The 62721-nt window shown below is 34.0% G+C and overlaps 4 protein-coding genes across 4 annotated transcripts; 1 reads left to right on the plus strand and 3 right to left on the minus strand.

The window, feature by feature from the left end:
- Positions 1 to 5409: 5409 nt before the first annotated feature.
- On the plus strand, positions 5410 to 14968 carry LOC133181178 (uncharacterized). Its single transcript, XM_061315716.1, has 10 exons — positions 5410 to 5592; positions 5852 to 5995; positions 7047 to 7814; positions 7922 to 7972; positions 8575 to 9009; positions 11817 to 12134; positions 12522 to 12665; positions 13298 to 14083; positions 14243 to 14293; positions 14462 to 14968. The coding sequence occupies exons 1-10, from the start codon at positions 5442 to 5444 to the stop codon at positions 14890 to 14892; spliced, it is 3279 nt and encodes a 1092-aa protein (XP_061171700.1). The 5' UTR covers positions 5410 to 5441; the 3' UTR covers positions 14893 to 14968.
- Positions 14969 to 23013: 8045 nt separating this feature from the next.
- LOC133181321 (monocarboxylate transporter 13-like) lies at positions 23014 to 26580 on the minus strand. The gene is made up of 4 exons (XM_061315841.1): positions 26325 to 26580; positions 25898 to 26041; positions 24822 to 25571; positions 23014 to 23475 (listed from the first exon to the last, which is right to left on the minus strand). Exons 1-4 carry the CDS (start codon positions 26506 to 26508, stop codon positions 23159 to 23161), a joined length of 1395 nt encoding a protein of 464 aa, XP_061171825.1. The 5' UTR covers positions 26509 to 26580; the 3' UTR covers positions 23014 to 23158.
- Positions 26581 to 28214: 1634 nt separating this feature from the next.
- Positions 28215 to 45864, minus strand: LOC133181179 (uncharacterized). Its single transcript, XM_061315717.1, has 9 exons — positions 45759 to 45864; positions 43503 to 43751; positions 42622 to 42765; positions 39443 to 40237; positions 38546 to 38902; positions 33676 to 33933; positions 32837 to 32980; positions 30154 to 30948; positions 28215 to 28804 (listed from the first exon to the last, which is right to left on the minus strand). The coding sequence occupies exons 2-9, from the start codon at positions 43693 to 43695 to the stop codon at positions 28440 to 28442; spliced, it is 3051 nt and encodes a 1016-aa protein (XP_061171701.1). The 5' UTR covers positions 43696 to 43751; positions 45759 to 45864; the 3' UTR covers positions 28215 to 28439.
- Positions 45865 to 60805: 14941 nt separating this feature from the next.
- LOC133181322 (mid1-interacting protein 1A-like) lies at positions 60806 to 61871 on the minus strand. The gene has a single exon (XM_061315844.1). The coding sequence runs from the start codon at positions 61661 to 61663 to the stop codon at positions 61160 to 61162; it is 504 nt and encodes a 167-aa protein (XP_061171828.1). The 5' UTR covers positions 61664 to 61871; the 3' UTR covers positions 60806 to 61159.
- Between the last annotated feature and the right edge of the window lie 850 nt (positions 61872 to 62721).

Consider the following 62721-nt stretch of genomic DNA (forward strand, 5'->3'; position numbering starts at 1 on the left):
TTGAAAGGATCAGAGAGTCAACGACTGATAGCGCGTGTCGTCTTCGATAGATCCTCGAAACTTCTCGTTGTGCGCAGTTTACATAACACTAAATAACACCAGCGAGCAGATAAGTGGACAACCAAAATTACATTATGGAGGTGAGATGTCTATTACCCGCTCAGTATGTATAATTTATTCTTAATATTCGACAGTTTGAAGCTTTTAAACACCGTAGAATTCAATAATTCTATAATTTAATTTTAAATTTTAAAAAAGTGTCGATGTACATATCGAAAAAAAAATTCTATAGGGTAATGAAATAAAATCGAAAATGTTAATATGCATATTTTTCATAAAGTTTAAAATTTAAAAAGCTCGTTAAAATGATGATCAAACTCTAGATTATATATATATATATATATATATATATATATATATATATATATATATATATATATATATATATATATATATATATATATATATATATATATATATATATATATATATATATATATATACAGTGTGTGTGTGTGTGTGTGTGTGAGGGTGTGTGTGTGTGTGTGATCAAACGTTCATATCTTGGTTTAAATTCAATATGTTAAGAAATTTCAGTAGATGAAACTGGAATGACATTGCGAGTCTAGGTATTGACCTAATGGGCTGCGTTCAACATTGTAGCGGCTAACCTAGCAGCTACGCCTAAATGTATGTGGGTTAAGTTCAAAACTACAGAACGAAGAAATCACAGATTTTAACTAAGAATATGACATCACATGTCTTTCTGAAATAAAAGACAATCCAGATTCTATATGCATTGGTTTAGAAAACTATATACAACCTTTAGTAAACACAGATGTTTATTATCAATTTGTAAATCAGGTGGATTTTTTATGCGCTCAAAATATTATATGCTTCAAATGTATCTATTATTGAACACGAATGTGACCAAATCTAATGGTTAAAACTTAATGGAAATAGAATATATAACATGTTGTAACTGACTCAATATCAATCAGGTTAAACGAAAATGTAATGCTGACATTTAGACCAACTTTAAAATAATGTTTGTTTGCCCTCTCCCGACTCATGATGAAAAAATTGGGTCGATGGGTATGTGAGAAAAAAATTTCCCCCCAGAAATTTTCACTTTCAATACTGAATTTTCAAAATCTATTTTCAAAAATGAATAAAAATAATTGCTTCCTGGATGTTTAAAAAAAGTTTTGAGTCGGGCCTAATCAGCCAGTCGATCGGGATAGGGCAACCAAACATTTTTTTAAAGATGGCCTCAGGATCTTTTAAATTTTTCATTTGCAAAATTATTTTGTTAAAAAAATTCTGATAGTACACACAAGTACTCTGAAATAGATATTAACAAGATGCTCTAGTTTCTGATTGACAATATCTATGCAGTTTTTGGAGATAAGGTCTCCAACAATCTGTCGGAATTCCCATGGGTACTTATTGCACCCCGTAATAAACAGGCCTATATTTATATTCATATGAAGCAGACAATCAATGCGGCTTTCAACTCGACATTTAGATATATCGACGACGTATTATCAATTGATAATAGTTACTTCCATTCATATGTCGACTCGCTATATCCCAGTGATTTTAAAGTAAAAGATTCCACAGTCTTACACATATGTTTCATTATTGGATATTTTACTAGAAAAAGACGATAATGGTAACCTAGCAACAAAACTTTATGATGAACGTGATGACACCAACTTTTCTTTCGTCAACTTACCTTATTTATGTAGCAATGTATCCTTCTTTCTTATCTGCATATGGATTTATATATACCAATTGATTCGATATACAAGAGCATGCTCCAAGTACGGATAATTTCTAAAACGGGGCAAGCAATTGATAAACAAGCTGATGAAACAAGGATATCAACAATCTCGTTTAAAGTCATCATTTCGCAAGTTCTATGACCTCATCAGTAATTACAATCTATCATAAAGTCGAATGCTGACCGACGTTTATCAGACTAATTGGTAGACCATTATTCAAACACTGAATTGTCTACAGATTTTTCCGTTTACCCGATCAAGACAATGAGCACACGGTGGATGGGACCGGTCGTTAGGGGATGCTTACTCCTATAGGCACCTGATCCCACCTTTTAGAGGTCCATGTTTGCTTTGCTCAGAATTTTTATTGTTTCAGTGGACTTTTAGCTTGATTATTGTTCGTTATCTCCATATATCATTACAAAGAATATGGTAATTCATATAGTGAGTGCGATTATAAATTAACCGAGGAAGATCTTCCGGGATTCTTTAATACAGAATTAAATCGTGTTATAAACCAACCTATTACATACAAAGAGGTATCTCAAGGTATACTCATGCTTAAAAATAATAAAACTTGTGGCAAAGACCGAATATTTAACGAATATATAAATCTTTATGTATTGTTATCAATTAAAATTTTTGAGTCGGGCAAAGCGTATATTTTGGGCATATTCCCATTGCAATAGTTCGTTGGTAAAATAATACTTATAATAAAAATATAAGAGTGATAATACTGATCTAAAGAATTATAGACCAATTACCTTTATTAGTAATATGTGTAAACTGATTACTTCTTTTTCAAATGAAAGAATAAGCAGAAAAAATTTCTTATATATCGAAAAATCAAGCTGGCTTCCACAAACATTTCTATATATTTTTATCATACTAGTACTCGATCATAGAAATTCACAAATCATTGAAGAAGAAATTATATGCATCTATTGACCTTGGAAAAGCTTTTGATTCTGTCTGTATACTAGTATAGGCTTATGGAAAAAGATTTTGCTGAAGAATCTAAATTAGTTTTAGAATTATTAAAAATATGTACAAAAATATGAAATCTTAGGTATTTTGAAATATGGCAGAGTTCTGGATTAATTTTTTTAATCACTTGCCGTGGCCTTCAACTCGACATTCAGATAAATTATATCCATTCTTATATCGACTCGATATATCCCAGTAAACCCGAAATAAAAGACACAATAGTCTGCACATCTGTTTCATATTTGGATGTTTTACTGACTATAGAACCAACTAATAACTAAAATGTATGACAAACGAGATTACTTTAGTATTTCTATCGTCAACTTACCTTATTTATGCATTAATATTCCGCTATTACCTGAATATGGTGTTTATGTGTCCCAACATATTCGATACACAAAAGCATGCTCTGAGTTGGGTTTTTACTACTGACAAATAAGTTGGTGTTAAAGGGTTTCAACAACCTCGTTTTAAGTCAGCATTTCATAAATTCTATGGTCCTTTGGATGACCTTGTTAGCAAATATAAGCTGTAATTGGGTTGCATTTGGAATGCATACATTTCAAACCAATCTTTAGGCCTTTGTTTTTATAGTAAATTTGACTTAAGATTATTCTGTCTACCAGATCAATACATAGGGTTCACGGTAGTTGTGACCGGTGAGTGGGAGTCTTTCTTCTCCTAGGCACCTATCCCACCTCTGGAATTTCCAGGGGTCCGTGTTCACAGATTTGTATTGTTTGTAGGTTTTTCGATATCGATCACTGTTAGTTTTTACACAGAAAGGTTTTTTTTATTGGTTTATTAGGTCACCTGAGTCATCAGATGACCTATTGCTATTGTTTTTGTGAAATGCATTAATTCTTTGAAAAAAGTCTTTCTGCTCCTGGATATTTATCAGATAAACTAAGTACATGGTTATGATAAGCAATTCAAAAATTGTGAAATTGTGGCACCGGAGTCAGGTGTTCAGGTGAAAGGAGGGGGTGTCTGTTGAATACATAATGAAATTGAATTATTTCTTTGAAAATGTTCTTCGCCTCTGGGTATTAAGCAGACAAATTAATTGGATGGATATGATGATCAAAGGTGTCTCTTCCAAAATTGCGAAATTTGTGGCCCCAGGGTCAGGGGTTCGGGCGGAGGAGGGGGTAAATATATAGTGAAAATGCATTTATTTTTTTTCAATTTCTTCTTTTCTGTCCCTGGGTATTTAGCAGACAAACCACTGATAGTTATGTTGAGCAAGGATGCCTTTTCAAAAAGTTTGAATTCAATACTCCCGGGCCAGAGGTTTTTGAGTTAAATGTAGTGCGGGGTTCTAATTGTATAGTGAAATTGAACTACATCTTTGAAAAATCCTCTTCTCTGCCCCTGGGTATTTAAAAAACACATTAAGTGCATGGTTATATTAAGCAAGAGTGCCTTCTTCAAAATTTTAAATTTCTTGGTCCTTGGGTCAGGGGCTTTGGTGTTAGCCTGGGGTTATGTTGAATTTAGAAGTGCATTATTTTTTTCATATTTTCTTCTCTGATCCTGTGTTTCTAGGAGGCAAACAGAGTATATAAAGTTTTAATTAGCAAGGGTATTTTTACCAGAGTTTTGAAATTCTGCACTTGGACAATTTATTAATTTGTATGCTACTGAAAGAAGTTATTCCCCTTAGCTATCCACCTATGATAATTTATCACAGTAAATAATGTAATGAAAGGTCAATTAAATAACAGAATGAAATAAAACTTTTTTATAATAATATTTAATACAAAAGTACTTTCATAGTTTTTAATGGTCAGGTAGACGTGTAAATAATAGATAAATAAAAATGGGACAAAATATATTATCTTTGCATATTTAATATTCATCAAAGACCAAGAGAGGCCAATGTGAGATTGAACAAGATGGGTTCACTAATAGTGCTCAAGAACTATTGTTTTGTTTAGTCCGCATTGGGATAGTGACAAATGAGAGCAGCTACAGTTAAGTAAAAAGATCAACTCTAAGAATTGTTACAGAGTACCAAATTATTATTTTGCTGATCCCTGATCATCTTCTTTGCTTTTGGGCAACATAGCTTCATTTACCAGCCTATTTTTATTTTATATTTCTATCTATGGATCCTTTACATTGTTACGTTATACTCGGGTGACCGTTAAGGCCCTTGGGCCTCCTGTCATAATATGATGTTAGCTTTTTAGTGGTAATTTATTTTAAAGGACTTAAAATTGTGGGAAGTTTAGACATCAATATAAGAAATAAAAACCAAAGTGCAATATGCAAAACAAATATTTTACAAAATAAAACTATTTGATAGAGACTTTCTATCATTTCAGAATAAAACATTAATACCTACGCTAATATTACCTGAAAATTGAAGATGTATCCGGAATTAAAACTTTAAAAGGTATTTCTAACTTTTTATTTCATTTAAAATACAATATTAATATACATATATATACATAGGACATATATATTCAATCATTTATTGATATATTTGAGAGAGATATTAAAATTGCATAACATTGCTAAAAAATTAAAAGAAATGTGGTGCTAAATGATAGTCGACATTTTATAAATTTAAAATTGCAAACAATATCAATAAATTGCGTTTACTAATGTGAAAATAAATTTCAGATGCGGAATATAGATAATGGCTGGGCATGGGTGGTTATGATGGCGGCCTTCGGTAGCCAGTTTGTGACAGCGGTATTGAGTTACGGTGTTGGTGTGTTGCACAACGCATTTCTGAGTGAATTTAAAGGAAACTTGACAATTACAGCTCTGGTGGGATCAATATTTGCAAGTCTTCTAAGTCTTTTAGGTACATGTAGCATGACACAAATACTCGCACACACACACACACACACACCCTCACACACACACACACCCACACCCACACACACACACACACACACACACACACACACAGAGAGAGAGAGAGAGAGAGAGAGAGAGAGAGTGAGAAGAGCTGCAGTGGTAAACCTGGTTAATTCAATTGATACAAGTACATGTATGATTTGCTTTGAAAAATGTTAAATTACACTTTGAATAACTTTTAATTTATAGGACTGTATTAACAGGGCCTATTGTGAGTTTTGTTATCAACAAGTGGAGCTGTAGAGTGGCTGGCATCATTTCAGGAATTTGCCTTTTTTCGGGACTGACATTAAGCGTATTTGCTCCAAATCTAATCACATTAATATTCACCTTTGGAATTGTTGCAGGTGACTTGTAATTCATGTCATATCTCTGATTATTCTTAGCTATTTGTAACTTTACAGCAACATTTTTTTTGTCCCCGTAGTCAAAGATTCGGGGGCATATAACTTTTGCTCTGTCTGTTTGTCTGTTAGTCTGTTTGCTTGTCCGCAAAAACTTTGACCTTGCCCATAACTTTTGATTGGTTGGAGCTATGGCTTTGATACTTTACATGAGTATTTCTTGTGATAAATCCTTTCCTTGGGTAGAAATATTTTTGACCTTTTGACCTTGGAGTTTGGCCCTATTTAAAAAACTTTAACCTTGGCCATGAGTTTGAATGCTTGGAACTAGGGCTTTCATATTATACATACATATATTTTTTGACAAGACCTTCCCTTGGGTCCCAAAAATTTTGACACTTTGACCTTGACCTTGAAGTTTGACCCACTTTTGAAAAAAGTTTCACTTTAGGCCATAATTCTTGAACAGTTGATGCTAGGGCTTTCATACTTCATAGATGTATTCATTGTGACAAGACCTTTCAATGATTACCAACAATTATGCCCCTTTAACCTTAGAGTTTGACCTACTTTTGAAAAAAATATCTTTGACCATAACTTGTGAACGGTGGGTGCTAGAGCTTTGATGTTTCACAGGTTATTCCTTGTGACAAGACCTTCCCTTGGGTACCAACAGTTCTGATCTTTAATCCTTTGTCTTGGAGTTTGACCTACTTTTGAAAATTTTTACCTTAGTCATAACTTTTGAACGGTTGGTGCTAGGGTTTCCATATTTCACAGATGCATTCCTTGTGACAGGACCTTCCAACATTTTTTATCTCTTGTCCTTTACCTTGGAGTTTGACTTGCATTTGAGAAACTTAAACATTCGCCATGAGCTGCAATACGGAGCATCAGTGTTTCACAAACACATCTTGTTTCATCTCAAAATACATACAAATGCATTATCTAGCTGTGTAAGCGGATATATTAATCTTCGGTATGTAGTAATATTCGATAGTGATATATGAAATACCCAATGCAAGTCAAAACACAGTTTTATTTTTATTTGTAGGCAGCGGGCTTGGATTTAGTGCAATAACTGCTGTTATTGTAGTGGGATATTCCTTTGAGAAATATCGTGGATTGGCTGTTGGTCTAAATGTGGCAGGAGCAGGTCTTGGAATGTTGGCTGGTGGTCCTTTAATTCAGTTCCTGATTGATCAATATGGACTTAGAGGAGCATTGCTAATCCTGGGAGCCTTCGGAAGTCACAATGTCGTGTTTGGTGCTTTGATGAGGCCAACCGAAATTGAAATGTCGTACAAGAATAAAGGAAAGACTTTACCAGAAAAGAGAAGTAGCATGTGTAACTTTCGTTGTGATATTCTCAAGAAAAAATCTTTTCTCTGTATTCTTATTTCTGCATTCCTGTGGAATATACCTTACGCCATTTTGTACCTTTACCTCCCCCGATTTTCAGTTGTGAACGGTGCCACGGAAATGGAGGCTGCCTCGTTGATTACAATGTTAGGACTTGGGAGCACTTTAAATAGACTCCTAGCTGGACTGATATTAGGTCCAGGTGGAATAGACCCTCTACTTCTCAACTTTGGTTTTCTTGGAATATTTGGTCTTACCACTGTCACTTTCCCATTTTATTGTACAAATTACATTGGGCAAAATATTTATGCTTTTATTTCTGGTATATATAGCGGAGGATTAATTGTCTTGATAAACCCTCTCTGTTTAGAGATAGTTGGTATCTCTCAACTGTCAACAGCTGTAGGGGTATATTTTACGTGGGCGGGGATAGGTTGTATATTAGCAGGACCATTTGCAGGTAAGGATAAAAGAGTTGGATTCTTTTAAATCAGCGTGAAATATTTTAGAATGTACATCGAACAATTCCAACAAGTTGATTATAATTTTTTTTTAATTTTCTCACAGGTCTCTTGATTGAGAATGGCATTACATATAAAGGCGTATTTTTTCTGTCAGGTAATAAAACGTGTATCATTAAAATTCTGAAAAATTTCTCATATATTTTTTTGAATACAAGCAGCTCCTTTATACAATATGATACTTAGTTAATATATTTTAAACATTAATTATTTTTTGCATATTTGGGAAAAAATTGTATCATTGATGAATTTAGAGTGGAAAGGATATGACTCCTGAACCTTTTAATTCCATTGATTAATTTCAAGGTTCCCGACGGAGCGTTAATTTATTGTCTAGAGAGATAAATATATCTTCCACATAGTTTATTTTTGAAGCTGACTTTAAAATATTTTTGAATTCTCAGGAATGAACCCCATCAGATTTTTTTTAAAGAGAGGAGAAGGACTCGCAAAAGGGGAGAAAGAGGGGATTATTCATGGCTCAAATTTGTGTCAGATTTAATGTGGGATTCCATGGAGGGGTGTTATGTGTTTTCCATACCACAACCCTATTAAATCTGCTTCTGATATCATATTGCAAATATTATATTTATCATTAAAAATATCCTTTCTGAAGGGCAAAACACAAGAAATGCAAACTGTTTTAATACCTACAAATGACGCAATAATTTTTGATATTATTGTCTTTCTTGTAAACAGGTGCAATGTGCCTTTTAGGCGCTTTTTCTACTCTGTGTGCATCTCTATGGTACAACACTATAAAGCCAGAGGAGAAAGCTGCCTCCTTTGTGGACTTCAAAGAAAGCCGTTTTCTTTCCGGATCAGCCTATTTCTCTGGCTCCTTCACCGTTATTGTTGATGCTGAAAATAGACAGAAATTAAAGAAAAGCTCCGAAAGTGTTGCAAAAACATCTAATTGTAATCCGAGCATGGAAAGTCTCTTCATGGATACACATTCACTGCATGCAGTTAGAAATCCCCAAATCGCAGATAGAGCATCTACACTAATACTGGAGAATTTCACACCAAAGTCAAAAAGAAAATGGCTGACACGTCCGGGTCAGAGTATGGACCAATCACAGGAAGGCTTACAGATTCAGGAAATTAGACTGCTACATATTGATGAATCGGGCAGCTGAGGTGATTTATAATTCAATGTCACAATACAGAAAGATATATCTTACATTTTAAACTTATTTCAATATTGTGTAAAAATAACTACCTTAGTAATGCATTAAACAGTCATTTCTGTAACTAGTAACTGGTAAACCACACATTTTAATAAATTCATAAAATGGAATCAGACGTGGGGACAGTGAATCGGTGACCTTGAGTGACTACATGAAGGAACATTTCAAAAATATTATTTTGATCGTAATGGACCCATAGGGTCTTGTAGCACAAGGCTGTTTGGTGTGTAATGAAATTAGCCATAAAAGGAGACGGTTTACAAGAGATATCTTTAATGATTTACTGATGAGAAAGGCATTACATGTAAACTTTTCATCTTTTTTTTTTTGAATTATGAAAATTTAGTATAACCCGATAATTGTTTTCCCTACAAATGTCGAACACAATCACTGTCCGTTTGCTTTGCATGGCCAAAAGGAATTTTAAAAGGAATAAAGAAAGTCTATTACTTAACTTGACAAGTGTGCCTATCCTTTATAATCTTTCTCTTATATAATTTTTATTGAAGGAATATATATTGGAAATTTCTACCTTCGAAGAGTGGAGGAAATTTACACCCATTTACCTGCATGTTTAAACAAACAATTTTTTTTTGAACTTCTTCCCCTCATATGTCTCCTGTTTGACTGATGTGCACCTAAGGAGAATAGAAATTATCTATAATTGAAAAATGCAGGGTAGTGATAGCAGTATGATTGCCTTTATTTAGTTTTCAAGTAAACACATCTAAAGGTGGGGGGGGGGGGGGAGGCTGATACTTTGAAATCAATATCGGTTGAAAATGAGGGCAAATGAACATCTTTCTTTAGCATTGCTATTTTATTATTTTTCAGGGAAGTCTCTTATATATGTATTTTTTTTAATCAAAATGTAAGATTTTCGCTTTTTGGGGAGTTAAATCTAAATTCTGAAAGTTTCAATTTATACTCTCTGTTTATAGTCACCAACTAAACGAATTAAAACTTAAAAGAATTCGAGTAAATCAACAAAGAAAAAGGACAGGGGTATGAAGCATGTATTGCTGTTTGTACGGAACACGCACGTATGTAGGGTCAATATCGATTTGACTCCACTTCTTGTCACCTAGCAGCGCCTTCAAGTATATCCTTTAGCAAAAACATGTAAACACCTACAACTTAATGGCATGATAACAAGCTGACAGACGATATACTCCAAAAAACAATTTAAATAGAGTAGGGTGTAGACCTGTGTGCACAGACCAAAGAGACGAAAATATGCATGTACGATTTAAAATTCTAACAGTTAATCTTCGAAACGCCAGTCAATCTTAAAATTTTGCAATATTTTATGCTCACATTTACCATTAAGATTGACTTCAAAACACTGTAATGCCTTTTTGTACCAAATATAAATAGATAAAACAAACTGTAATATCCCTGCATTCGTTACCATAATCAGAGAAAAATGACCACAGTATTAATGATTAACCATCAATGGATTTTTTTCCCTTGATGCATAATTCAATTAGTTAATTTATCAATGAAGGGCCCCGAAGTGGCAATAAGAAAGTACATTGTAAATATTCAAATAAGGTCATATACCTTTAATGCAATATATATACACGTAGGAAAGAGTTACATGATTGTGAGGAAAACAGACATAAAAGGAGGGAATAAACCAGATTTTATATATATATATATATATATATATATATATATATATATATATATATATATAAGTTCTGAGCAAAATTAAAATATGTTTATAAATACATACACATACAAATATTTACCCTCACACGCAATTGTATGTATACACTTTGATACAATTCATCATGAAACAGTTCAAATGCCTGAAATTTAAATTATGACAATGCCTTTTGTAAGAATCTACCAAGAGATTTTAATATGTCTAATTCTTCACAGCTCATGACCATATTCATGTTCAAGGTTTTGTTTTGTTATCGAATCGACTGACATCTGACTCAATTTTAAACACGTATGTTGTGTCATTTCTGAACAGTTTACACGTGAGCATTAAACCCCGAAGCTTCTTACAGGCACTGACCACGTGCAGAAGAAAATAAAACAAACATTGTGCGTTCAAAGGATTATTGCATTAGTCTAATTCAATGTACATACAGGCCTAGGTATATATATTGATATAAAATATCCGTTGTCTACTGCCATTGTCATCGTTGTCGAACTTGTAACCTTTTATGGTGTCGCACTACTTTCTGGACTCTTTGTTTAAATACCGTAAGTAACGATTCGAATTTATGCTTACAGATACTTTTTTCGTACAGTTGAGTTTCAGACATGTTTTCTAGAATTAAGTTTTTGTTGTAAGTAGCCTTATATGGTATGAAATATAAATATGCTATTTCATCATTTACATATTTACGATGACAGAACGTTGATAACGCACATAGGTTAACCTGCCAATTTTTGTTTGCATTCTTGCATATCGCACAGAACAAACTTTTTAAAAAAAATGCTGATGTGATGAATGGATCATTATCTGCACTCAGAGGGTCCTAATTGAAGTGGAGCAAACGACCTTGTAAAGGGAGTTGTATCAACAATTATTTAGCTGAACAGCTACTGAGGAAAGGTCGTTGCTTTATTAGTCAGTATAAAAAATATACAAAATCATATTGTGTGAAGAAACAGCAGCAGTATGCCTCGTTCAGTTGAATGCACGTTGATTATTAACAAAATTATTTGTGAATACTTAGACTCGAAGTAATAAACAGGACTTGAAAGATAAGGTAAATATAAGATAAAAAGAAATCTCCACCGACAACAAATCAATGGAAATTAAAATGGCCGATAAAGAATATCCAGATTCTACTTTGATCAAAAGTAAACATGAAGAGAAAACCAACAGAGATTCCTTCATAAATCACGAGAAGATCTTTTCGTCTGATGTCGATCGTGGATGGGCTTTTGTGGTACTCGCGGCTTCCTTCTTTAGCATGTTTGTTGCAGCAATTCTTACATATGGTACCGGTGTAATACATGTTGGTTTACTGGAGAAATTTCAAAAGGATGCAGCTTTCACTTCTTTGATAGGATCTGTGTTCTTAAGCTTATTATCACTTATGGGTACGTAGTCTATTTCATTCTTTCGATGTTTTTGATTTTACGACCAATCAAGTCAATCAGTTTTAAATATATATTACACAGAACGCTTTTTTCATTGAGGTTGTTTAAATTCTTTTAATGAAATATATGGAGATAACGAACAGTATTCAAGCTCAGAAGTCCATTTAAACAATACAAATCAGGAGGAGAGCAAACACGGACATCTGAAAAAACATCAGAGGTGGGATCAGGTGCCATGGAGGATGAGCATAATAATACATGCCTGTAGTTGAAATTATAAAGCATTTGCTTCTTCTTCTTTCTTTTTTTTAAATTTTACTTCATTTCTTCCTTTTTGTAAAAAAATTTCATTTAAATAATATTTGACGTTAATTTGTTTGATTACAGGCCCGGCTGTAAGCTTTGTTGTTAACAGATGGAGTTGCCGAGTCGGTACAATATTGGGAGGCCTCCTAGTTTGTATTGGCATCTCTTCTAGTTTTTTCGTGGAGAGACTTTCTGTTCTTATTGTGACTTATGGCGTCATAGCAGGTGAATTTTGTTTTGTATTAAACAATAATATAGAATATATGACGTCCTAGAGAAAAGTACCGGTATTTAGCAAGGTGAATTATTATTTCGTAACACACTCTATTTGTAATCTCCCCTAGTTTTATTGCCATTGACAGTGACATTGCGGATATGTTAAGAGTTTGAGTGACCTGTACTACATAAAACCTTGAATTCCTGGTCCTCAGGTAACCTATAGAGCCAAAGGCACAGATAACTTCAAAGCGACCGAGACATTTATGTTGCCCCCAGATTGAAAGTAAATGATATAGCTAGAAAAAAAAATTTGCATGACATTATTCAGACGATTGCTTAATATAAACATATACTAGTAATTGATTTTAAATAGAATAAACTTTTAATTGTTATAGTTTTACTTTTCTTTAGAGAAACTTTTCTGTTACATTGTATATGTACCGTTTTCCAGTTCATGAGAAGAACTTATGAATCTGAAGAGATTAGAAAATTAATATTACGTTAGAAAAGTATAAAAAGAAAATATAAATTCATGATGGAGCATGTTATTGAACTCATATTGTTGGGCAGCTTAGAGGCGGAAGATCAGAAATTTTACGATTTTTACATAATGCAGATATTCATTGTTTGTTCTCTAGGGTCTGGTATGAGCTTCATCGTTTTAGCACCAGTAATAGTGATAGGATATGCATTTGAAAAATACCGCGGGATGGCTGTTGGATTCGCCGTGATGGGAGCTGGATTTGGGATGTTTGTTAGTGGGCCCTTAACACAATTTCTTTTGGATACTTTTGGTCTCCAAGGAGCATTTCTAATCCTAGGGGGTATTGGATTACAGTGTGTGTTTCTCGGCTCGCTAATGAAACCAGCTCAGCTGGAAAAGAAACATAAAATTGATATACGTCGTGCTAGGTTAACAAAACATGAAGAAACACAACCGAGTAGCAAGTGTAAATTAAATTGTGAACTTCTTCATAATAAGACATTCATTTTGATAGTTCTGAGTGCGTTTTTATGGAATGCTGCTTATTCCATTATCAGTGTTAATCTCAGTAATTATGCGTACTCAAAGGGGGCAACAAAGCAAGAGGCGGCCTTCTTATGGACAATGGTGGGCATTGGAAGCACCGTGAATCGTTTTCTAGCTGGGTTAACATTAGGACCAAATGGCATCGATCCATTGTTGTTAGATTTCGGGTTTTTAGGTATCATTGGTATTCTGACTCTGACGTTTCCGTTGTATGCTAATCTTTTTAGTGGTCAGTGTATATTTTCTTTATTTTATGGAATCTATAGTGGGGGTCTTGTTGTTTTAATCAACCCTTTATGTTTGGAGTTGGTTGGTTTACAACAGTTGCCACTGGCGGTAGGGTTTACGTATTTCTCTGGCGGTGTTGGATCTATTATTGGGCCTCCATTTACAGGTATTTGTCTTTAATTAAACATTTTCATTCAATTATTAAAAAAAATTTTGCATACATGGGTTAATCGTGATATAATTCATTTTTTCTTGAATATTTTTGAAATTAGAAAGAGGTGAATAACATACAGACATACATGTTTCAATGCCACTTTCTACCTAGGATTGTTGGTGGATGCCATGAGCGACTATTCCTTTGCATTTTACCAGACAGGTAAGTTGTCAGTGTACCCTCATAAACAAAAAGTATTCCTAATTTTGTTCATACGAATTTCTGGTTATTTGTTCTAGTGTACATTTTTCAATATTCGCACTTTTTATTTATATTTCTGGGAAATTTTTTAGTATTTTCCTAACATTTATTTATCAGTGATTTTTACAGGAGGACTGTTTTTACTAGCAGCTCTTTTAGTACTGATATCGTCACTTTGGAGGAGTGAAAATGAATTTTTGACAGCCGTGTCTTTAGTAAGTCTTAACAGTGCAAGACTTCTTTCGGGATCGGCCTTCATTTCCGGGTCGCTGTCCTTGATAGTTGACCCTATGAACATTGCACGTGCAGATTCTGATTCAATATACAGTCATCAGTCGTTTAGGAGAGCTTTAGATATCAGCAGTGACAATGTGGCCAAAATTTTACTTGAGAGAAAATACCAAGGAAGAGACAGAACTGTCAGTGAGAACGATGCTCAGTTTACAAATAAGTACCGGAACAGCCCAATCGTATTTAACAAACGTACTGTCAGTGTTGATCTAGGTGGAGATAAATCGAAGGAAAGAGTTAATTCAAGCGAGAATGGCAGTGTTCTATGATCTAGTAAAAGAATTCGATCCATATTAATATACAATGCTGTTATTTGTCTCTAAAGAAGATCTTTTTATTTTTATAATGAGCAAAATTTTCAATATTATGTACCTGTACAATTTTTTTTTAATTCACTTGAGGTCAATACGTTGAAGTACAAACAATTTTTTCATCAAATCGAAGAGCCTTAAATGTCCTCTCTTTATCTCACTAGGAGTAATCTTAAACACCAAGAGAAGACATTTTAATTCAGAATATGCATTAAATATATAGACAGACCTCAAAGCAAGTGAGCTACTAGTGTTACAGTTAGTATTATATACTTATTGCATGTAGTTGAGTGTAACATTGAAAATTTTCACCCCAAGAAAACTATTGTCAACCGAGTCTGCGCCTTGGTTGACAAAGGTTTTCTTGGGGTGAAAACTTTCAATGTTAAGCTCAGCTACATGCAATATTTATTATATTATACAGAATGTTTTATACAAATACATATAACAGTGAACCTTGCGCGCATAATCTGCGCAGTCACTATTTTTAGCTCACCTGAGCCGAAGGCTCAAGTGAGCTTTTCTGATCACATTTTGTCCGTCGTCCGTCCGTCCGTCTGTCTGTCCGTCCGTCTGTAAACTTTTCACATTTTTGACTTCTTCTCAAGAACCACTGGGCCAATTTTGACCAAACTTGGTACAAAGCATCCTTGGCCGAAGGGGAATTTAAATTGTTAAAATGAAGGGCCAAGTCCCCTCACAAGGGGAGATAATCAAGAGAAGACAAAAATAGGGTGGGGTCATTAAAAAAATCTCCTTCTCAAGAACCACAGGGCCAGTAAAGCTGAAACTTATATGGAAGCATTCTGGGGTAGTGTAGATTCTTAATTGTTCAAATCATGACCCCCAGGGGTAGGGCGGGGCCACAATGTGGAATCAATGTTTTACATAGAAATATATAGGAAAAATCTTTAAAAATCTTCTCAAGAACCACTGGGCCAGAAAAGCTGAAACTTATGTGGAAGCATCCTGGGATAGTGTAGATTCTAAATTGTAAAAATCATGACCCCCGGGGGTAGGGCGGGGCCACAATAGGAAATACAAGTTTTACATTGAAATACATAGGAAAAATCTTTAAAAATCTTCTCCTCAAGAACCACTGGACCAGAAAAGCTGAAACTTATGTGGAAGCATCCTGGGGTAGTGTAGATTCTAAATTGTTCAAATCATGACCCCCGGGGGTAGGGCGGGGCCACAATAGGAAATCCAAGTTTTACATTGAAATATATAGGAAAAATCTTTAAAAATCTTCTTCTCAAGAACCACTGGGCCAGAAAAGCTGAAACTTATGTGGAAGCATCGTCAAGTAGTGTACACTCTAAATTGTTCAAATCATGACCCAGGGGATAGGGCGGGGCCACAATAGGGGGAATCCCAAGTTTTACATTGAAATATATAGGAAAAATCTTTAAAAATCTTCTCAAGAACCACTGGGCCAGAAAAGCTGAAACTTGTGTGGAAGCATCCTGGGGTAGTGTAGATTCTAAATTGTTCAAATCATGACCCCCGGGGGTAGGGCGGGGCCACAATAGGAAATCCAAGTTTTACATTGAAATATATAGGAAAAATCTTTAAAAATCTTCTTCTCAAGAACCACTGGGCCAGAAAAGCTGAAACTTATGTGGAAGCATCCTCAAGTAGTGTACACTCTAAATTGTTCAAATCATGACCCAGGGGATAGGGCGGGGCCACAATAGGGGGAATCCCAAGTTTTACATTGAAATATATAGGAAAAATCTTTAAAAATCTTCTCCTCAAGAACCACTGGGCCAGAAAAGCTGAAACTTATGTGGAAGCATCCTGGGGTAGTGTAGATTCTAAATTGTTCAAATCATGACCCCCGGGGGTAGGGCGGGGCCACAATAGGAAATACAAGTTTTACATTGAAATACATAGGAAAAATCTTTAAAAATCTTCTCCTCAAGAACCACTGGACCAGAAAAGCTGAAACTTATGTGGAAGCATCCTGGGGTAGTGTAGATTCTAAATTGTTCAAATCATGACCCCCGGGGGTAGGGCGGGGCCACAATAGGAAATCCAAGTTTTACATTGAAATATATAGGAAAAATCTTTAAAAATCTTCTTCTCAAGAACCACTGGGCCAGAAAAGCTGAAACTTATGTGGAAGCATCCTCAAGTAGTGTACACTCTAAATTGTTCAAATCATGACCCAGGGGATAGGGCGGGGCCACAATAGGGGGAATCCCAAGTTTTACATTGAAATATATAGGAAAAATCTTTAAAAATCTTCTCCTCAAGAACCACTGGACCAGAAAAGCTGAAACTTATGTGGAAGCATCCTGGGGTAGTGTAGATTCTAAATTGTTCAAATCATGACCCCCGGGGGTAGGGCGGGGCCACAATAGGTATTACAAGGGGGGAGTCTGGTCATGAACAGCATGGCCAAAGTTACTCAGGTGAGCGATGTGGCCCATGGGCCTCTTGTTTGGAATATCATCTGTCGTCAAGCAATGTTCACTGTTGCTACGCTGGAGGGCGTGGCTTCATCATTCAGCGGGTAATGGTGTTTTTAACAAATGTTTCTCGACGAATCAGATTCAACTAATTTACATGAAAGTTTAATATAATAAATTATAACTTCCACATAAGGGTGAATTCAAAAAAGAAAAAAGAAAAAAAAAGACTACCAAATTGAAAAAAATTCAACTACCCATAACATATTTTTTACTTATATCATCATATTGTAAATACACTCTAGTTAAAATTCTCGAAGTTGGAATAGAATAGACAATTTGATAAAAAAAGTTTCAGAATTTTTATAACTAAAACTTTATTTGAAAAAAGAAAATATTACTATATCCTAAAAGACTCTCTAAAATACATAATCAAAAGAAATTATAGTGTTTTATGCTTCCAAATAGTATCTGGGATATAAATGATTAGATCTAAACCTTGATTGAGTTTCTTCTCTTGTATAGGTGGAAAAAATTTGGCTTTTTGGTTGTTATTTAACATTATTTTTTCAATTCTGATTTTAAAAGTTTAATATAAAGGAAATATGAAACAACAAATTTCCCCCCAAATCATTTTTGTCCATTTAAGTCAGCTCTTTAAATTTAAGCCGAAAGAGAATTTTGACATGCAAGTTTTCTTACAAAAAAGACTAGATTTTGAAGTGACCCTTTGTTACATTATTGCGTTGCACTCCTGACGTCTGATATCCGATTATATTTAACATTGTTTTAAAAATTGAAACACACAAGAACCCATTGTTTGTAAATCAGTCTGTCGTTTTGATATTTTTTATCAATTTACGACAAGTTTTTCATATTTTCAAGACTTCAAAACATGATTATTTGCAATGTATAATATATATTTATCGTTAGTGTATTTAAAAATATACGTTAAGTGATGAAAACTATTCTCTGAATTGACTGTAAATTGTCTGTAATTAGTTAATAGACATAATGTTTTGAACATCAAATAGTATCAAACATTTTTTTTCAATTTAATTTTTAGTAAAGATAGATGATCATGGATAATTATAAAACTGTTTTGTTGCACTCCTGGCTGCAATAAAATTTAAAATAAAACCACAGAACACAAAAATTCATAAAGTGTTGAGAACATCAAGTGGTAATGAAATTGTGCAATATTTATAGTCCAATAATTCATAATTAAAACAAATGAAAGTATTTGAACTTGACTTTATATCTGGAATTATTCCCTATTTATGTCAAAAACTAGCTAAAAAATATATTTAGAGGATAAATGTATTTTATAGTATATTTTCCTTCACAGGACAAACAATGTAAGCAACTGAGGTCAACCAGAAACATTCTGTCATTAATTTTTTATTTACATTTATTCATATTTGATGAGCAATAATTCTAACATATTTGTTGCACTCCTGACCAAGAGCATGGGAGTCTTTAAAGTAGAATTGTGAAGCGTTAATTATATCAGAACTTGTTCTGTTGTTTCAGTGAAGCTGTTGTGGAACTACTTGAACTTAATAACAATTTTTCAGTGTGTTCATTTTTCACATTCTTAAAAAAATCATAGAAAAGATAAAAACACATCTGAATTGATAAAATTGAAAAAGAGAAGGATTTTGATAATAAAACTGTCAATAATTTAGTACTGAATTATTCAAGTAGATCATTATTAATTTCTTAGCATGAGTAGAAGTCTTTTCATCGTATAACTTGAATCTTTAAAAAATGTGTTGCACTCCTGACCATAGAAATATAGATCTGAAACACGGGCATATCTTCTTTGTGTCTTTAATTTCCAAAATAAAAATCAGAAAATCATATACTGATAAAAGATTTTTCATGCTGGGAAAGAAAACATCAAAACACTCCTGACATTATTGGGTATGCGCAGTTACTTGACTCTCATTAATGCTGCTTGTGATTTATATAACATTTTTAAGTTTTAAATTGTATATCAGTTCTTGTTTTACACTTTCAAAATTCATTTTTGACTTAATTGTCTTTCAGATTTTTAAAATCGATGTTTTTTTGGAGCACTACATTTTTTCTCTTGCACTCCTGACATGGTAAAACATTTTTTTCAACATCAGCCCTGACCACAACTTGGTCAAAAAAAAGTTGCTACAGTATACATTTAAGGATATCCGATCCTCAGCCAGGAAGGATAACTCTTAAAATTATTATCTTATTTAAAAAGTCTCAAAATAAAGCTTGAAATTGATATCTTTTCGTGCAACAATTTTCATTTTATCCATCTTAATATGATTCAAGGTTCTTTGAAGTCTTAGAAACAGTCTTGTAAAATTTGACATTTGTACCCCATAAAAGAACAAAAATGAATTCATTTTTAGAGAAATCGAATTATCTTTAGTCTAGCATTAGGTACGACTGCTTATTAGCATTTTATGAAATTAGATGTGATATGTGATGTCTAGCAATGATACCACAAGCTTTTTACACTATGTATCATATGACAATATTGAAGCAAACAGAACTAAAATACTGTATAAGCATAAAATAAGATGCAATTTTCTCCAAATGCCTGGATACCTATATTTTTCTATCCTAAGTTACAGTTGTTGATCAATTTTCAATTAGAAAATACATAGTTCGTGTTTTTATTCGCATTTCTTGAAAATGTATTTGAGATTTGATAATTTTCCCTATATAATATGATTAACTATAATGATGAACTTTGAAGAAATTCCATGGGTAAATTCACGTTACTATGTGATATCAGAGACATTTTTGTGAGCATTTTCAATTACTTAGAAGCTGATTTTCAGAACCTGAGGATCGGACTACCTTAAAGCTCAGTACTTTGAATATTATCAGGAAAGTCTTCATTTCCACCATAAACCATTATCATTTATTTCACAGATCTTTAATAAATATGGAATTTTCAAAATGTCACAAAAAGGTGTTGCACTCCTGACATTTTTAGCATCAAATTTGGGCATAGCTTTTTTATGAATTGAGGTATCAATAAGATATTTGATCGATATTTAGACACTATCTAAAGACATATTCTGAGACATAGAAATTTATTCCCATTGCCTGTACTTTTAGTGCAGGTTAAAAATATGTGTTTGGTCATTTTTTTTAAATTCACCCATAAGGTATATCACATACTGATTATTAAAACATTTACTTTTAACAGTACATTACTCTGTACCGATATCAGGCTTCAAAGTATACTACTGTAAATGTATTATATTTAGCGTGTGTGATATTTGGCGGAAATTGACTTAAAAAATAGCGCAGATTTGACTTTGCGTATTTCTTAATGTTCTTATTTATGTGTATACGTGCAAGACATGAATTAGCGGATCGCTTTCCGCCAAAGGCGCTAAAAAGAATACACACAGCTAAATGTAATTCGTTTACAGTAATTTATATAAACTCACTCTAATCTTCGCAACATTTAGTTAATAAGTGAAGTAGACATTGACTAGTTTATGCAAGATGTATATCAATAAGCTGACAATACTAACAATAAGCTGATGTTCAATGAGATTTCTTGAAATTTTAAATTTTCATTGACCTGAGACAGAAAATAATGAACTGATCATCAATGCTTAGTCATCAGATAACTGACTCACAAGCTATTTGTCACTTGTACTCACTTCACTCTAAGGACACTGTCTCCTATTCATCTCCGCATGTACATGACAAAGTGTTTCACATGATTAACAAGTCGTTGAATGAGATTACTATCTAACTTTACCATCTACAGACTGCCTTTGTATGTGTCGAAACATTTTTCTGAAAGACAATCTTCAATAACACCCTTTTCATTTGCCTTAATGCATTCGCTAATTTCTAAAGCCAATTGCTGGATGACTGACCTTTTCCCTGTTCCACAAATAATCATAGGTCATATGCTATGTGAATACACTGGAAGGTTCATTCTCTGTTTAAAAAAACCATACGTTCTATTTAATTCTCATGTTCACAGAATTATCTCTGAGCAGATGTATTTGTGCTGTCGACTTCTTCATGCTGTCTCTACCTCCCGATTCACTATGTGTTAGATGCATTTTGTCTCGTTCGAAAGCCTAATATTAGGATCAATCTATGGGGAATAAATTGAAAGGTAATGTAAAGGAAAAAGATGTTATAAGGCGAAGTGATGAGACGTTATAACGCGAAAAAGGCGTGATACAATGTAAAACAAAAATAGTTATCATGCCTTTTTTAAAAGAGGCAAAATAATGCAAAAAACAAAAAAACAAAACAAAACAAACAAAAAACATAACATTTCTCAAAAAGGTACAATAATGTAAAATAAGAATGCGTATTAATACCAGTAAGGGTCTAATAACGCGAATCAAAAGGCGATATAACGCAAAAAGGCTTTACTATGACTTTCAAAAGATGTTACAGTGCTAAGCTTTATAAAAGACATAATATTCTCTTTGCGTTATTACACCGTTTGAGAGGCAGAATAACGCCTTTTGATTCACCTTATTACGTCTTTACGTGCATTAATGCGTTATTTAAGGAATAACTTTTTTTTTGTGGTTTTATGATGTGATCAAGCAATTGGTTTGCGTGATAATTTGCATAAACGCCGAAGGCGTTTATGCATAAAATTATCACGCAAGCGAATTGCTTTATCATCATCATAAAACCAGAAAAACTGACAGATATTCCTTATATTTACATATGATTCCGTATATTCACGTGCTCGATCAAGCCCCGCCACTTCCCTCTAGCTCTCTATGTCTCTTACATGTACCCCCGGCCAGCACGTGATTTTTTTTACCACGCCTTTCGATGAACCAAAAGCTTTATGAAGAAATCAAGTTTTTTTTTTATCATTCGTCGTTTTATCTTGGACAGGGAAATTTGAAATGTAAATATTAAACATTAAAGGCTTAGTAACGTCCCTTTTGTGTTATTACGCATTTTTTCACATTATAGTTTCTTTTTACCGTGTGTTATGATGCCTTTCATTTTCTTTCTTCCAATATTTGATCCTAAAAGGCTTTCATATCAATATTTTCAGACAATCGACCTTGGATACAAGACTAATTTTGGTATGTTGCTAATGGTTGTACTACAGTATTGAGATATAAGACACTTCCTCTAGTATATTTTGTCGTAACGGATGATGGCCTACAGAAAATCATTATGGAAAATCAGTTATAGGGATTATCTTTATTGGTGCATTATCAAATTGTAAATAATGTGCCAACTAAAACTATATGGTGAATATAGCCATAATAGATTAATAAGCAGGTAATGAAACATGAAAACAAAGTATTGTATATAGCACCATTAGAAAGAAGTGAATGGGAGACTGGAAAGACAGCAAGATTGTTGTCTCCAAGAAAGCAGCACTGTCCAACCTGGAACCTGTGACACCAGAGAGAAAAAAGGGGGTAATAAAAGGACACGTGACCAATCGTTAGAAAAAAAATGATTTCCATTTATACAGTTGCGCAACAACAAACACCAAAAAGTTTGTGACTTGGAGATTTTTTTTCGTCTGTATATGCCTATGCGAGAGAAGTTCATGTATATAAGTCACTAAAGGAAAGTTGATAAATAACGGTTTTAAATAATGTTCAAATATTTTTTCGTATTAATAGTAGAAAAATATTTTTAAAAAGTATTTAGGAGAATTTCAAAAAATTTATTTCAAAGCAAAACAATATGTACATTTAATGTAAATGTACTGTGAATGAGAAAATACTGAAAAAAATTTCAGTATTGCAACAACTCCTTATCACAGAACAGGTTCTGCAACTTGAAGTTGATTAAGAACCTCGTAGTGTGCTTGTGTCGAGCTCCAGTTCGCTATCTGTGATTTCTTTTGCGACATTGAAAAAATCAGAGTGATTCTCCCCTTGTAATAAAGGCGTCTTTTCATTTTCCATACACATGTTCGGGAATCCTTCCTTATTTAGTTTTTCGCTTCCTTCCTCTTCCGGACTGCATATTTTTATCTGTAGAACACTGTGTACTTGTGGACTGAAGATGTAAACCAGTAATAACAGGAAGCTACTCGTGATCTTTGTAACACAGACCATAATCATTACAGGGGTATAGGAGTCCTGGACCTCGAATAATGAACCTTCACAAAATAAAAGAGCTCTGTTATTATCGAAAATTTCTAAAAATACTATGTACAATTTCTCACCAGTTAACTTCATATTTGCGTTTGTCAAGTGAAATCACCGCAACGTCTACATGCAATTTTCAGAGATGTTGCTGTTCGTATTGACACATGGAAAAGGGGGTTAATAATATTCATTTTTCGATGACAAAATCTTTACTGGATATAGATTGATTTGTAGGTAAACAAAAAAAAAATCAATTTTAACTTAATTTAAGATACTACTCTCAACTAGAACTATATAACTCTACAAATTTGAATAATGGAGAAAAGCTGCAAGTGGACTTGTCAGATTTATTTTCATTTAAAACGTTTACATTCATAGAATTTATCTGATTTTTTCTATGATATTATTTTTTTTTACCAAGTTTTGATGCAAATCAAACCAAAAGTAAAGGAGGAGTAGCATTTTGAAAGAATTTACAGATTGTTATAGGTTAGAAGGCAAGACCGTTCTTCAAAATCCGATACATAGGATTTTGTGTCCTAATATCATAACAGTCTACCACGATTTATTAAAATCAAATCAAAATTGTACAAAAATTTAAAAGAACTTCACAATTTTTAAAAAAAAAAAATGTCCTCATCATTCACCGAATGCAAGCATTATGTATCTTGGTGTAGTATATGATTTTGTGTTCCTAGTTTTACTGAATTCATATTAAATCACTATGAAAGTAGTGGCAGTTTAAACGAATTTCGAGGATTATTTTGTTACTACGACAACATCATTCATCAAAATTAAAAATTTAGAAAGTATGTCTCCTAATGTGATTTATTTACATTGTATGTACTACGTGTTATTGAAATTAGGTGGGGGGGGGGGGGGTGTTAGTGATTACTCAATCAGTATAATCTGTTAAATTCTTTCAGGATCTACATCTTTAACAGATTTGGCCTGGTTTAAAACACACTTTATACAAGTTAAAAAAAACAAATATCTATATAAAAATCTGTTACTGTATTTCAATTTAGAAAAATGGTATACGTCCAAGTGCATATTTTCTCGTAAATGTTTTGGATTAAATCCAATAAAGTTATACAGTCTCATTAGAGTTCCTGGTTTTGTGTTGCTTTGCCTTGAATATCAATAATGATACAAGAAATCTTCGGAATTTTTCCACTTGTTATTATATGTTATACACAATGAAGCTGAATTGTTACTAAATTTGTAACAAACGTTGAATCAAAATAACTTTTATATACATGTATTATTTTGTACAAATTATAGAGACGATAAAAGGAACCTTAACATATAATTTTGATGTAAGGAATACTATTCTAACAGAAAAAATGTTTCTTACCTGCCAATGGAGCACCGAGAAGATTTCCTACTCCAAAAAAGGCTAAATTCATTCCTAAAGTCAATTCCAGATTTTCATGCCCATAATATGTTTCCAAAATACCAACAACAATAGCACCTCCTGTTGCTGCTGTGCTCGCACCAAAAACAGCTGCGTAGATTATCAGCACGAAGTACTCATCTGAAAACAGCAGAAAAGAGGTAGAGACACCTCCCACAAGGAAGAAAATCATGCCTAGCTTTATCGGCAATGACGTTGACACTTTGGCATCCAAAGCAGCACCTTGCAGTAACTTGACAATCATTACTGAGATTCCGATAATGGAATAAAGATACGCTCCTTTGTCGGTGGAGATTCCCAAAGTTTCAGCATATTCGCCAAGGTGACCATAAATAACTGAATCTCCAAACCCAGCTAGGAAGAATCCAAAATGAGTCACATAAAACCCTGGATTCTTCAGAAAATGCCATGTTGCGACAAATTTTTCACACTTTTCGTTATTCTTGGAAGATACTGGTCGAAAGATAAGTCCAATACTACAGAACTGTAGAGCGACTCCTGCAAGAACAAGGAACAAGCCTTTTGAACCATATGCAGAGTCTAGCTGTTGTATAATTGGAGAGAATACGAACGTCCCGACTCCTGTGCCACATGACGCAAAGGCTATGGCTATTTTCTGCCGGGGATGGCCAAGAAAATAGACAGGAACAGCGACGGTAGCTACCATGTATGCCATTCCACACCCAAAACCTGAAAGGATGGAGAAAATGGATACATGGGTTGGGTGACATTTATATACAATGTATTATAATTTTGTGGCGAGTTTTTATCAGCATGTAAGCTTTTTCACAGATTAAGCATAGCAAAATGGCATTGACTTCTCCTCCTCCGTCGTTTCAATGCTCAAGGTTCGCCTCACGAAAACATTGAGGTAAGTATACCTAACGCAACACTACACAGAAAATTCTAAAAAAAAAAAAAAAAAAAAAAAAAATTGCATACAAATCTTTTAAAATCCTTTTTATAATTAGTTCTTTTTACAAGTTTAACTATTTTCAAAGTAATTAGTAAATTACCTGTAACAAAACCATATGACAAAATTAGATATGTAAGCTGTGTAGATAATGAGCTGAGAAACAGTCCAACTCCTGCAATTAGTCCTCCGCTTATTGCAATGATCCGCCACCCAAAGGTTTTCAACAACCGTCCGCTTGGAAGACCTAGAATAAACACAAAAAAGCTCTTTATAAAATGCAATGTACCCTTTCAATGGTCCTTAGACTAAGAACATTCAATTACTATTTTGAATGTGATATACTTCTATTTGAGTTCAGCACATGTCAGAATGAAAGTTTTATCAAAATAAATAAATAAATAAGATTTTCATTTGTTACACTAATTAAATATTAAATACATTTTCTTCGTCAGCATTCTCGGTACTACTATTAGAAAATTCTAACGACATATTTCTCTGTATTTTGAATCTAAAACATTGATAAATACCTGATGCAAACATTACTGTTGTAACTATGGAAGATATCCATGATGTTTCCGCTTTACCCGTCTGGAACTTTCGCAAGACTATGACGTAGACAATCCCTGATGTGTACGTGATGCCATATACAATGGCGCGAACGGTCATAGCTGCCAAAACGACAATCCATCTGTAGCTAACACAACTCGGCATTATCTCCGAGATTACTGGTCACTAATTTCTGAGGATTAACCTTTCATCTAGAATATTGTGTAGCTTGGAGACAATGAAAAATGAAGAATAATTTGCACTCGTCACATTTGCTTTTCATAACTTTTCTCTCAGAATATGTCTAATGACAAAAAGAAAGAATAGTTAGATGCGGAAATGTTAAAGGTTTCAAGGGGAAGCTGCAATACGAGGACACTAGCTATTTTGTTTAGTAGTACTTTCCCTCCATTGTTTATTGTATATTTAACGTTTTGAATAATAAACAGCTACATGTAGTTAGTGACCAAAACCAGTTGAATTTGTAAATCGTGTACATTTCAAACTTAAGAAGCGACCTCTTATAATTATTCTATTGGATATTCTGATTACCACTTCTTTAGGCACTAACTTTGAAAACAAAATTATCTTTCGGAGGGGGATATATGTACATGATAATAAAGGTATCCTGAGAGCTTTATACTGATATTTTTTTTTAATATTAATTATCTTAAATGACTATTATCTTTGATAATAGCTAGGTTATAAAGAATCTCCTTTTGCTAACAAAGCAAGATTCAAAGCATTTACTTAAGGCTTTCCTTCGGTGCAGGTTATCTAATTCAAAGTTTGGGGGACGAACCAAACAGAATACATTGTCCTTTGCTTTAACAGGAATGATTTCTGTAGTTTAGGTTGGCATTTAATGTACATACTCAATTAAATTTTCTTAATTTGCTGCTTACTGCACTCACTGATCTCAAAAACAAGTTCACAAATAACATTTCATTTCCGTTTGAGAGGAGTTCAATGTGAATAAAAAGTATTGAGTATACTTGATACATTTTCCTATAGTTGTCATCGAGTAACCGTTACTCGGGTAATCTTGGAAAGGGGTCGTATACCAAAATCAATACTCGAATACTCTTGGTTTGAGAGCGAAATAAACTGAACTTGAACTTGAGAAGAAAAATTTAAAACCATGTCTTTTCCCTGTTATCGTTACAATGAGCACATTCTAGTTTCAAAGATCATCGAACCGTTCTCAGTTACCTAACTCGAAGTTAAACCCTGTCATAATTATGTTGGCAACAATTAAAGTTATTAGCACCTAGGCCAATGACAGCACATTGTTTTCTTTAAAGTGTAATATATAGAGGGACACACCATGATTGGAAACTATTAATTCAACGAAACATAGCATGGTCTCTTTTATTACTTAGTGGCAAAAAATACCCCCGCCCTCTTAATTCTGGAAATATTTTAAACGAACTGTAAATTCTAAGTCTATAAAATGTCAACTATGTGAAGCTGAAAATACTTACAAAGAAGGGACAACTTAAATGTTCAATCATTTAATAAGCATAGTAACATCGAAGTAACACCAGCAGAAATTTGAAATCGGAAGACAGAACAGTTGATATATAGTTATATAGATATACAGTTGACATATAGTTGACAAATGCTAGTATATATGGATTACAATGCAATACATGTCTCGTACATTTATTGGTATATATAGAAAGTAAGAAGAGATAACTAATAATCACTGTAAAATTCTCATTCATTCCGAGTGGTTTGTTGACTTCATGATGAGCATGAAAAAATTCAAATCCAGTTCGAAGAATTTTTAGATGAAATTTATTATTTAGGTATTCCAAAACATCAGTTGCTTTGAAATTCAAAGAAGCTACACTTTAAGATGGACAAATAAAGAATTAATATCGTTTAATTTTCTCACATTTACAGCAAAGTTAAAACCATAATATTCTCGAAGTTAAAATGTTAATATTATTGTTTACTTATGATCAACATTTTATGTTAACGGTGAAAAAACCAGTAGAGAAACATGAGGACCCTTAATTATGGTCCGTTTTTTGAGACACAAACGCTCTTTGGTGTACCAGAATTTTACTGTTTGACAGTTTGGTTTGTATTTACACGTCACTTCCGTTTTTACCCTCCGCCTGTGTAGTAATTAGGCTTGTCCTCTCAGACACAACCTTGTCCCGGGTCTGTTCATCTTCTCTGTCATTTTCTAGAAAAATCGATTGATTTCCTTCTTGGATATAATCATGACTTTTATTGGAACTTGTGGACTCTTTTGATTCAAAGTCATTCAAAAATTTATCGAAATTCTGTACTTTTGGGATTTCAATGTCTACTACGATGATGCTTTTCTCTTGGCGTGGCCTCATTAGATACTGTCTTGGGTAGACCATGATTACTGCACTAACTATCATGGAAGCCGATGATAACAGAAATGGATAGTGGTAATTCTCCATGCTGTCATACATCCAACCTTAAAAAGTATACAGATTTTAAAGGCACAATGAAAATAACAATTCTCAAAATTGCATATTTTTTAAAGCTGAGACATTTGAGAGTAGTGGGGTGTGTGTAGTACCCTTTAGATCGATTTTCAATCGAAAATGAAAGTTGATCACATAATTTGAAATATTGAAGGAATATATTTGAGAATTTCGTATTAATTGAATTTCGATCCATTTTATGATTTGAGCATAAAAAACAATTGAATTCTACGCGTCTTATATCAGGGAAGAAAGATTTAGTCGAAAAATAGGCTTATTGTATACATATTTTATCTAAGGTATGTAATTACGGCAATGGGAAAGGCAAATAGTAGTCACAGCAATAGGAAAGATAAATGTAATCATAGCAATTGGAAATACAATGTATATAGCTAATCGTTGCAATACTAAAGTTAAATGTTATCATAGCCATAAGAATGATTTATGAAATTTTAGTAATAATCAAAATAAATGTATTCTCGATATATCCCAGTGAGCTTAAAATAAAAGATACCACAGATTCTAACACATCTGTTTCATATTTAGATACTTTACTAGAAAAAGACGTTAATGGTAACCTAACAACAAAGCTTGATGATAAACGTGATGACTTCAACTTTTCAATCGTCAGCTTCCCTTACTTATGTAGCAATATACCCTTATCACCTGCATAAGGGGTTTATGTCTCTCAGTTAATTCGATACACAAGAGCATGCTCTACGTATGAACAATTTCTAAAACGAGGCAAGCTATTGACAAACAAGTTGATGAAACGAGGATATCAACAGTCTTGTTTGAAGTAGTCTTTTCGCAAGTTTTACGGTCGATACAATGACCTTGTCAGCACATACAACCTATCATTGAGTCAAATGCTGACTGACGTTTTTCAACTACATTGCAATTGTTAGGCCATTATTTATACACTGAACTGTCTACGGATTTCTCCGTTATTACCCGATCATGACAAGGAGCACACGGCGGGTGTGACCGGTCGGCAGGGGATGCTCACTCCTCCATGGCACCTGATCCCACCTCTAAATTTTGAGGTCCGTGTTTGCTCTGCTCCTATTTTGTATTGTTTCATTGGACTTTCGAGATTGAATACTGTTCGTTATCTTCATATTTCATTCATAGTTATAGAAAAGGTTAATGTAAAAGAAAAGAAATACTATTAAAATCTTACGTGCTTTAGAACACATTAACTTTATGAAAGAAAAGACCTCAACAAATTTTTTTGGCAGTTATTCTATTGTTTATGTATGTTTTGTCGGAACATTCAATAACGAAAAGTAATTTTTGAAAGAAAAAATAATTCCCAAGAAAATAACTTTTAGTCTACCTGCTATAGGAGCTCCGAGAATTTGACCTATGGACATTTCAGCTAACACTACTGCATACGGAAGAGAAAGTTTATTTGGCCCAAACATTTCCATCAGTATTGCCGGAATTAAGGATCCACCGTTGGCAGCATTGCTTGCCCCAAACAAAATACAGTACGCTATAAGACCACCATAGCCAATATCTACCAGTAAGATTGGGGTAGCTAGGCCACCGATTAAATAAAAGATAATATACTGATTGATGGCCTTGAAGATAGGATGGACCTTGTGGTAGTCTGCAATGAGTCCCTGTGATATTTTAGCAATGGTAATGGAGATTCCAATGATAGAGTACAGAAAGGCAGCATCGTTTTTGTTAATATGTAAATGAAACTGTGCGTATGCTGCAAGATGTCCATATATAATGGAAGAACCAAATGAAAAGAGAACATTATTTATAGAAACGAAGTGGAAAACTAAACTTTTGAGAAATGTCCAGTCATTTGGTTCAGGCACGTGTGAAGATGCACGATGACTCTTCTTTTTAGTTGGATTTTCGTTTTCATCTATATTTGGGAGCGGACGATAGAGAAGTCCAAAAACGCATATGTGAAGCGCAATTCCTCCCAGAATCATAAACATTCCCTTCCATCCAAATTCAAAATTCAGATATCGAACAATTGGTGGGAAAACAAAAGAACCAAGCCCACCACCCGCCGACGCCAAACCGACGGCAAGGTTTTGTATCTTCTTATGCTGGAAGTACTTCGGCACAGCAATACTTCCACTCATGTAGGCGATTCCACAACCTGCACCTTTAAAAGTCAAAATCGTAATTAATGTAAAAATAAACTCAATATTGCTACACTAGCTGTGCAAAAATTCTTTAGCCGAAAAAGCTGCTGGGACTTTGCTTTCACTTATTTTATCTTTTAGTTTTGTTTCAGTGAGCTGTAGATTGGTAGACAGAAAATTCAACAAAATAAGTGTAAGGCAGAAAGAGTTTGATTTTTCACTTTTCGGGGAATGAGCAAAAATGCAGACTTAACCTTTTATTTTACAACAAGTATTGCTTTAGGATTTTGTATGAATTCCTAGGAAGTTGAGATAAGTCGGGATAATAAATTGGAAAGCCAGAAACGAATTGTCTTTGTATATCTTAAATATTGGAGAATGGCTGAGGGAAGATTATTAAATATTAATATTTTAAGTGAACAACGACACATTGTTACTGTTCCTCTGATCAAAAATGAGATTGGCTTTTGCTAAACAATGAATTTTTCATTTGAGTAAAAGAATTAAGAGAATTTAACCAACAATTCTTATATATTTCTAGAAATTTGGAGAAATACAAATTGCCAAAGTTAAAGAAATTATACCGTTATGCTGTCTTGTGACACGATAGCGGTGTTTTTCTTTGAAGTTTGCTGTTCTGTATAGCAATACAGAACGAGACTACAGTGGGCGGAGCTACTTTCCGTTCTGTATTAGCCCTATATACTGTCTTGTATTAGCCAACTGTTCTGTATCTAAAATACAGCACGGTCTAAAAATAAATCTGATTCAATTTATCAAAGGCACGTACAAATAGTAAATGCTGATTTCTTTTACTATTATAAATTTTGGAGAAATATTTCCTTAGGAATGTAAAATGTCAAAATTTTTCAATCACTTTTAAAAAAAAATATTCCACACAGAATCTACACGTTATTTCGATCCAAACGAAAAGGAAAATTCGCAATTATGGAAAACATCCTATGTTGGATAAATTCCTGAAAACCTGTTTGCTTTCCCTGCTTTTTGTGTCCCCTTCAAAATAGTAAAGCCAATGGGTTCACGGATGCAGCATACATTAGGTGAAATTCGCACTCCCCTTCCACCCATTTTCCACTCTTCTCGTGCAAACTCAATCAAATCCTTTTTTTCAAGTTTTTTTTCTTCAATTTCATCTTAAATCCTTATCGCTGACGACTGCAACACATCTCTTTCACTTCGTTTTTAATGTCGCATTTCAATAAGAAAATAAAAATCCGTAACATCAAAGTCCATCGAAAAACTGTCTGTATCGCCTGTATGTGTATCTAGTTAAACTGAGATTTCAAGACCTCTGAAATAAATTAGGATCAATCTCCATCTACAACAATGTTAAATCGTCCACCTATCAATTAAGACTGACTTCAAGTCTGCTACGTCTACCCCGTTGTCAAAACTAATCTGACTAAATCTTACGTTGTCCGTGGAAATATATATACTGCGGGTGTATACTCCCCGTCGAGGCCTCATCTACAGAGAGAACAAACGAACTCTGGCGGAAGTTTGGATGCTGCACAGCTATAAAGTGGGCGGTGCTGCTTTTTTTTTTCTTTTTTTCTTTTTTTTTTTGATTGATCGTGTCACAAATAATTTAGAGAACTCGACAGGTTCTGTATCGTAGATACAAATTTGGGGGTGGAAACTACGCACTCGTCCACCCCCAAATTTGTATCTACGATACAGAACCCGTCTCGTTCTCTAAATAATACATAACGCATTGTGTTCGACTTTTACCATTTGCCCTCATAGGTAAACTGAAAGCTACCTTGAATTTTCAAAATATTTTATTTGTTTCATTAGTTTTAAGAAATCATCGACTAATATAAACGATAATTTGAAAAGATATTTTAAACTGGATTATATGCAATAAAATCTATCTTAATCTGATACCTGTCAAAACACCATAAAACAAGCATAGTACGAAGAGGTTGGTCGACAGAGTACTCAAAAGGAGGCCGCCACAGGTCAGTAACCCCCCACAAAATGTGACCACTCGCCATCCGAATTTGTTCACCAACACTCCAGCTAGAGGCGCTGTAAAGAAAGGTATTGCGTGATTTAAGAGTATAATCAGTTGATACATAGAGGGGACATATTCTAAGAAAAGACAACATGAGAAAATTTAGTAACTGTTACATGTAATTCAGGGTTTAGGGTTTCATTATGCTAGAAGGAATAAATTTGAACAAGCAGTTTGTCATTCTACCAATTTATGTAAGTGCGTAATATTAAATATACAAGTTTCTCTATGGTGAAATAAAATCTGCAGATAAAAACTAACTGTTATTGGGTCTGTGATTCTTATGATTTTGTATTTTCAAATTATGAAGTCCCGTTTCAATTTTTAATATTAAATTGCATGCTCATTCTTTCATAATACATTTTTAGTTCTTCTGAATATAATTACTCTTAGCTCAGACATTTTCTACCTTAGGTAGTAAGGCAACAGTCGAAACGAAAGATACTCCTACCAAACAAATCTGTTTTCCTTTTTTCAAGACAGTATACTACTTAAAATCAGACTTACTAGAATTCGTCCGACTGACTTGAATTCGTCCGTTACTTCAAACCTTTTTTACCAATATGGACTGGAAAAGAGAAATTTAGTTAGAAAACAAAGAGATTGTTAGTTTGTTGTATACATACCTCTTTTTACCTCTCAAGTACTGAGTTTCCTGAAAATTTGCAAAATTACCTGCACAACAATAGTGTTATCTGCAATCACTTACTGATAACGAACGTCATTGCAGTAATTAGTGACGAAATCCATGATGTTTCTGCAGCCCCGGTCTTAAAATTCTCAAGAATGATAACGTAAACTACACCAGAAGTGTATGAGATTCCATAAACTAGGATCCTGATTATAGCAGCTACAAGCACCACGACCCATCCGTAGTACACATTACCCAAACACATTGTCATTTTCACCTGCCACTTTGCGTGTGTATTTCCCCTCAATAGTTTAACTAAAGATTTATCCTCATAGTCTGAAAATTACAGAAAAAATTAAGATACATGTATTCATGATTTTATGTTGGATGGTGTCTACCATTATTTTAATTGGATAAGTGTCCTAGCTTGACTGTTACTTGTAGTGTGCATAAGAGATTACATTTGCAAATGTTTTTCCTTATATAACACCATTTGAATTATATATGCATATCTATCACTGTATAAATATAGATTTGTCACATGACCACAAATTCAATGGTTGACTTAATTTCTTAGTGACGTCATAAAGGACCGAAGATTTTATTTCTTCGGGAAAAAATGCCTGTCATGGACTAATCAAGATTGTAACCGTGCAAATATAAATTCTATGATACGGTAATAAATGTACATGTAAGTAATAAGGTTTCACTTTTACACATCTATGGGGAGATTAGATACGGACAGACACGTGATCACGTAACCAACCCCCTATATCTATATCCCGGGCGGTAGACCTTTCGGGTGTCATATAGTGTGTTAAGCCTTACCTTAGTTTGAATCCCTCTTCCAAATATCAGATTTTTGATTCAGTCATCGTGATTTACTTATGGAATATGACATGCCCTCACCCAAAGATGCATTAATTGACAAGTTCTTATAATTCTACGTTTCAGTCTGATTTAATCTCGAGATGAATTGAGTATGTATAACCACAAAATTCCAATATGAGGCCACAGCGTTTTACTTCTAGGGTGCAGCATGTTTTGACGACAGACCCTGGCACAAAAGGCAACAAACGGGATCCCCACCATGCATAAAAGCGCCCTTCAGAAAGGAGTCTTAAAGTTCAAAACCTGTGACACAAGTAGCCCATTGTAAATTCTCAGATTCCGCATCCATAAAGTAGAATGTTTGCTTTACCTCACGTTTTCGCCATTGCAGAAAATTTTCATTGCATTTCTGTAATAAATTCATCTCAGTGCACATGTTGTCATCCCTCTTTCCCTCTCCACTCTTGTTTTTTCCCCATTGTTCTTATACCACTACAAGCATTTAATGTCTATGGCATTCTTTTTAATAACTAACTTATAAATCATACTTAGTAATTTGCAACTAAAATTGAACAAACCGTGTCACCAATTTGATTAAATTGCATGCTTATGTAGTTAATGCATTTAAAACGACCTTTGATATCTACTACTGAGCGAATGCCAAATAATCAGTACACTTTAGGCTAAAAGTTCCCGTGCACCTGTTAAGTAAAACTTATGAAGGTAAAAATGTAAATATAAATGATTTACACCACAGAGAACTTTATAACTTTCCTTTTACTGTTGAAGATATAATTTTTCACTCAGCAAATGTCACCTTCCAATTTTTAAGACATCTTAAATGTGTGTGTGTGTGTGTTGGGGGAGGGGGGTTAGAGCCTCCCTTTCTCTCACCATTTTTTCCTCCCTTCTCCCCTTCCCCCCTCCCTCACCCCACCACTTCTCCTAATCCAATATACCCTGTCCGCCTCCTTTATTTGAATTCTACGTGCTTTGCTTCTTTATCCATATCATTCCTTAACATTTTTAAAAGCATATGAAGACGCTTGGCAGAGAAATATTCCCTAAAAATCTTACATAATTCTAACCTTGATCATATTTAATCAACTCATTATATAATTAAAGGTTACTAGGAATGCCCAATGTCCCCTCCTCTCCTGGGAACGAAAGTGACAATAAAAGCCAAATATCTTTCAAAAGTGAAACGTTATCCTGAACTTACCTATTGTTTAGTGTGGTTCACATAATGTGTTATGTGATGTGCATACATCTCAGTTCGCCTACAAATCTATAGGCAAATATAAATTCTTTCACGTGTGAAAGCATGTGCTACATGAATCACTATTAATAACAACGTAAGAATAAAAAAAAAAAACAACATTGTCCACAAGTTCGTTTGTTTCACATCTAATCCGCATTATATGTTATAAAAAAGCTTAACTATTATATTTAAAATGAAATATTTAAAAGAAAAATTACTCGACAAAACCAGATTAAAAATATCTAGCTGGATGGTTTCCAGTTTCTCGATGGAATTTTCCCTTGTTCCCCAAACGTTACAAAGTTTACTGACCCTCTGATAAGGGAGATATCTTTGATGGGGATTAATGTCTATTATTCCTTTTAAAAACTTTAAAAAGGCGATTTATGTCAAATTTTGCACCGCATGGTATGCTGGTATTGTTCCCGTTTCCATTATAATTTAGATTTCTTTTGGTAAGTTTTATAACGTAAATATATAATATTTTTACTGCAAGAGTCTTTAAAACTCAGATAAGATATTGTATTTAGAAGGAGAAGCGTGTGATGACAAATAGATTAGAGAAACAAAACCTTCAAAGCAGAGTGGATCGGGACGGGACCGCCTATTCCCATTCCGTACTCTCAAGGCTTTTTGTCTTATTTTGTCTTAAATTATTTTTCTATGACATATCTATGAAATATTCCAATTGAAAAAATCAAAAATAACCTAAAACAGACCTTAGGTGGAAAAAAAAGTCATGTGAGTGTATCATTCACCCTTGAAATGCTCTTACAAGAGAAATAATAAGTTATTCAGCACAAATACTGTTCTTGAAGGTTGCATTTTAAGGTGTGCTTCTCTTTAATATCAGGGTTATGCAAAACTGTAGTGTGGATTTGTTTTAAAAATGATCTATGATTGATTTGGCAAAAAGGGTTAAGTATTTGATTTGAAAAAGTGTTACTCTTTGTCGAAGTACCCCGTTTGCTCATCTGAGGCTAATTCTCATGCGAGTTTTTAACTGATATTTTTGTTGGCATTTCTGTATTTGTCACGAGTAATTTTTCAAGGATCCCCCCCACACAAACAATTTTGTTTGTTTGTTTGTTTGTTGTTTAACGTCCCTCTCGAGAATTTTTTACTCATATGGAGACGCCACCACTTGCCGGTGGAGGGCTACAAATTTTGACCTATACTCGGCACTTACGGCCATTGAGCAGTGAGGGATCTTTTTCGTGCCACACCTACTGCGACACGGGACCTCTGTTTATACGGTCTCATCCGAAGGACCGGCCAAGTTTTCATTTGTTGGTTATTATCAAAATGAGTTATCAAATATGATTCTTGTTTTCGTTGGCGGGTTTAGAATATCGTTTTTGCAAGATTGTGACTCTATGAATTCTAATGATTTGTTCATTTACTGTACATTTTGTTACAACACTTGTCAGGGTGGAAAAGGTAATAAAAAAGAAAAAATAAATTTAAAGACATTTCAACCACAAAGTGAAATTTATTTGGAACATCTTATAAAGATATACCTATAAAATTTGTATAACAAATATGATATGGATATTAGTGTAACCAATATCACAATACAATCACAGTCGTCAATAATATACACAAAAATGAATGCACCAAATCTTGGAGTATAACAGGCATGTCAAAAAATGACATGATTAAAAATTAAGAAATAAGAGCATGACATTCAATACAAAGTAAAGATATCTAATAGATATATATAGACCAGATGTTTTGAGATTACTTGAAAATAAAAGTCATAAAACAACGCAAAGTAATGTATAATCAACTAAGTGGTGAATATAAATTCCGTCTTCCTTGATTTTTTGTCAAACACGTTATGACATACTGGGTATCTAGACAATCCCTTCATAGTAAACTTTTTGCATAGGATTTAATAATCCACTATGTGTATGCAGATCGTAGATTTGCAACTCTTTTGAAGACATTGCAAAACATTGACAAAGGAAGATAAGGCAGTTGACATCACTGTAAAACTCTCATTAATTCTAAATGATTTGATTAATTCAGATTACGTACCGTAACATTTACATGTACAACAAATATACAGGTTAGAACGTTATTTCCCCTGACATCATTGATAAATTTTCACCGGAAGCTTTTGTACAAAGCTATACATATATTAATCTAAGGTTATTTCAACTAATAAGCAACAATGTTGTAATAACGAATCAAACATTTTTCATGCCATTATAAATAAACGAATGCAGCAGTGCTTTGGCCTTCAAACTGAACAGACAAGATTGTGTTTTCTTTGTAAAAATCTATAAAAGAGTATGTCTTCGATAAAACCATGCAAAGTCATCCAGATAACATTATTAAAGGTAAGATTTGGTGAGTAAAACCGATTCCTCATTAGTATTGTAAATCTATGAGATTACGTTTCTCTTTGTAAAGACTTCATTTTGATTGATTTAACTTTATTTGATTAAAGGGGTCTGAAATTAATAAGTTTGAAACATCTTATTACAATGAAAGCAAATTTCAAACGATATAAGCACGAAGCATAAGAACAAGACTTTACAGAACTCTAACATGTACAAAGAATAATGAAATGAAAATTAATAGGAGTATTCAAAAACATTGCATTGAGATTCAAATAAACTAAACTTTGATATAAAAAAAACATAGGATTAGTACGTTCAAACCATTTAAATGCACTTGAAACTGTAACATTCTCACAACTAAAATGTTGATATCAGGGGTTTCTTATAATCAAAATTCTCTGATATAAATGAAAAAAAAAAACTTGAGGGCCCTAGCCTTTATTATTGTATATTTTTTGGAACCCGAAGTTAACGACCGTTCGTGTTCCAGACTACCTTGGTTTGTGTCAACACGTCACTTCCTCTGCCTGTGGCGTAATTAAGCTTGTCCTCTCAGATACAGTCTTCACCTGAATCTGTTGATCTTCCTTGTCGTCTGTTCGTATAAAATTTGGTGGATTTTCTTCTTTGATATGATCATTGTTTTCAATGAAACTTGTAGCTTCTTTTGATTCATTTTCACTCAAAAATCGATCGAACTCCTGTACTTTTGGAATGTCAATATCTACTACGATTATGCTTTTGTCTTCGTGTGGCCTCATCAGATATCGGCGTGGATACACCATGATGATTGCGCTAGCTATCATGAACGCCGATGCTAAGAGAAATGGATAGTGGTAATTCTTGGTGTCCTCGTATATCCAACCTAAAATTATTTTTTTTTAAAGTCATAACTAATTTTATTATTATCAAAATTTGCATTTCTTTTAATCTTGTGACATTTGAAAGTATTTCAAAAATGTAATTACCGTACGGTCGATTTTCACATATTTTTTTTATAAAAAGACGGGAGAATTAATATGTATTTCAAAATATATTTCCAAGTTTTGAATTTCACACACACACAGAGAGAGAGAGAGAGAGAGAGAGAGAGAGAGAGAGAGAGAGAAGAATGCATGTGATACTTTTCGCCAGAAAAAAGAACATTTTTGTTGGATTTTACGCTTATTTTATTAGACATGAAAGAAGAAGCTGAAAGTTGTCTTTTGCTTAAGGTAAATGTAGACCTAGTAAACTGAAAAGAAAAAAAAAACAATTTGCTATGCTTTTAGGTTTTAAAAAATACTGTGTTTATGAGATAATGCACCTCTTCGAAATTTTATTTTAGTTTACTTTTAATATTTTGTTGCGTTTTAATCTATGACGAACAGTAATTTTACTAGAGAAAAAAATCAGCTATTACTACCTGCCACAGGTGCTCCAAGAATTTGACCTATAGACATTTCAGCTAATACAACGGCATACGGAAGGGAAAGTTTATTTTGCCCAAACATTTCCATCAGTATTGCTGGAATTAAAGATCCACCATTGGCAGCCATGCTCGCTCCAAACAGAATACAATAAACCACTAGTCCGCCATAACCGGTGACCACCAGTAAGAATGAGGTAGCCAGGCCACCGATTAAATAAAAGATAATATACTGATTGATGGCCTTGAAGATAGGATGGACCTTGTGGTGGTCTGCAATGAGTCCCTGTGATATTTTAGCAATTGTGATGGAGATTCCAATGACTGAGTACAAAAAAGCAGCATCCTTTTTATTTATATTCAAATGAAACTGTGCGTATGCTGCAAGATGTCCATATATAATGGAAGAACCAAATGAAAAGAGAAAATTATTCATTGAAACGAAGTGGAAAACTAATCTTTTGAGAAACGTCCAGTCATTTGGTTCAGGCACGTGTGAAGACGCTCGTCGACTCTTCTTTTTAGTTGGATTCTCGTTTTCATCTGTATTTGGGATCGGACGATAGAGAAGACCAAAAACACACATATGAAGTGCAATTCCTCCCAAAATCATAAACATTCCCTTCCAGCCATATTCATAATCCAGATATCGAACAACTGGAGGGAAAATAAATGCACCAACTCCGCCACCCGCCGATGCCAAACCGACGGCAAGGTTTTGTATCTTCTTATGCTGGAAGTACTTCGGCACAGCAAGACTCCCACTCATGTAGGCAATTCCACAACCTGCACCTTTAAATTCAAATTTGTAATTAATATGAAAAATAACCCACTAATGCTGCAATATGTAAAAATACTTTTTCAGAAAAAATTGTCTGAAGGCTTTGTTTTAGTTAAATTATGTTTGATATGTCTCAAAAAGAAGCAGTTGTCCGCCTGGGTTTTGGAAGGACAAGATAGGGTAAGACCCCTTCCTGGCCCCTGTTTTGGAATGTCTCTTAGAATGATGCAATAATTCATAATCAGAAACGTCTTGTTATACCTGTCCTTAAATCAATATTGATTCTAAGGAATTTGGTGCGCAGAAGTACGAATTTTCTTTTTTATTTTCATCATTTCTAAAGCACTTTTTTTTTCCAGAAAACACAGCTATCTACCAAATTTATTTTTTTTTCACTAGTATCAGATATATGTGAATGAAAATCTCAGATACTGAGGCAAGATTGTGCTCTATATTTCCTGAAGTGAAAAGTATCTCAAATTGGCGTAATTCAGTGGGATAGGATCTGAGAAAATTCAGTAAAATATATTTCAATTTGTCATCCCTATGTGACCTCGGCGTATACTTTGAATCGCAATCAATGCTGATTCTAAAATAAGCATCATTTAAAATTCTTAACTCTACACTATCATAACTTTAACAGTGTTCTGTTCAGTGTTCAGTTTTATATCAAGTAAGGGACCAAATTCGGCTTTTACCATACCCTGTTCTCAGGGAATATAGGAGCAAATGCAGATTGAGCCTCGTATAGTTGACTGGGTTTTTCTTAAAATTTGAATTTTGTATGAATTCGTAGATTCGCAGAAACAAGTCATGGATATCTTTTAGTTTAGAAAAATGGCCATTTGAATTTATCAAAGATTAAAAGTATTGATGTTTGTAAAATTTTGATTACGAGTAATTAACGGTCGTTTGTTTTTATTCCACTGAGATTCACATCAAAGACAGAGTGACTGTAGTTTAATGATGAATGTTTTATAATGAGTAAACATATTTTGACAACAAACAGTTCTTACATAATTCAAAAATCGGGAAAAAAGTATTTTATCAATTGCCCTTAACGCTAGTTAAATGAAAAGGTATTTGAAGTTGCACGTGTCTTTATGTTTTTGCATCAATAGCTTTTTTTAAAATTATCTTCTAACAAGAGGTCAATATGAGCCACATAGCTCACCTGAGTAAATATGGCCCTTCTTCTCGATCAGCAGATTTTTCTTCCATTACATTCTTATGTAAAATTTTGATCGCAGATTGTAGCACAACCCTATCCCAGGGGGTCTAATTTGAACAAACCTGAATCTACACTACCTGAGGATGCTTACATATAAATATGAGTAATCAAGGTTTTGCTGTTTTAGAAGATTTTTAAAGATTTTTCGTATGTTTTCCTCCTGCCCATTGTGGACCCACCTTACACCCCACCCGGAAGGAGGGGGGGGGAGGTCATGTTTTGAACAAACTTGAATCTGCACTACCTAAGCATGTTTCGAAATAAATAAGACTGAACATTGTTGTACTGTTCTTGAGAAGAAGATTTTAAAAGATTTTTCATATATATATATATATATATATATATATATATATATATATATATATATATATATATATATATATATATATATATATATATATCATATAAAAATTTTTTGCCATAAGTGACCCCATCCTACCCCCGGAGCTCATGATTTGCACAAAATTGAATCTGCACTACCTAAGGATGCTTCACAATAAATATGACTATTCATGACTTTGCTTTTCCCTGGAAAAAGATTTTTAAAGATTTTTCCTATGTATTTCAGCTTAAAACTTTTAATGCTCATTGTGGCCTCACAATACCCCAAGGGGACATGATTTGAACAAACTTGAATCTACACTACCTAAGGATGCTTCCATATAAAAATGAATGATCATGGTTTTGCTGTTTTTAAGAAGATTTTTTAAAGATTTTTTTTTCTATATATACCAGTGTAAAACTTTTTTACCCAATTAAAGTGGCCCATTCCGATCTACACTATGTCAGGAATCTTACATGTAAATTTTCTCTTTTCTTGTCCAGTGGTTCTTGAGAAGAAGATTTTTGAAAGATCCTACCTAATTTTCACCATTTCTAAATTATTTCCCCTCGGAAGAAGGTGTGGCCCTTCATTTGAAGCAACTTGAATAATTTTGCCTAAGGATAGTCTGTCCCAAGTTTGGTTGAAATTGGCCCAGTGGTTCTGGAGACGACGATGACATTATAAAAAGTTTAGGACGCAGACAACAACGACAGACAACGGACAGATTTTGATCAGAAAAGCTCACTTGGGCCTTCGGCTCAGGTGAGCTAAAAATGATCGACAGTTTGTTAAAAAAGTTTTGAGCTAGATTTTACGTATTATAAAACCAAAATACCTACCTGTCATTACTCCATAAAACAAACATAGAAGTATGAGGTTGGTCGATAGTGTACTCAGAAGGAGGCCTCCACAGGTCATTAGTCCCCCACAAAAAGTGACCACTCGCCATCCGAATTTATTCACCAACACCCCTGCTAGAGGCGCTGTAATGAAAGTTATCAGGTGCCTAAAGAGTCCTTTTTGACAAGAAAGATTCAAAGACATATTATAAGATTGAATGATGGACTGCATGTTGTTTTACGTCCAATTCGAGAATTTTTCACTCATGTAGAGACGTCATATTATAAGCCAACATGCAGTTTTAAAATTTTGAGGTCATTGTTTTATATGGTATATCAAAAGGTTTACATGTATATGAGTGTAAAAAAAGTGAAATTAAATCTATTAATGAACACTCACTATTTTCGGGAATGTGTTTTTTTATGAATATCCCATTTCCAAGGGGAAACGATTCATTTTTTGGTGTGACAATACGAAGTGACGCTTCCTCTTTCATAAGTCAGAATCCTTTTTTTCATTAAAGAAACTTAAAAAAATTTCTACCTTGCCTTATGTATAAATGCTTGTCAAGTGACAAAAGCACTGATACTGCCACCCATCACAAACGATGTCCTTTTTATCAAAGAGAGTATACACTGTACTACTAGAAATCAGACTTACTAGAATGCGACGTCGTACAACTGACTTCAAAACGTCCGATACTCCTAACCTTTTTTTACCAATATGGACTGGAAAAAACGTTGAGAAGAGAAATTTTAGTTTGAAAGCAAAGACATTTTTGTTTGTTGTATACGTACCTCTCTTAAGGTCTCATACACGGAGTTACCTGAAAATTTGCAAAATTACCTCTACTGTGACAGTGTCGTCTGCTGAAACTTACTAATAAGGAAAGTCATTGCTGTGATAAGTGAAGAAATCCATGATGTCTCTGCAGCCCCAGTCTTAAAATTCTCAAGGATGACAACGTAAACTACACCAGAAGTGTATGAGATTCCATAAACCAGGATTCTGATTACCGCGGCTGCAAGCACGACGACCCATCCGTAGTACACATTACCCAAAGAAGTTGTCATTTTCACTTGTCACTTCGCATGTGTATTTCCTCCAATGTTACCCTCATAGTCTGAAACTGAAGAAACTAATCTAAGATATTAATGATCTTGTAATGTTAGATTGTGTATAGTCTATTACTAGTATTGGATGTGTCCAAGCTTGACTCTTTCTTGCAGTAAATTTCAGATGGAAAGTAAAAATGAAGGCCTTTGGGGAGTTAAATGGAATACTTTAAAGCCTTCTCTTGTTTGCACTTCATCTGTCTCAGCTTTGGAAATGAATTTGAATTATATGGTCCTTTTGTCTAAGTAGCATTTATATATAGAAAAAAGTTTTCTGAATATTAATCCTTTGGGTGCAATCTGAATGCCGTATTCGTCATTTTCAAGATGAAGTACATCTCTGTGCACACCAAAGTCGTAGTCTGAGTCTTGCAAGGTTCCAAGTTTGTGAACCTTCTTAATCTGTAGATCGATGAATCTCTTTTTCAGATTTTTTTTGTTTTGAATAAATGTTGAGAATCTTGATTTATATACAATATACTTCTGTGTATAATTGAATTTGCTTGGTTGTTTTTGCTGATGTTTTCAAGAATACTTAAAGGTAACATAATCTCTACTTTGTTGTATTTTTTTAATTTTGGGACATTCTTCTATAGTGTAGATCACATTTTATTCGGATTCGGAAGAACTTTATTAATCCACCTCTTTGATCTACCTTTGAATCACACTTTCCTTACAAAAAACATCAACTGATAAAGTTTGAATTCAGATCCAATTATGCAAGGCATGGTCAGTACATAAGATAAGATTTATTGATACCAATTTGGGGCCCCTCAGCGGATACAAGTAAAGAATAATACACATAAACATATGATAAATAGAAATTCAAAATTGATAGCAGCAACATGTCGAGAAAAGAAACTAACTAAAGAAGATGTTAATGATTATAGCAGATGATTCCTGATTAGATCCTAAGAGCAGGCCATACTTCTGAGCCATGGCACACTATCCCCTTGATATATCAAACAACAAGGTTGAAGATTCTAATTCCCACATTTATGCAAAATTTAATGTGGATATGATTTGACTATGTACATGATGTATAACTAATTAACTATAGAATTTCAGATTGACGTTATCAAGACCTACTTTTGGATCATGACACAATTTCCTCTTAGCCTCTTAGGATGCATTATAAACGACAAGGTTTGATGATTGTAGGTTTCATGCTGAACACAAAAACGTTCTAAATCATTGACTATGTATACCATTTTATTTAAAAAAAAAAAGTTGCAGCGTTCCACTTTCAAGTTTCGACCCACCTATGTCCGAAGATGCATCAGCTGACATTAGTGTTGATGGTACTACAAGTACTTGTGGAGAGGACTCTTAACCATCAACACTCTGTTCATATTAAAACACTTGATGACTATGTACAGTATTGGCTTATTCGCTGTTATGTTTATCATAACTTGTAAGTATTGATCAAAGTTTCTCACTATTCAGTAATTAAGCTGATTTGTATACTCAAGTAGAGAACTGCTGAGTATCCGACTAGAAGGTCAATTCTTCAGTGACACTTAATGTTCTCTGGCACCTGTTTTATTTTTAAAACAGAGGAAGGTAAAATATAAATAGGGTTGAGGTATATCACAGAGACCTTTTAAATCTGAACCAATTGTATATTTTATGACTTTCCCCCAGCTGATGTCACCTTGTAAACAGGATCTCATTAATATTACTATTAGGGTAGACATCGAGAGGTCCATTTCTTGTCTACCTCTCTTAACTCCCTCCTTTCCCACTCCCTCATCATCCCACCCCCTTTCTCCCACACCCATTTACTCTCAACATGCCCTAATCTCTCCGTTAATAACACTTTCTGCATCTTTGCTGTGTCATTCCCTCACAACTCTAAAACACATGAAGATGTTTGACAGAGACTTAAAAATATGTAATATTAATTTAACCTTAATGTGATTTCATCAACAAATTACACAAGTAAAGGAGGCTAGATAGACTCAGCCTCCGGAACGAATGTGACAAGATCTTAAGTGAAAACTAAATAATCCTGGACTTACCTCGTTTAATTATGGCGGCAGCATACTCAATGTAGCCACATTGTTTAGTTTCGTTCACATAATTTGTGTTGTGATGCGCATGCATCTCGCTACCTACAAATCAATAGACGAATACAAACTCGATCACGTGCGGAACGCATGCTACATAAATATCACATACGGAAGTTATACTAGTAAAGTTTGAGAAGTTGTTGTGTCACACACGTAATCCGCACTTAAATTAGTCATTATGTGTTGCAAAATAATTTACATATTACATAATTTAAAAATTTAAAAAGGAAAAGTAAGACAAGAAAAGAATGAAATAATTCACAGGCTGTTTGGTGCATGGTATGAAAATTGGTGAATTCGGTCCGTGTTCCAAAGCCTTACAAATCAGCTGATTTAAATCTATGTAATCTAATTACTAATTGTAGTAATTGGAAAGTGACCAAAAAAGTAAAAAGGGACAATTAACTGACCTGCAAAACATATCTTTTTCCAAGGTTAAAAATTACATACGTCTCCAAGTTAAAAATGGTTTTGAGTGAATGCTAAGGCTAGCAGAAAAATAAAAGATTCGTTTGATTAAACAAAGACGCCACGTTACATGACCCTGGATTAAAATAGTTAAATCTCATACTGAAAATCAGTTCAAAGTCCATTGCATTTTTAACAATTTAAAAGAATGCATGACTCAGCATTTGTGAGGTACATGAAGTGTAAAAAAAAAATACATACTGTGTTATATTTCATTATCTTAGAGAGACATTTATATCTTTTAGGCTTTTTCTGCATGGGACAAACTTAATGGGGGTAGGGGTGGGGGTGGGGGAATTGGGATAGGGGGTCGGATGTGAACAGCAAACCCATCGAAGGCATTTAAATTGAAAAATCCACATTGTTTGACAAGTAATGATAACTTGCACTTAATGTAATGACATAACTGGTAAAACACGTCCAGAAATGCAAAATATATATTGTCATGTATGATGCTGAAAATAAGAGAGACAAATAATGAAAGTCTCGCCAATATTCCATTTGAGAACATACTACAAGCATAAAAAATGGATGCATATATTAGTATATATTTTTGTACTTATTTTGGATGTAATAAGCATACATCAAATCTTTATAATGTTAAGAAATTGTGGACTATATTGGAATTTCTTCCTTTTTACCATGAAATATGGAGATAACGAACAGTAATCAAGTTGAAAAGCCCATTGAAACAATACAAATCGGGAGAAGAGCAAACACGGACCTCTGAAATACATTTAGAGGTTGGATCAGGTATCATGGTCTCATGGAGGAGTTATTCTTATACATCTATATAGTTTTGTATCACTGTGTAGGACATTGAGAAACTATGGATGAAAAATGCAACTTTATACACTTAAAGCTGAACACGCTTCGTAAAAAGAATCTGTCCGCCATATTCAACTGGACTCTTGCTATATCTGAGAGCCCCTATATATAGAGTCGCTCACTTGGTCACTGTTCAGTGTAATCAATTGTCACCGGTGTAGACGGACGTATGCGATAAAGCACTTGGTAGCGCCAAAAATAACTGTGTGCTTCTTCTAATGCAGGAGAGTAAGATACCAAAGAGATTTACAACAGTTGCACAGGTCAGTGCAGTATACAAACAAACACAAATATACGTAACTGCAATAAAATGTAAACAAAAGTAATGCAAGATAACCAGCAAGAACACGGGTCGCCATTCCACGCCGATACCCGTGACAATAAAGCAGTCAGGTGTAACGAATGCGAAGCGTATACCCTGGTGCTGATATCTTAGATAGTAATATCAAAAATGGCGTATGCCTATTTACGAGTCGTGTTCAGCTTTAACTTACTATACTTTTCACTTATCTAGAATAAATTTTATTTTAGTTCTAAATTTCATAATTTGGGGGAAGTTTTTTTGTTTGATCTGTCCTTAAAGTGCCAGGTCAGATAAAATTGATTTCCTCTGTTCATTGAGGAAAAAGTCACGTGATCGTAATTAATTAAAGTTACAATTAAACATTCATTTGAGACAATAATTCCTCCATTGCAAAACAGCTATATGTCCAATAAAATATTTTTAAAAATGATTATTTGTTGTTTGATTCCTGAGATACCAAGTATATCAATTTGATAATTATTTGATACACTTTAAAACTGCATGATAGCAGAAAAGAATTCAAGTGCCTCTATAGACTGAGAAAATAAAATATATTACTTATAATGCATAGTTAAAACACACACATTTATAGAATGAGATAAGTACATTTATTACATTTTCAACAGTGAAATGCTGTGATTTATTTAATGAATAAAAGTGATATTCTCTCACAGTGTGAAAGGATACCAAAGTGATATTCTCTCACAGTGTGAAAGGATATCAAAGTAAGTAAAAAAGAATTTCTGGACTTAATAAGAAAGAAATAGTAACTAAACTGTCTTGATAGAGACTAAAACTGCAATTTCTAACCAAATATGTTGCTTAAATCCATGTTACAATGTTTCCAAACTAACATAGCTTGCTAAACTATGATGTCTCAACCGCTCAACTATGACCTCATAGCCTATGGCACTGTGTTAAGAAAAGACAAAAGTAAAGCGAAAATCAAAGAAAATTTAATAAACAGAAAATTCAATATTTTTTAGTTGGATATGGAATTTATTTCACGAGTGGGACAGGATTTTTTTTCTTCATATTTTCACTCATGCTTCGCACTCGTGAAAATATGAAAAAATCCTGTCCCACTCGTGAAATAAATTCCATATCCAACTACAAAACATTGAATATCCTCTATGTACATAACATTATTTTAACGGGGGTTAAATGCTGGTTCTGGTCTAAAGGGGTGATACTTAAATGCCATTAAAACCTGAATTAATTCCCATCTCCTCATAATAAGTTCTGTCAAATGCCACATGTACACCTCATCGCGGGGGCCTTGGAAATGCGGTACAAGTAATGGCAGAGTGGCAAAGGCAAAACGTAGAGTATCAGGCATCCTAAAAAAGCTGAAACCTATGGCTATGGGAAGGACACCTTAAACAGAAAAATCACGTCCTCCGGGTCCATGGGGGGAGCTTAGGGCTAATAAACTAACTTGTATTAATTTCATTGTTATAGGATACAGGAGTAACAAGAAAAATTTCTACGTAATCTGTAGATGAAAGCCTCTCAAGGATCATCACTGGAATCAGTATGAATAGGCAGTGAAAGCCATTGGGAAACTACCAACTTGAACAGGGTGGCCCTCAACACTGCAAAGACCAGGATCAAAATAGGATTTAGAATATACACACTATGTATGCCCCCCGCAAAGAGTTCTTTGCACAAATAACAGCAGAACGAGAAGATACAACCTTCATGTGCAATGAGTTAGTGAGAGCGAATGTACTGATTCAGGAAGAATAAGACCACAAAAGGTTATATACATTCTGTATTCTGATCGAGAAGATGGACAATATCATGAAAATGTAGAATTATACTAAAAAGGGGGCCTTAAAAGTCTTTGATGGATGGAAGTCTTTTTGGAACCCACCAAACCAAGATATTAAGATCACCATTGGTGATATAAATGCCAAAGTCTGAGAAAATAATAAATTATACATCAGAGCAATGGGAGAACAAGGTTGTTTAATAATGAATGAGAATAAAGAGAAATTTGCAGATTTACGTACCACCAACAACTATGTTTGGAAGAACACTATTTTTCCCGTCGAAATATTTATAAGATAGCCTGACACTCTCCAAACATGAGACAACCATAGGAATAAAGTGACACGAGTCAGGGCTGTAATCCAAAATTAATGTCACAACTACTTTAAAATCTTTTAATGATCGAATTATCAATATTTAACTATTGCCTTAAAATTTCATTCAATTATATATAACACTTTTTAAAATATTAAAATAAACACAAAGTTACGTTTTTATCTATCGCCGCACGGCAAAAGTTATGACGGTACTTTTTGGCACTCATTTTCTTTTCGTCTGCAAATCTTTATAACCTCTTACATGGTTCTATTTAATAATCTTTACTGTCGTTTTGCTATTAAACGTCTTGTTTTGAGTTGTAGTTTTAAAAATTAAATTATTTAAACTTTATCCACACGTTATTTCCATATTTATTCCTTTTGCGTAGATCTCAGGTATACTGTAATCAGATTCAAGAGTAAGTGATGTTAAAGGTTGAGTGATTGCCCCCATCACTCTCTTCTTTCCCTGTTGAAATGTTAAAAAAGTTTGGTAACCTTACTTAACGCCAGACGTGACGTTCAAAACACTGACAACCCATGAGGGAAATAATTCACATTATAAAGGTGCAAAAGTTGCATAAAATATATAAAAAAAAAAAACATGTAAATGGAAGTAAAAAGATGGGAAAAAATGCTTTGATAAAGAAAGTGTGTTGAAGATTATCCTTTCACTTTATTTTCCACCTGAATCCACCGCTAAGCAAAATCTAAATGTATGCGTAGTGGAATGGATATGCAAATGAACTATGGAAAGTTATTTTTAATAGCTCAAAGCTAGACGCTCTAGCACAAGTTGAGAGGGTAATAAAATAAAACGTATACGGGTATGTGTGAGATTTTGAAGATTTGTGGACGACCTGAAAATGAATGCCCAAAAGTAACGTCGAAACGACTCGGAAACATTATTGCACTGTGGCGATTGTCGAGACCTCACGTTGTGTTTATTGAAATATTTTTTTTAAAAAAGTATTTCATATATCTGAATGAAATTTTAAAGTAAATGTAAAAAAAAATATAGGTAAATGTATTCAAAATTTTATTGATAAATTTCGATTTTTAAAGATTCTATAGTAGTTGTGACATGACTTTTGAATCAACTCTCATATACAGAAGAAAAGGGAAAAGGTTTTCTGCAAGTTAAGAGAGATTACATAGAGGTATTTAAAAAAAAAAAGCAGAAGAGAGCAAGGAAACCTTAACAAAAAACAAAAGCAGTGAATGGCACGAATATCCCATCTCCAAATCTACCTGTCAAAGACAAAAGAGGAAAGTTACTTTCATCAGAGAAAGAGATTTAGGAACGATGAACAAAACATTTTTAGAAATTTCAATTAGACCACCCCCTACTCAAGAGCCTGATATCAGTCGTCCAGAATCAGACATAAGCGGACCCACCAGAAATTCCAGAAATTATCTCTGCAATACAAACTTCAAACAAGATGTCAATGGGTCACAACGTTCACCTGAGTCACCTTGGCCCTGCTGGGTTTTTTTTTTCAGGAAAATATTTTTAAAAGTTTTTTTTTTACTCTTTACTCCCATAAAAAAACGTCCCATATTGTGGCCCCAACTTTTCCTCAAGAGGTTATCATAAAATCAAAGTTGAATAACAGTGGGATTTTTTTTTATTGTTTACATGCGCAATGTGAAAAAATCATAGATTTTAGCCCCATCCAATACCCCAGGTAGATACATGTAATTAAAAAATGGGGTTAATACAACTTAGGTATGTTTGCATATTAATATGATTTAGTGTGGCACTGCTACTCTTGAAAAGGTTTGTTTTCACAAATTCCCTTGTAAAATTCAAAGCATTATTGTTGCCCCACCCTGACCCCCGGGGACTTGATACAATAAAAATTGAATCTAAACTACCTGACAATGTTTCCTAATAAAGGCCTTGCTGATCTTGAGAAGAGGATTCTTAAGTAAGTTTTTTTTTATACATTCCCATATAAAACTTTGATTCCTTATTGTGATCCCATCCTATCTCTGAGGTCTTGATTTGAATAAACTTGAATCTAAACTACCTGAGGTTGCTTCCATATATGTATGATTTATCATATCCCTGCTATTCTTGAGAAGAAGATATTTAAAAATTTTTGCTATATAATCCGAAGTAAAACATTGATCCCCTATTGTTCCCCCTTACCCCCTCCCCCCTCCCCCGGGTTCTATGATTTAAACAAATTCAGATCTATACTACCTGAGAATACTTCCAAATTAATATGACTAATCATAGCCCTGCTGTTCTTCAGAACAAGATTTTTGATGGCTTTTCTCTATATTTTTCCATGCAAATTTTTAATACCCTTTTGTGGTCCAACCCTACCCCTTGGGGCCATGATTTGAACAAACTTGAATCTACACTAATTGAGGATGCTTCCGAATTACCATGGTCCTGTTGTTCTTAAAAATATTTTTTTAAAAGATCCCCTATTTGGCCCCTTCCTATCACTCATCGGGGGGGGGAGGGGTTATTTGAGCTACTAGTAATTCAAATCTACATTACCCGAGGGTGCTTCCATATGAAGATGACTAATCACTCCTATTCTTGAGAAGAAGATTCTTAAGGACTTTTCCCTATATATTTCTCTGTAATGAGCTTTTGTGGCGCCAACCTTACCCATGGGCCATGATAAGAACAAAACCTGCTGTTCTTGAAAAAGATTTTTAAAAAGATTTTTCTCCCTTTACATAAATCTTTGATCTATTATGGTCCCTCCCTACCCCCGAGGGTCATGATTTGAACAAACTTGAATCTCCAATACCTGAGGATGTTTCCATATAATATGACTTCCCATGGTCCTGCTGTTCATACTTAGATTGTTAAAGATTTGTTCCTTTATATTCCCATGTAAAAATTTGATCCCCTACTGAGGTCCCTCCCTATCCCCGGGTGCCATGATTCGAACAAACTTAAATTTACAACTAAGAAGATTTAGACTAATATTTACATTTCTAATGTAATTTTCGCCAAGTGAAAGGTCAGGAACCTAATATGCAGGCACAGGGGCTTGCTCCCGGCGTGTAATAATTATTTATTTAAAAAATCATTTACGGTATATGATTGTTTAATAAATAATTATTACACGGCGAGAGCAACCTGCTATGCATGTCAATCTCGTGCGGCTGTCTTTGTGTCTGACGTCAGTGAGCGGGGATTATTGAAATTAACATGGAAGGCCTCGTATATTTCAAATCTATTAAACAGCATTTTTTAAATTCATATTTTATTTCACATAAAAATATAATGTACCCCAACTTTTGTGAGGAGGTTTCTAAAAGTAGCAATACTTCAGTCACAAATTCGTGAGAAAAATTATATATTATTGAGGAACATGTCGTCTGGCCTCTTGCCTATGCCCCTTATATAAAACGTGGTCTTGATCTGCTACTCATAGAGTGTACTAAAAAAAAACAAACTTTTTGAAACCAAGTGTCAGACAGGAGAACAAATGGAGATGTTTATAATCCGCCCCTCCCTTCGTTTCACCGGCATGATGTAACAAAACTATTTTAGAGTTATCTCTCTTAAAGTAGGAGTAAGAGTACTACAGGGAGCGTGTAAATTAAAATTGTTAGATTTTTTTATATAGATACAAAGCTTTGATTTGATTTCTTTGGAAAATTCTCTTTAATGCTCTTAAGCTCTACTGATCCTAAATGAGACGAACACGTGTCCGTTGTCCGTCCGTCTCTGTGTCTCAGGTATACGTAGTTAGTACATGCGGGGGGGGGGATGAGGGGCTAGTCCTGCACTTTTTTCAGAGGATTTTATATCCCCGCTTTAAAAGCGGAATGTAAATTGGGGGAGGGGGCCCCTCATTCCGTTACGCTTTGGGGTACCCATTTCTTATCAGCAACTCCTCTTATTCTACTGAATAAACTTCGATGAATCTTTCACAGGATCTTCATTACAAAATGCCATTGTGTACCACCTATTTTACTTTTTGATTTGACATATATTTTGGGTTTCTCATAGCAAAACATTGACGATATCATTCTTTCAATATTATCGAAGGGGGGTACCTATTTCTTATCCGCAACTCTTCGTATACCACTGAATAAAATTTAATGAGACTTTTATAGAATTTTTATTTTGTATTGCCTTTGTGCACTTCCTATTTTACATTTTGATCGGACAGATAACTGGGCTTTTTAATAGCAAAAAATAGATTTTGCAATATTGCCATTATACTCATATATGAGCGGTGGGTATCATTTTGTGAGCTCACTGCTCACGGTACCTCTAGTTTTTTTTTCTGTAAACTATATATGGAAATTTTTATTCAAATGCCGAATAGCTCCCCACCTTTTGTTGCAATATGCTCGAGCCCTCCCACCTTATACTGTCAAAAATATCTTAAAAGAAAATGACAATGAAAATCTACCCCTACTCTCACTAGTATTCAATAACTTTTGAAATAGTTTTGTGAAACTTCCTACACAAGTAAACAAGATATTTATTATGAATCAATATATCTATCCTTTTTATGTAAATGAACGCATTGCCTTGATTATTAACTTGTTTATTAAGTATAGTATTATCAAACTCTCAAATATTTCAAAAGCTATGCCTGCTATAGTTGTTAGTCGAATAAAACTTTTTATATATTTTTCGAATGTCTATTTATATTTTCTGTTTATTTTCGTTTATGATAGATAAGTGCTTAAAACATCAATATTTTATAAATGTACCGTGACTGCCGTTTATTAATTTTTAAAAATTGAAAAATCATTAGCTTCAGCTTGACAACGACAATACTATGATATAACATGTACCTAAATATGTAAGTCATCCGGGTTGGAACGAAGATTGCGTTGGATATTAACTGTATGCATTATCAACCTCTTAAATATTTCAAAAGCTATGCCGTCTATAGTTGTTAGTGGAATAAAACATTTTCATATATATTTTTCGAATGTCCATTAATATTTTCTTGTGATTTTCGTTTATAATAGATAAGTGTTCAAAACGTCAAAAAAAAAAAAAAAAAACGTCAATGTATTATATATGTACCGTGACTGTTGTTTATTAATTTTCAAGCATAAATTGAAAATCATTAAGTTCAGCTTGAAAATTATACTTAAAAAAAAAAATACTAAGATTATATTAAAAAAAACAATACTAAGATATAACATGTACACAAATATGTAGGTCATCCGGGTTAGAACGAAGGTCGTGAGAGGGACTCAAAGCAAACAAATAAACAAAAACAAAATTTTGTGACTCAATATTTGATTTTTATGAATGGTGTTACAGTACTTAACAAGATGTGTTTGTGAAACACTGATGCCCCCGTATGGCAACTTATAGCTAAGGTTAAACTTTCTCAAATCCAAATCAAATATGTTGGTACCCAAAGTAAGTTCTTGTCCCGAGGAATATACCTGTGAAATATGAAAGCCCATTAAAAAGATGTGGAAAAGGTTAAAAAAATTTCAAAGGTAAGTCAAACATCAAGGTCAAGTTCAAATGGTCAAAATTAATGGTGCCCAAAGAAAGGCCTTCTCACAAGAAATACAGTTAATACACATGTGAAAGCACCAACCGTTCAAAAGTTATGGCCAAGGTTAGAGTTTTTCAAATGTAGGTCAAACTCCTAGGTCAAGGTCAAAGGGTCAAAGTTGTTAGTTCCAAAGGAAGTTCTTGTCACAAGGATTACATATGTGAAGTATAAAAGCCATAGCACCAACCATTCAAAAGTTATGGCCAAGATTACAGTTTTCCAGAAGTAGGTCAAACTCCAAGGTCAAGGTCAAAAGGTCAAAGAAGTTGGTATCCAAAGGAAGGTCTTGTCACAAGGATTACATATGTTAAGTATGAAAGCCCTAGCACCAACCAATCAAAAGTTATGGCCAAGGTTAAAGTTTTTCAAATGTAGGTCAATCTCCTAGGTCAAGGTCAAAGGTTTAAAGTTGTTGGTTTCCAAAGGAAGGATTTGTCACAAGGATTACACATGTGAAGTATGAAAGCCCTAGCACCAACTGTTCAAAAGTTATGGCCAAGGTTAAAGTTGAGCAAAATTTTTTAAAACTGGGTCAAACTCCAAGGTCAAAAGGTCAAATATGATGGTATCCAAAGAAAGGTCTTGTCACAAGGAATACACATGTGAAATATGAAAGCCTTAGCTCCAACCAATCAAATGTTATGGGCAATGTTAAAGTTTTTGCGGACAAACAGACAGACGGACGGACAGGGCAAAAATTATATACCCCCGAATCTTCGATACGGGGGCATAAAAACAGAAGGACGGGGGGGGGGGGTCTGATTTCAACATAACCTTGTACAAGTAACTAGATTGACAATTGTACCTAGTTTGGTATATCGATTTATGATTTCATTGAACGCTCTTGTCATGACTTCTAAAATAAAATTATCACTTAAATTGTTTAAGATTGCTATAATTCTTTTATTTTTCGCTTGATTTCTTTACCAATTTAATTTTTTTCAAAATGCTACTTCTGCAAGTATATATTTTTTTATTTAATCTTAATGCAACAGGTTTGGAATGGAGACGTACTATAAAACAAGATTCGTCCTGTTCGTCCTCTTTTTAACGAAGGACGTGATAACCTGAAATTAATTACATGCAGTTCAATTTACTTCTTCTATTGACTAAAGCGAGGTTACTTTGTTTATGTACAGAATGTTCAGAGCCACTTTAGACTAATTTACGAGGGAACCCCACCCCCACACAGTGCACGGTATCCGCCCATGAACCCGGCAGTTTGCTTAAATGCACGTCCATAATGAAATTAGTTTATCTTGTTTACTTTTTGTGATATTTTGCTGAGAGAACTTTTGGAAGGGGGATTATTCGTATGCGTCGACCCTTCAATTTGTAACCGTATTTTCTTTAACAATTACATATATTTTATATATTTTATCAATTGAAGTTTACATTTTGCTCTATATTTTCAGATATCACTATCTTCTTTTTTTTTTTACATCATTTGATATCATTCTGATAAAGTCCTAGTGTGAACAGGTTCATGAACTAGTTACTCTGAACCCGAAACTCGATCTATTTTAAATAGTAATGCGTAGTTAATGTGATATTATATATGGGTAAACTTTGTACATGACATGGTGGATGGTGATCGTGTGTCAGTTTTTTAATGTTGGCCTGCTTTACTATCTGGATGTGCACTTTATACCCCCTTTTTGTTCCCCCTTTTTTCCTGAACTTCATATTTATTCAACCAAAAACTTCAATCTACATGTATTAGGGGTAACTGCTTTTTTAGGGCTATAATTTTCTAAGCACTAATCACTGCAGAAGTGAGAATAAATCCATGCATGTTTGCAACATAAAATGTTGGACTTGGCCTAAGTTGCAGATGCATTCTCAACCAATATATACGGAAGTACCTTGGTATTTATCATACCCCCTGCTTAAAAAGCGGTGGAATATAGTGACGGGGGTGTCCATCTGTCTATTATTCTTTGCGGTACCCATCTCTTTTCCTCACTCCTTCTATACCATTGAATGAAATTTAATGAGATTTCCCAGAATCTTTACTGCATAGTGCCATCGTGGACCTCCTATATCGTGTTTTGATCGGACAGATATTTGGGCTTTGCCATTATACTAAGGGGTATCATTTTGTGAGCTCAGTGCTCATAATTATTACCTGTAGTTTCAGTAGTAGCTATTATACCCCCCTCTTGAAAAGTGGGTATGTATAGTGATAGGGGTGTCCGTCCGTTCTTCTAGCTGTATGTCCGTGCATCCGTTACGCTTTGGGGTACCCATCTCTTATCCGCAACTCCCCTTAAACCAATGGGACTTTATTTTAAGTTTCCCATAGCAAGAAATGGACACTGACATTCTTTCTAAAACATCAGGTGTATCCATTTCTTATCCGCAACTTCTGCTATACCGCTGAATAAAATTTAATAAGACTTTCACAGTTTCTTCATTACATAGTTCCATTGTGCACCTTCTACTTTAAATTTTGATCGGACAGATATTTCGGCTTCCCATAGCAACAAATGGACGTTGCCATCATACCATATGGGAGCAGGGCATCATTTTATGAGCTCAGTGCTTACAGTGTCTCTAGTTTCAATAGTGTTTGCAACAGAGCCCCTTTGACGTGTCTAGGATTATCAAAAAATGTTTGCTTGAAATAAAAAAAAAGGTATGAAGGAGGAGTGCACTAATTTCATGTAAAATTTTAAAACAATCCCATTTTTACAGTTAGAATAAAATATATTTCAATGAAGTATTTTTGAAAAAAAAAAAAGAAGGAAACATGGACCCTTTGTATCACATGCATATCTCAAGTCACCGAAGCATATTTGACATTACAACATTCATTTTGATATCACAACATTCATTCTAACCATCTTTATATATATATATATATAAAATTTTCTACTATATATTTCTTCTTGAGTCATTTTGATTTGAATCTCCCAACTCATCCGACAAAAGCACTTGACTGCACTAAATCCCGTTTCCTGTCACCCCCCAGTGTAGAAATGAGAGAATCAAATTAAACATATTCAAGACTGACATAGGTGTTGTTATTAACATAATTATCTGCCATAAACAAAATTTGCATATTACAGGAAAACACTTCGCAGTGCTTCTTTAACACTCAAAAGATTGACAGACTACACTACTGTTTCTCTGGCGTGCTATCTACTGAGAACGTTTTTGAGCAATGGGTGTTTATTGAAGAATAGATAAAACCTTTACCTCGCAAGGTCAATGCATTCTTTCCGTAATGGATGGGAAAACAATTAATCGCTTAGTAAATCCCTAACAACTCGGCAGCTTCCCAGCTCGATGGAATGGAACTTCTCAGAAAATAAATAGTTTAACACTTAATACAACATCAAATAAAAGAAACAGTTTAGTTCTACCGACCTTCTCACCCGTTAAACTAAACTGACCCTGGAGCATGCCAAGAAAAGGTACGCATTCTAGTTTTAGAGCGAACTCAATAAAAGCGGAATTAGCGTTAATCTGTGATTTTTCCCCAGGGAGATGTGTGCGAGGCAATTAATGTCAGCAGTTTTGAGGGAAGGATCTTAAGTTTTACTGGTTTGAAATTAAAGCTAGAATACTTATTATTTAGAAGCCTTTGCACCTTTTTTCCTGTTGTTTTTTTTAAAGGGGGGGGGGCGATTTTCCATGCAAATCATATGCGGTTAAAAAAGTAAAAAAAGATGAAAAAGAAAGTGAAATAAATTGTAGTGAACTAATTAACTGTTCAGTAAAAATTAGACGCCTTTCAAATTTTTCAGTGTTTATATATCAAAATATTTTTTTCCTAGTATAAATTAACATCGGGCACGATGAACTTGGTTGTTGTGGAAGTCTCGCGCCTTATTAAGGTATCATACCACTAATTGACCAATGAAAATGAACTCAATTGTAGTTCCATACATATAAAATTATTATTTTTTCCTTTTGAATTTTTTTTTCTAATTTCCTTCCAGTCTATTTTTACAATTTTGGTACCTGTGTCTAGTGCATTTTACATATTTTGTAAATAAATAAAGGTTTTTAACAGGAACTATTTTTTTCAGGGCATAGGAGGCTACTTCCTGGGGTAGAAGTTTATTTTTCTTTGACTCAGAAAACGGAAAACTTAGGATCCACCCCCTCAAATCTGCTGCCGTTAATTGTCACGCCAGCGTTAGGGGAATATGGGTGATTTGCATCAATTACACTTTTATTGACTCCATCGCTGTGGAAAAATGGACGGGATTTCTTGGCATGGCTTCCCTTTGAAAAGACATCTTTTTTTAAATTCAGTCCTAAATATTTTTGCATCCACATCGAAATACATGTACATGTTACACATGCAGCAAAAGGTATTACAAATACATGTACAAGCATCCATGAGTGCCTCATTCAGCACCCATACACAATTTAAAGCAGTTTGATCTGTAATAATAAAATAGTGATCGATAACAAAATGCAATAGATCCGAATTATAGATCTAAAGCAGAAATTCTTTTTTTTTAAATCTACTTGTAATTGTCTCCATATTTGCGTACTTGTGGTCTATAAACATTTAGTTTTACAATGGTACGCTTATTTTGTTTCCAAGGAATTTCACATTTCATACTTGCTGATTTCTGACAATAGAAATAATTTATATGAAAATTTAGAATTTTCATGATCGTGGGATACTTTCTTGTAATATATACATGTAGCTCAATATTTTTATGTTTTTAATGATCAATATTTTATGTGCATCGCTCGAATACCTGCCAAGAGTAAATAAACATAAAAGTCATTTTTTATAAATTTATCGATTGTAGATTTTTAAACACCAACTGCAGTAAAACAAAAAAGTTGACGTTTCAGTTTTATGACTGAAATCAGAGAGGTGATAGTTGGGATGATCTGGGGCGATATGTACCTGACCAGGCTAATCAAATATACGTTATCGACATCCTAGGAGCGGCACCAGGATATGTCGAGAATAAACATGATTGAAGAGGACCTGTACCGCATAACACCCCCAAATGCTCGTCTCGTTCCTTAATGTAAAGAGATGTAAGTTATAAACGCAAATCAAAATAAGACAGAAGATTCTCAAGATAACGAAAAGTGCTTCTCACATCCTTGTCGCATTCTTAACCTGTGAAGATATCCAACAAATTATAGTGACGATAATTCTTGTATTGAATGCCTTTTGCAAGAACAAATTCAAGGTTCTTCATAAGGAAAAGTCGCAAAGTCATCTGTTTAATACAGACAAGTTTTAATTTTTTTTGGAAATCAATATTTATTGATACTGTTTTGGGATCCTATCTTTGCCTCTTATTTTGTATAATTGTACACAAATCCATGTACATACATATAAAAAAAAAAACACCATGGTATATAGGTAGAAAATACCAAAAAGTGTTACTGTTGTCTAAAAATCTCGGATATTTACTCAATTTTACTCCCACGTTCTTTTAACTTGACAACCAGTCTGACTGTAGGTATCCACAAACAGATTTTACGCCTGGTCAGGTAACTTTAAAACTTGAATCCAAAATACCGTAAATATACATATTTCCATATTCTTTATGTCTGGACGATCCTTAATTGTTACGTAACATTTCAAAATCAGAACTTAATAAATATTTGTCCAAACAAGTCTATGTCAGCGTACAATGGAAGCAGTCGGGCATGCAGACCTTTAATTTTCATGTTGATAAGCAGGTCACAATATTTAGTCTCTACCATGGAACCCATGAAATATGGTGAACTTGCGATCTTTTGGGGAAATGAAATAAAAACTAAAATCTTAACCAACTATAAAACAGAAGAATACAGGCATAGTGTAAGTAATATTTTACTGAAAAAAGAATTTTGCAATAATACGCCATGAACACATGTATATTTTGCAAATTGTCATTTTTGCAAAACTGAAGGAAAAATAAATAAAAATATCATGCAGAAAAAAGTCACATCGATTTAAGGCACAGTTAATTAATGGCTCCCCTACAAGTTTATAGTTCTTCACATTTCATTGCACTTTGGGCTATTGTTTGTGTTAACACCGCTTCATTTCGCAACCCTTTAAAAAGGCTACATCATTCGATGCGAACAGTCATACAAAACACTCACATACATACACACATGAACAGCACTGGTTTACCCTAAACTTCACATAGTTTCAGTAGCCAGCTATCAAATAGCGAAAGAGGAAATCGATTTGTTGGATACCTCCCCAATGAATTCCGACTCGTATTGTTCCGTGAGTACTTTAGCTGTATCTGTCAGCTGGTTCATGACGTTAAAAAGTCCCCGTAAATGATGACGGAACAATTCTGCAGTCTTCTTAGAAGAATCATTTGCTGTATCGTCCTCAGAATCAGATGACGTCACAGTTTGTTCGTCTTCTCCGGATTTTTCTCCGATGATTTCCTTTTTTATAGTATTCAACATCTTATAGAAACTATGCAAGTCTGTACCTGGTTTCATGATTGGCATGAGCGACATATTGTTATTTTCCTCTACGATTTCCGTATTTTTCTCGGAAGTTCTAATTTCCATGTCTTTCAGTCGGCTTGGAATCATAACAGTTTCGTCCATAACGTTCACAGCTTGAACAAATTTATTCAGAACTGTTAGAAGAGATTGATTTTGTCTCTGTTCCCCAGAGCTGCTCGACATTTGCCTCTCCGACATCATTCTGCTGATATGAGAAGAAGGATCACAACCAGTTTTGTTTGAAATATTTCTGTTGGGTGTGAACACTGAACTGTTATCGATGCACTTCCTTAAAATTGAACACTGCAAAATAACCCTCTGTTCCTCTCAATTCAAGCACAACAGCATATACAGGAGTCAAAATCGTGTCGTTATAGATTGTTATAAATGTAATGCATGGGTTACATCCTGCATTATTCGCACGTATTGAACAAGCCCTTGCCGGCTATATTATTTTATGTATTAGTAACCAAGGTCGGGTCACGAAGCTCTACACCGATTGGTCTATTTAATCATAAGTTGCTCGAGTGATATTTATATCTATCAGGCGTAAACATCACCACGTGTTAAACAATCCCATGCATTTGACACGCCATTTAATTTGTTATTAAGGTGTTTGTTTTATTTACGAGAATTTTTACCTTTTATAAAGTAAAAAATCAAGACGACATTGTTAAAGTTCATATAAAAGAAACTTTATATTATATCATAACATGAAAATACTAATAAATTAATACCCTTACCCGATTATATCTTTTCTAGATTTTATTTTAAAGTTTGTTAACTAATAAATGTATACAAAATTGCATAAATACGCTATTCAAATTATAAGATTGGATTTGCAAAGATTTGCAAATCCACAAAAAAACTTAAACTCATCTGCTAGTATGATACATATTTTGAAAGTATCGAGGGCATTACCCCCGCTCTCTCAGCAATTTAGTTTAAACCATATTTTATTTGAAAATGGCAAGCAGAAAATACAGGCAAGTAGTACAGAAAATCAAAAAGGATTCGGAAACAAGTTTTAAAAACTTATACTAATCCGTTTCCTTATTAATTATGCAGCAATTTAGGAACATATAGGGGAAATTAATTCATTTGGTTAATTTCCTTCATTATATAGCAACTTATTTTTATTTAGAACAACTGTATTTTTTTTTTACTTATTTCCTTTATTCCATCTCCTCGATTACTTACCTCCGTGAACCCCTATCCCGAGCCCCAATAGTTTCCTTCCCTTGACTCCGGATCCCCTC

The sequence above is a fragment of the Saccostrea echinata genome, unplaced genomic scaffold (genome assembly GCF_033153115.1).
Source record: "Saccostrea echinata isolate AGI-Se365-2 ecotype Australia unplaced genomic scaffold, CSIRO_AGI_Sech_v1 ptg000008l, whole genome shotgun sequence".
Classification (NCBI taxonomy): Eukaryota; Metazoa; Mollusca; class Bivalvia; order Ostreida; family Ostreidae; genus Saccostrea; species Saccostrea echinata.

What these genes read in the sequence shown, in the direction of transcription:
- LOC133181322 (XM_061315844.1), bottom strand. Translation starts at nt 61,663, where the DNA reads ATGATGTCGGAGAGGCAAATGTCGAGCAGCTCTGGGGAACAGAGACAA.
- LOC133181178 (XM_061315716.1), top strand. Translation starts at nt 5,442, where the DNA reads ATGATGGCGGCCTTCGGTAGCCAGTTTGTGACAGCGGTATTGAGTTAC. An exon ending in TATTGGGCCTCCATTTACAG is followed by an intron (nt 14,084 to 14,242) that starts GTATTTGTCTTT and finishes CTTTCTACCTAG; the next exon opens with GATTGTTGGTGGATGCCATG. An exon ending in CTTTGCATTTTACCAGACAG is followed by an intron (nt 14,294 to 14,461) that starts GTAAGTTGTCAG and finishes TGATTTTTACAG; the next exon opens with GAGGACTGTTTTTACTAGCA.
- LOC133181179 (XM_061315717.1), bottom strand. Translation starts at nt 43,695, where the DNA reads ATGACAACTTCTTTGGGTAATGTGTACTACGGATGGGTCGTCGTGCTT. An exon ending in TCTTGGAGCACCTGTGGCAG is followed by an intron (nt 38,903 to 39,442) that starts GTAGTAATAGCT and finishes AAATAATTTTAG; the next exon opens with GTTGGATATACGAGGACACC. An exon ending in GTTTTATGGTGTTTTGACAG is followed by an intron (nt 30,949 to 32,836) that starts GTATCAGATTAA and finishes TGACTTTTAAAG; the next exon opens with GTGCAGGTTGTGGAATCGCC.
- LOC133181321 (XM_061315841.1), bottom strand. Translation starts at nt 26,508, where the DNA reads ATGCCGAGTTGTGTTAGCTACAGATGGATTGTCGTTTTGGCAGCTATG. An exon ending in AACAGTAATGTTTGCATCAG is followed by an intron (nt 26,042 to 26,324) that starts GTATTTATCAAT and finishes TGTTTATTCTAG; the next exon opens with GTCTTCCAAGCGGACGGTTG. An exon ending in TCTCGGTGCTCCATTGGCAG is followed by an intron (nt 23,476 to 24,821) that starts GTAAGAAACATT and finishes TATTTTGTGAAG; the next exon opens with GTTCATTATTCGAGGTCCAG.